Source organism: Photinus pyralis, unplaced genomic scaffold (assembly GCF_008802855.1).
Source record: "Photinus pyralis isolate 1611_PpyrPB1 unplaced genomic scaffold, Ppyr1.3 Ppyr1.4_LG6, whole genome shotgun sequence".
NCBI classification, from domain to species: Eukaryota; Metazoa; Arthropoda; class Insecta; order Coleoptera; family Lampyridae; genus Photinus; species Photinus pyralis.
Genome location: NW_022170663.1, coordinates 43,868,965 through 43,941,053, shown reverse-complemented (window position 1 = coordinate 43,941,053; position 72,089 = coordinate 43,868,965). Strand labels below are relative to the sequence as shown.

Here is a 72,089-nt window from a genome sequence, read left to right as displayed (position 1 = left end):
GACAGAATAAGGGGTTGTAGTTGATACACTCAACTTCGTCAATAATGATTTTTGCGCAATTTTTCTTACTGATGTAACTGCTGTTTAGTTACAAATCGACACGATGCAGAAAGTGATCTCTAGACGTTTTTAGGAGCATCTATGGGAATTCTCGTAGAGATTCGGCCAATTATGCAAACATTCTAAGAAATATCTGCAAATCTGAAAAACGCATTCTTGGAAATTCCTTTTGAAGGCTATTTTCACTATACGATAACCCTTCAAGTTTTTATCTTATCTGAGACAATGTCGTTACTTTTGTAATTGGAAGATAAGATATGGAGCCTAGTTGGTGTTCTTCGCAATTCCAAAAAAAGCAAGACAAGTTTCATTATTGTGTACATTTAACTTAACAATTATCCGAAAAATAAAGAAGCTTTCTTACAAGATTTTCAAGAAAAATGTCATAACGCATTTGAATCATGACAGTTTAACACCAAATGAGAGTAGTAGTTACTTTGCGAAAGGTGGGTTACACGCGTTAATCAAATTTGGTGGAACGTTCCGCAAATTTGTTGATCACCAGCTGTCACGGAAAAGAATCAATTCTAAAAACCTCTGTCCCACTGACCAGAAACATTTCTTATCTGTTCGTAACTTAATTATTGTAGGAGAAGGGATTGTTTTTTAAACGCTCGCCTAAACACTAACTTAAAATGCTTTTTTCCATATTACTAAGGGAAAACCAAACCTGATACGAATCGGGAGTTTCCCCATTGACGCGATTTTCCTTGCTCATTTTGGATGTTTCTGAGAGAATTACGCCTGAAAATGCCACTTGAAAGGTGATTGTAACACAATTTCAAATCGAAAGGTTCGTGGAGTTTGAAATGTAACAATTGCAACAAACGTGAGACAGCTTATACGCGTCCCACTGATGCACATGTCGTACACTTACTTTTCGTATAATCTAAATTAATCAAACCAATTAACCCTGACATTTTTGATTCATGTCGCCCGAACACGTCAGGAACCGAAAATTTCTGTATAACTCACGCTGCGTTAAGATAGAGAAACACCTGGGGGCAGAGCTCCGTCAATCTGACATTTTAGCTCTGAAGTGAACCACCCTTCGGTGGGTCATCAACTTTTACTGCAGCTATTGTTACGCGAAAAAAATTGCGACATTCACCTTTTGCAAGCGCGATCTAAAATTTAATGATGAAATACCTATTAGTTCAAAACTGCAATAAGCAATTATCGTTGAAGACTCTCACTTTCATTTTATGCTATCGGTTTTTTTCTGCATATACATCACGCCATTCCGGGAGGCCGTATAGGAGGCGAAGCGGTAAAAATGCGAAGGGCTTAAAAAATCAGCTGACTTTGTCCTTACCTATGCCTTGCTTGTTAACGGTCTGGGGTCCCAATTTCGAAATCCACCTAAGAAACCTGCACGCCGTCGTGGTGCCCGCGGGGCGGCATCCCGCCGGAGGTTGAAGTACACTAATTGCTTCGTTAGCCGGCAAAGGCCGGTATCGGCTGTATGGCGACATTAAAATCGAACAATCACATCACATGTTAATTAAAAATATAAAATCGGGCGCACACAAACTAAACCAAAAATCACCACAGATTTTTCACAAGAAGTCACGTATCGATAACCTCGCCGTATCTACCACCTGTTGAACGTAAAGATTTCCGGATGCGCAGGTAGAGCAACTGAGGAGCACATCGAACACACACACCGTAGCAGCGGTTCAGGTTGAAGTTAGCGGGAATGTTTGTGCCTTGTGCATTACCTCTCTTTCTCTCTCTCTCTCGCGCGCGCCGAGTAAACTACACAACGAGGACACGCAAGCGCCAACTTTCTAAACATATGATTCAGATACGTATCGCGATCGTACACAAAACGAAACGATGTAATTTTTCATGCAACTACGAACGCCTTTTTCTGTTAAAAATAGCGTAAGTACGGATTGTGGGGAAATAAAAATCGATTCGGCCTTCTCTTGTTTCGCGCAATCGGCTCGAAACAGATTCGCTCGCAAATTTTTGACTTTTAATTAAAATTTAATCAGCGGGAAGTAGAACTTTACGTAGTACGCTTGACCTTTTACAATTGCATCGATTGATACTGATGCACTCAAGGTGGTCTTCATGACATTTTACTATGATCCTGAACTCCAAAAGGTGATCGCGTACCTACGATTTGAAAAATTTCCTTAAGGTGCGTACAGACTTGAGCACGCACGCGAATGAGGCAAGCCGAGGCATTCGGTTCTGCCTCGGGTTGCAAAACGGAATGAAATTTGTTTACGCACGAGGCAAGATGCGCAACTGTGTGCGAAGCTGCTCCAGTCGTGCTCGGGCGCTCGGTACGTTCAAAGATGGATAACGTTGATGTGGCGGTTGCTAGCGCTAGTTTCATTGTAATGTACAGTTTATTTAAAAAAAAGGACAGCAAAAAGAGGCGAAGACATCGATGGTCATCAAACTTGTATTTATCAAGAAATGTTGCAAGTACTGCATCGTAAATATTCAATTTAGGTATTGCTGAAATTCACCACAGAGTTCTCAATTGAAATCAAATTTTATTGTTTATGTATGCGAACTTACCTACAGAACTGCTGATGTTTAAATGAAAATTCCCGTTGGAGTGCACGCGCTACGAAAAGACGTCCCCACTGAGCACGAACCGAGCACGAATCTCTTTGATGGACCGACAGCACTTGGCTCGCCCCGAGCACATACGGCGCACAAGGCGAGGCAGATTTTTCTTCCTCATTCTGCCTCGGACCGACGTCCACACTAGTATGCTCATTCGTGCTCGGCTTGCCTCATTCGCGTGCGTGCTCAAGTCTGTACGCACCTTTATACATTACGTCGGCCTTTCCTAGCTCATACCTGGTAAACCCTAACACAAAGGGATTGTGGCGCATCTATAGAGATTATTTTTTAATGTACAGGGTGTCCCAGTTTTATGTCGTAAATAAATAAATGATTTTTTTTAGTTGTTTCGGTGTCATTTGTGAACCTCTACATTGAAACTTTTTGATTTGTTGTCAATGTTGATTGTTGCCAACTTCTTCACTTTTTCCCGAATAATTCCCCATAAGCATTAGGCGAGCCTCACTGTTATGAACACTTTGATAATCAGAAAGTTTGATTTAGTAATACAGGGTGTTTACAATGAAATGGTAAAGTTTCAAAGGGCCATAACTATTTCTTTTTAAATGGAACTACCACTATTTTATTTCTCCATTCTTTAATTTTTATAAGGAACGTCCTTATTTATTTATTAATTAACGGGCTCCTAGCGAGTTTATAATTTTGTTGTGTCTGTCCGTCCGTCCGTCCGTCCGTTACCACGATAACTCATAAACGAATGGACCGATTACGATAAAATTTTGCAGGTGGATTCTTTATCAAATTTGTAGATCGGAGTTCGTGAATTGGCAATGTAGCCCAAAAAATAAAGTAGGCCCTTTTGACATCTCCGTTAGTTATGAACCGAATTGCATGGAATTCAATATGCGCATAGCTTTAGCCATATAAAACACAATTCCAAAAGTTGAACCTAATCGATCAGCATTCACAGTGCCCTTTGCGCATCTCGACCATTTACAGACCGAATTGCAAACTTTCTTATTTATGAAGGTATTTAAATGAAATTTGATACATCGCCACTTGGAATAAAAGCAAATTTAACACCAGTTTCAAAATTTGGTTTTGCGCATGCGCAGTGCCAATTTCCTTATTTATTGGAGGCAATTAAATAAAATTTGATACATAGGCACTTGGAATAAATCCAAATTTTACGCCAGTTTCAAAATTTCGTTTTGCGCATGCGCAGTGCCAACTTTCTGATTTATAGGGGGATTTAAATGAAATTTGGTACATAACCACTTGGAATTAAAGCAAATTTAACGCCAGTTTCAAAATTTGGTTTTGCGCATGTGCAGTGCCAACTTTCTTATTTGTGGAGGGATTTAAATAAAATTTGATACATAGCCACTTGGAATAAAAGTAAATTTAACACCAGTTTCAAAATTTGGTTTTGCGCATGCGCAGTGACCACTTTCTGATTTATAGGGGGATTTAAATGAAATTTGGTTTTGCGCATGCGCAGCTTATTTATGGAGGCATTCAAATGAAATTTCATACATATACACTTTAAATAAAAGCAAAACTAACATCAGGTTTAAAATTTGGGTTTGCACATGCTATAGCCATACCCAGGAGCTCGTTTGCTATATTTGTTTAATTTATTTATTTATTTATTTGTTTAACCAGAAACCATACAGAATAAAAATTCCAATTACATGGCACTGGGGCTCTGAACAAATATTAGGACTTAAGATCTAATTTGATTTATTATTTAATTTAGGGGATCGTGAAAAAAGTCGATATCATTAACTGAGGACTGAGGCTGAGTAGACTAGAGCCTAGGGGGGAAGACTTTAGGGCAGGCCCGTAGCCAGATTAGTTTCTAAGAGCGGGCAAACATTTCTACAGAGCGGGCGAGCGAAATATTAATAATTTGCTCATTGCTGTGTGCCTCGCATATACCAACCGCTAGAGAAATTCGTTTTTAGCGTAACCCAAGAAAGTGGTGTGCTTATGTCTTCACATTTCCGTCCGCCTGTCTGTCGTTCCGTGCTATAGCTCAGTTCCTACACTTCGTATCGACTTCAGCGTTTCCTTATAGGAAAGGTTATGGGTTCCGGGTGTGCAACTATCACAAATTAACTTTTGCATTCATCATGTTGTTGCCCTAAATCGGTCTTAATCGTTATTTATGCACCAATTTTGTTGGGGAAATGATCAAACTCGATGACCAAGAAATGACACATGTGTATTTTTGGCGACCGAAATATTGTTACTCAAAGGATGTCAAAATCGTTATTTATGCATCAATTTTCTTTCTATTGCTCAATTCCCAAGTGGCCCATGTATACCTGTGGTGAGTGGTGACAACATATTTTTGGGAAAAAACGTCAAAATTGTTACTGATGTAAACTATAAAAAATTCATTTCAGCATCCATCACTTTATTGGCCAAAATCGCTCCTAATTTATACACGACACCATCGTATCGGCTTTAAAAGTAGTCCGTCCGTCGGCCTATGTGCGTAGGTTGCTATGGAAATAACCACGTATGTGGTTTTGGCTTAATTGTTCTTAAAAAATACAGTTCGCACAGTTTGGTAGCATAGGTAACGTTTAATTGACTTAATAAAACAAGTTGTAAATCAGCATATGCATGATGTAAGGCGCATTTTTGGTAATACGGATCAGTATTTTATTACCGAAGTTTAAAATTATCTATCTCATGAGTAATCTAACTCAAAATAGAATAGAGCCTGCCATCTACACTACAGCAGAAAGCTTTTAGTGAAAATTTGAAGTCTCTAGCTGAGATCTCAGCCGGACAGCCAGCCATAACGAATATAATAGCGTATTTTTTTCAAAAAAGTATCGAGTGTGACACGTCATTATTTTTTCTTTGTTTTGTCGTTTATCTCATTCCACTGTAGCAGAAGCCTATAAGAATAAGAAAGTACCTGCCCCTTCTACATCTAGCGTGTTATGGAAATTCTGATAACAGATTCAAATTCTCAGAAAAAAAAGGCACATAAAAGGTGCTAACGCGAACCGTCCATTTCTGACCGTTCAAGCTAGGGAAAATGAAAACGAAATTTTACATTTTCAGTTTTTCTGTGATATCTCAGTTATTTTCAAAGATTTTGCAAAAATTTCGAAAGCGTTTTTTTGTCACAAAAAATGGAGAAACTTTGACCCCATTTAAGCTAGGTACATTGCATGTCTTACCGCTTTGGAAATTCCTAAGGTGAGCCCCTCTGTGCACAATTAATTATATAAAAAAACAAGCATTTCTTCCAAACAAAATGTTTTGTTTGAGAGCTGCCCCTCTGATTTAAAATAAGCTAGAAAAAAACCAACAAGCATTACAAGAGTTTGAAGTGAGTTAGAATATATTAGAAACTAAAGGCGTCTTTTGAGTAGACTAGTATCAATGACACATTTAATTACATAATCAGTTTCAAAATTGGTAAATTTATGTCTCGCTTCACTCATACAATGCTTATTGGGTTTCTTTCTAGTTTATTACCTGCAATAATTTTTTCCAGGCCAGCATAGCAGCATAAAGAACTTATCATATTACATAATCAACTTTAACAGAAAAACTCAAATTTTAATTTTATTTAAAAAAACGTTCACCAAAGCAATTTATTGTGCCAAAAATTATTAAAAATCTAAAAATCAAATTCCATGTGAGCCTTAAAAAATCGTCAAATAATTCCAGTTAATTTCGTCATCTCACTTGACTTCCCGGCGCCTTAAGTTTTCACACATTTAAACAGTCAGGACCGTATTCAGGATCCATTCGCCCATGCAAAATAACAAAAATTAAGTAAAATGAATAACAAAGAAAATACTACCGAAAACCAGATTTTGCTTCAAAGCATCCTTGGTTAAAATTTCAAAGAAATATCTCCATAATAAGAAAGTTGGCATCATGCGCACATGATTTTTACTGTATGCGCACATTAATCGTCAAGATTTTTCTTGGCTCAGGTGCCACAGCTATAAGCTACCTAATTCAAAAAGAACAAACTAAATATATTGAAAACTGTAGTAGTTTAAATTTTACAAAAGGACGTACTCGTGAAGTCAGTTTCCAGAGAGTCAAAAGAAAAAATGGAATAAGAAACCCCATATTTTTGGATCTTTTTAAACGTAGCTCTTCCAGACAAAACCCCTCCCATTAAAATTGTTCACATCCTCAATATACAGGGCGGATATAAATATGCTCTCTCACATCTCCTTCCAACACTCAGAATTTATTATTAAAGTGCAGAGTAAACTTTAATAAAAAATTTAACGAGTCTTATTCTACCTCTTTTTTCATCACTGGTTTATTCTACTTGAATTTGTTATGTCAGGGTCTATTTTTCGTTTTAAGGATTGTTTTCTTGTTTAAATTTTGCCATTTATTCAATTTAGATAAGACGCTTTAAGTTAGACACATCTGGTTGCGTTGATACAATAAAGGTCACATCTGGTCTCTTGCGATAAGAAGTTTTGTTATCGGACGAAATTTAATTATCAGAGGTTTCTCACAGACCCATCATGGAGCCATTCATCCGATTTATAAACACACCTTTAAACTCACAGACCCATCATGGAGCCATTCATGCGATTTAATTATCACACTTGTTCTTAACGCTGTTAGAAGATGCATGTGTTAGGACCATGAATTACGCATCATTTCGGCGTAAGTGGGGACGCATTCCTTCGAAGTCTAATTGTGATAGGCGATGCTTTTGAAATTCCTGAAGAAGGAGATTATTTTATAATGGACACTTGAATCAACGTAAAAACGAGGCTGTTCCGCGAGGGTTAAAAGAGCGTGTAATTTGTTTACGCTAAATCTTGGACAATTTACTCTAGAAGAAAGAAGAAAAACTGCAAGTAATTTTAAAATTTTATTTATCGACCGCCTGCGTGCGGGGTATTATGTCCAAACAACCTTTGTAAACTTCTCTTTCTTTCAGGAATTTTGTTTTAGTTGTTTCAAGTATTTCGGAATAAATTTTTATCATTGTCGATCAATTAATTGTGTTTATTCGAATCCTTTGCGCGACCCGGATAGAGTTTTCATGTCAGATTTTCCTTATTATTCTATTTCAGGTGTTTATTGCAATTTTCGGAAGTGAAACAACTTTCTTAAAACACAATTTTGATGTAGAATATGCTGGATTGATTTGTTTAAGTATAGGGTGATTCGTAAATTTTCGATAAAATTTTGCGATATAGGTACTTTTGAAAAGCAAAACTACAAGAAAATATACTTGGGTTCGTATTTAATAAAGCCAATAATTAATTATCTTTAACAATAAAGAAGGTATAGGTTACCACAAAACTGGCACGAAATTTTGTTTCAGCAAGGACGAATATTCTCATAAAACTTGAGCGAAGCTCACTATTTTTCTTCTTTTAAAAAAATGAGTTTTCATAAAGCGTGGACATTTATTTTCGTGGGGGAGGCGGGGGTGTGTTCGGAGTGTTAGTTGCAAAAGAGTTTGTTTTGTTTTCCTCTGTTGAAACGTTATTAACGATCATGAAGCTAGTATTTATCGTTCACTCGCTGCGAAATTGCAATATCATTACAAATATCGTTCATTTGGAAAGTTACACAATTTCGTAGACTCGAGATCGCATTTCATCAAATTGAAAAAATGATAAACGATGAATTGGCAAGTTCTGCTTTGCTCACATTCCTGCACCCTCTTGAACTTCGGCACTCTGAATGCACAACGAAGTCGCGCCATGTTTACTACTATACCTCTAGCTAGCGTAAGGTTCGCCTTTCCATGAGAATTTGTAAATAATGGATATTCGCAAAACGGGGGCGTGATATGCCAAAATTTGACAATAGCGCGCGTGCACCTGAATTAGGTCAGCATTATTTATGAAAAACAATGCGATAACGGTAAAAAAAATTCTCGCGGTAATCGGTTTCCCAACGTAACAATTTCGGTTCGGTTTAGGTTACATAATTGTTGTTAAAAGCAACGAAAAGTTAAAACAAAGGATGTTAGCCTTATCAACGTGTTCGTAGAAGGAAAAGAAACCGCAATGCTTTCACGGTTGACGGATCTCTGCACCCATTATTCTTATTTCTCTAATTCCTGTTAGAAATATTATTGTCATAAGATTCCGTAACGTTCTCTCTTTAAGAAATTAAACTTTTATTCTTTGTGAAGCTAATTACAAAACTCGCGGACAATTAATTATTGGATTGTCGAGGACGGTTCATTCCAAATTGACTACTCATTCCAAAAATGAATCAACCGGAAAACGAATTAAAATGCGGAACAACTACTACTACGCATTAGTAATTAAGGTATCAAATGGTTTGTTATGGTTAAAAATTGATTTTTGTATCAGCGTGACAAAGCATTAAAATTGAATTTTTATGAATAAGAAAAATTGAAAGAATAATCCAAAGAAGATTTTGGAAATGTTTCAGAATTGGAAGGAATTGAATAATTTGAGGAGACAAGATTGAAAAATCTAACAAAAGTAGAAGAGTAAATAACGATAAGAATTGGAAGAAGTCTCCAGCAGTAGGTATCTAAAATATCAAGGTAATCGCATTTTTCTTCTATTTGTATGTTCAACTCATTACCGTGCCTTTAAGGGTAAAAAGAATTAAACCTTTATTTAAATAGTAAAGAGGGAACCTTAAGACTTTCAAATGTATTTATTTCAAAGTTGAAGCCATTTAGAAAGTATTAGAAATGTTTTGCTTGAACACTAACTTTAAATAGTAAATGCCTTATAGTTGGGTTAGGTAAAATAAAGAAGTGGCCACTTAGGCGGGGTATTACTCTATAATACGAAATTGATTTTTTAATTGTACGTCCTAGGTATTTCATTCCTGGAAGTGTACTCCTTGATATATAAAATCTGGTTCTATTTGGCTCCCCTTAACATAGGAAATCTCTAATCGATCTGGTCAATAATATTATTATAAAAACTCAAGAATACAAAATAGTTGAGTACATCGATTCAAAAAATAATAAGTTATTTGAGTTCCTGCACACACCAAGATACTAACCACCTGTTCATAAACTACTGAATATTCAGCACGTCCCAAAATTCGTCCTTAAGTGCTATTACAATACACGGACCGCCAACTGAAATTGTAATGATACCCTCAAGAAATCTAACTTGCAACGACAACATTTTCAACAATACCTTCTCTTAAAGTTGCCTTGATTTCCATACAAATTGTCTGGACTCAGTATTCCCCTAGGTCGAAGTTCGTATTTGTGGTATGACAATGTGACACAAGTGTTCAAAACATACGGATAAATTTGACTTACTGGATTTATATAGCTTCAGCTATCCTGATGTTAAAGTGCGGCTTTGTTGATAATAGCGTAAATTCTACAGAGTTCAATGTAACGTAATACACGCGTATAATCTTTGGTTTGGTGAGAAATTGATTTTTTTGTTTTTAGTAGCGCGATTTAACACCAAAATTAATTTGCCCATCGCTCAAGTTTGCGAAAGAAAACCATTCATATACCGCTCTCGCGCAAATGCATGAGCCGAGTACAATGTCGTGTATTTTCCGGTAGCTTCCGCCGCGCCTTTCGATCAATAACCACCTTCTATTTTTATCGAATCTATAGCCCCGTAGAAAAACCGAAAAGGAACCGACGCAAATCTCGGCATTCCTCAAAGCTCACCCATTTACTTTTTGAGTTATTAAACAGGGACGGGGAGCGAAAAGCACGGAACAAGATAATGGAAAAATGGATGGAGGCTTTTAATAAGGAAATAAGAAGAGCAGCTAAGGAGACAAACTAGGAAATAGAAAGAATGAAAGAGAAGATGACGGATGAAATAAGAGGATTAAGAGAGGAAATGAAGAGAAGGGAAGAGCAACGGGTTTGGTGGAAAGGATAACTAAACTAGAAGAAGATAGTAAAATAATGAAATACAGAAGACAAGGAACCATATCACCATACAGAGTAATGAGGGAAGAGGGAAGAGAGAGCGAGAGAGAAAGAAAACACGGAGGAATGGCTGAAAGAAAAACTACAAGTAGAGGCAAACGTATAATGAGACGGGAAAAATTGAAGTAGGGTGAAATAAAGTAATAGTCGCGGAACTAACATGGGAAAAGAAGAGGGAAGTTAAAGGGCAGCAGAATGTATGTACATTACGAACTAACTTATGAACAAAAAAGGATACGGAGAGAAATTAGAGAGATAGCGGAGAGTAAAAGAGGCAATGGACATAGTAGATTAGTGGTGGAAGATGTAGAATAGAGTTAGAGTTACAGAAAAAAGGACTAGTGGGAGAGAGAGGAAGAGAACTGGCGAGGGAAGGCGTGGTAACGGGTATTAACAATAAAAAAGGAGACAGGGGGGAAGGTGAGAGACACGAACGGCAGAAGGAAGGGGGAAGGGCTATGAGACAGGTGTGGAGAATGGGAGAGAGGAATTTCAAAAATGTTTTCAAATAAGAAAACACCTTTTTGACGCAATTGTGAGAGGGGTATTGATGGAGGTATGAGGACGGAAGGTTAGAAAGAATACAAAGGAGGTACAACAAATGGGTAATGGGACACCAAATTACATATTAGAGGAAATAAAAATGGAGAAGATACGGATAGAGTCGGGAAACTGAAGTGGCGAAAGAAGCATTAGCCACGACGATGAACACAAACGGAACGGGTACTGAGAGGTCAAAACGAGGAGAGAAATCAGGGAAACGATGGAAGGAGAACCTGCAAAAAGGGATAAAGATACAAGTTCAGCTGCGGAGAGTGAGGATCGAGAATTCAAGAGAAAACGAAAGCTAGAGGGAGCTGACACCGGAAGGGGTGCCAGTTTGGAAACGAGGAGGGAGGAAGAAATGGAGAGAAGAGAAAAAAAGGGAATGTAGATTATGAGAAGAGAAAGAAGAATGTGTCACCACCCTAGGGCACAGACAACTCCTGGCACAAGGTAAATTTGGAAGTAGAAGGTAGAACCTAAATAAAACTTGTGCGAATTTGACGGAAACGATATATGGCATTCGATGACTAGACCATACCATACAGAATTATACGGTTTGTCTGAAAGTGAGACAAAATGAGCGAATCTATACCATCTGTCTTAACTTAACTCAATTATGCTGCAACTGCATACATATATTTTATAGCAAATTAATTATAGATATCATATCGACTATTTCTAAACAGTAACTCTCCGTCGTACGCCGTATTTGTTTATATGTAAGTTTTTATTATTGTTATAAGTAAATATAACAGTTATCAAGCCGATAAATAAATCATATTTGTTTGCGGTTACTACCACGAGATAACAGTTTGATAGCGTGTGTTAAAGAATTATGGAAATGTAGTAAAAATAGTTGTATAAACTATACGTATCACACCGGCGATTAAAGCAATCGCGCGAGTGGCTAAAGCGTATTTTTCATACATAATCAGCTGAGGACTGAGATATCTAACCGTCTAGCGGTCGAAATTGAGGTCGTATTTTCATGAAAAATACGAACACAAACATGAGTATTATTAGACACTTCGGTTGTAAAAGTTAATGTGTGCTGCTCAATTTTTTTAATATTTGAGATGGGAAGGGGGGTGTCGCAGGCCTTTTAGATTGATTTTAACGACGCAAGTTTTTTTGATTGCCAAGTCGATAATCCTGTTTGGAGCTAATACGCTTTATTCTTGAAAATTACCATTCCATTTATGTAATTTAATTAAAAATATAAAAAAAAGTATAACAGTATAATTTGCGCAAAACACGCTTTACTACTTGCGTTTAGTTGGCATTTCTTTTTATAGCGCTTTAAGTAATGTAAGTTTTTAATTCCGCATACTCGCAAGAATAGAATGCCAAGCAAGTACAAATGGTAATTTTTAATAACAGATCGCAATATTACTCAAATTGTTATTGATCAATATTTCCCAATATTTGGTGAAAAGGGCATGCTACATTAAATTTATTAGGATTAGGACGGGTTGCTCCATCTCGACAACGTGGTGTCGAAAGAGGGCACTCACAAAAGTAAAGTGGTTTTGAAAAGTTCAAAGCTGATCGGGTACGCACATTAAAAGAGTGATATACGGTTTGAACGAGATACATCCGACGAAGATAACAATCTTTTACGCCTTCGCCACTTCCGAAATAATCTACAAATACTTTCACTTTGGAAATATGAGAGGAACTTTTGAATGTTAGAAATAAGTACTTTTTTTGGATCCGGTCAAAATCGAAATCCTTTTCTCTACAGGTTCACTCAACTCGTCATATCAACTGCTTGCAAATAGCAACACGTAGGTAGCCTACGTTTTGCCATTGACTTTTTTTAATTATAAGCCAATATATGGTTATCAGGCCGATAACTAAATCTTGTTTGTTTTGCGGTTACTACTATAAGAGAGACTTAATTTCCAATGTGTTGTAAAATAAACAAAAATAATTGATGGAGATACCTGCGTATATGCATTAAAGATAAAAGGTTGCCCACGTAGTCATATTTCTCTGATCAGTTTGGGTAGATCACCTTGAAACCTCGGCCACTGAAGCGAATCAAAGTAAAAGAGGTTTCAACCAATTAATCCACTAGTAGAATACCGACACTTTGTCGGCCATCTTGGATTTTATTCGCGGTATCAATCAAGCTCAATGAAATTGATCTTTCGAGATTTGATGTTGGGTTATGAGATTTGTTGCTCCTTCGAATCGATACGATCTGCGATAGATTATGACGCGATTTGATTGGTGGTCCGTACATCTCCATTAACACCTGTGATTAATTTGGCCTGAGGCTATAGTCTATAGTTTTTGATGTTGATAAATGATATATCATCTGATCTAGCTAAAGCAAAATTCTTTTGACTGAAATATCTTGGGCACTCGTAATTGATAAACAGAATCGAAAAACAAAATGGTGGATAAAGGGAAATTTGAATTAAGAAGTTTACCAGCCAAAAATTATACAGGACGTATATAACATGATGGAAAATTTGAATTTTTAAAAATGCTTGATAATATAAAATTTGTTTAATAAATTAAATTACGTTTAATGATTAATAATAAATATAAATAACCTAATTAGCACTAAGTACGGTGAAAGAGAAAGTGGATTAGCAAGGTAATTTGAATTTCAACTACATTTTGGAAATCACTTTTCTTATTACCCACATTGTAATTTAGAAAAAACACCATAGCACCTTTACATAACAGTATTATGGTCATTTTATGCCTTTTAAAAAAGGCACGTTCAGAACAATAATCTTTTGTGAACCTCTCTTGTATCCCCCAAAATACTTTCTTATCATCACAATAGGTGTCGCATTGCCACCTACCTTTGATAAGATTGAAATTTCTAATTATAGAACGAATTACCGCGGCCACACGTTAAAAATTGCAGGATCATTTTCTTGTGTGGGTTAAAGTGTAATTACACTTTGCTTAATTGAATTGCATAATAACATTTTTAATTAACGATAAATTAAACACGATTAGATACATATCTAATCGTTTGATTGCTTCTAATGATCCTACAGTTTACTTTCATGTTCAGGGTCACTACCAAAATTGGTAACAATGAAATTTGAAGGGAGAAAGAGAGACATTCAGACTGTGTTAGTTTACAGTAGGCACGAAAGTCGCTTTTGAACTATGTTTACAGGGTCTCCAATTATCCGGCCATATTCCCGATACAAAAAATTATATATTATTATATTATTTAAAATATTGTTTAATGGTCTTAACGTCTACTTTTGGGAGAATTATTCTTGAGAGTAATAAGTAACCTTAAAGATGTGTCTGGATGCCTTCTATCGGAACAAAATGAGGTATGGTTGTTTTAAGTTTCTGGGTTTGTGTACAGTATTGCAAACACTATAGCTTGTATTTTTAATGGATGCTTATAACAATGATTTTTGGACAAATATTAAATATTTCAAAAAACGGTTAAGCTTTTGTATGCACGATGCTTAACAAAAAGTCTGCAACATTTTTAGCGCATTTTTTAAGAATTAAAAAAAAATGCGACTCTTTCGAGATCAGTAAGCGACGGGGCCGGGGGGGGGGGTGTAAAAATTAATGTCTCTCATTGCATTCTAATTTCTAAGCGTTTTCTAAACTGCCCTTCTTTCTGTCTTATCAAAGTAGGGGGGGGGGGCAGTGAGTTTTATCATGGTACTCTAAGTCTCAACGAAAAGAATGAATTTCTATCAACCATAGCCCTCCTCCTCGACCTCTTATCGTGATCGGGTATATTCCCTTATACCTCAAGAACAGATTGTCGGAAGAGGGTACTCACAAAGGGCGATTGGGACGTCTGCAAGAAATATATCCATTGCTGATGTCAAAACAAAAGCTATTTCGGTTTAAAAAAATGCGCTTTAACTGCACAAGAATTGTGCACAATTTATGTTTCTTTAAATATACAGTGTTTCATTTAATAAAATTGTGTCTTATCCCACATTTATAGACCACCAACATTTTTGCGTTAAGAGTTCAAAGCCGCAAAAGCGGATCCGATGGACAATACGTAAAACTAGCACATTTTAGCTCGTTTTAGAACTTGAATTTTTCGAGTTTAATTTTATAGATCCATGAAAAAAGAAATTAAAATCTTTGTCTCTTTTGAGGTTTTAATTTTAGGGAAGATAAGAAAAACACAAACAAATTTTGGAAAAAATAATTCTAAAAAAATGATAGAAAAAATCGAGGGAAAAATTTTTCAAAAAGAAACAAAAATTTTAACAAATATATGCATGAGAAAGATTTTTTAACATATTTAACAAATACATATTTAAGAAAAACATTTAAAAAAATTCTCAAAAAAATAATTTGAAAAAATAAAAAAAAACTATCAATTATTTTCTAAGAATTAAAAATAATGTTCTATTGTGTGCGTTTTTTCCACCCGTCCGTCCGGACCTACTTCTGCTGTGTTCAACTACGTTTAGAGGAATGGTCCTAGATTCCTGGAATTGATTGAAATAGGTAGCCTATACCTTGACGGTGTGCCAGACGGCCATCAAATTTGCCCCCTCCCCATGAACTATTTACTGAGATGTTAATTTTTCTTAAGTAAAACGCGAGTACCTTTTAGACGTGACAACAATTGGTCTCAGATTTTGCGTACACATGCCTTTAGTGGTGCCAAGTAAAACTTTTTAAAATGGGGGAGGGGGGGGGGTTATAGAGGCATGCTCACATTTGAAAGTATGTATCTCTAAATGAAAGGCTACCAACCGCATAGTCCTTCTCTTCGACCCCTTATCATGATCGGATATAATTCTTTAGATCTCAAGAACAGATTGTCGGAGGAGGGTACACACAAAGGGCGATTGGTACCTACATCTGGAAGAAACATCAATTGGTGATGTAAAAATTTGAAGACGAATATCTCGAATATCGGAGGAAAGTACGTTCAAGGGCAAAATGAATCGCCTGGACGAGACATATCTATTGGTGAAATCGAGGGTGAAATCGAAGCGAACATCTTGAAAACGAAGTGTCGAAAGAGAGTACTCATAAAGGGCAAGTGGAACGTCTGGGCTAGACATATCTATTAGTGCAGAACCGAGGAGGGTACTCTCAAAGGGTGGAAAGATCGTCTAAACGAGACACATTTCTATTGGTGACTTAAAAAACTTAATTGTGAAAATGTTTGAGGAAAACACCTACAAAAGGAAAATACTATATTTCGGAGAAATTTTCTAAGGGCTTGATTCTTCTTGCATTAGCTTAGATTTTTAATGCATGCCACGCGGCCATTAAATGTTTATGTGTCCCTTCCAACGTCTTTTCGAGTTATAATTCCTCATATCTCGAGAACGTGTCGGACGAGAGTACACACAAAGGCAAAAAGGGACGTTTGGACAAGACATTTATTGATGATGTCAAAACTTTTTTTAAGTGCGAATATCTCGAGAACGGAATCTCGGACTCACAAAGAGAAAATGGAACGTCTGGATAAAGCATATCTAATGGTAGAGTTAAAACTTTAAGTGAAAATATATCGAGAACGGAGTACTGGAAGAGGTTGACGTTTGAATGAGACATATTTATGGGTGATCTGAAAACTACAAGTGCGAACATCTCGAGAATCAATTTTCGGAAGGTACTAGCAAAGAGAAAATAGGAGGATACTTAAATTAGTCATATCAATTATCAAACTATTGTTTGTTTAAAACTTCCCTGCACGCGTCGCATATTTGTAACCACCGGCAGACGCGACCGCATTCCAGCAAAAAGTTGACCCCTGCCCACAACTATTTGTACTTCGGGGATGACGCCCATATGTCGCCGACCCTAAATCATGTAGACCCGTACCTAAAGTTGTTAATTACTCCTCAAGCGTTCTTCTACGGGTACGTATTTGCTGCCAGCCAGCCGGCCGGCCGGCCAAAGTGATATTAACCTTTTTAGAAATAAATTTGCACAAATGCGCTAAAAAATGTATTTTCCGATATGATTTCGCCGTGGTATTGTAAATGAATTAAATATGTCCATTACTCTAGTCAGTAGTGTGTCGCTGAAATACAGGGTGTTCCTGTCATTCGGCAATATACCTACAATTGATGGTGCACTCTGTACAGAAAAAAAAAAAACAATTAATCATGCACTTTTTGGTACCGAGAAAATTTTAAACCGGTTATTTTTGTGGCGCGTGCTGAGTAATTGCCCCTACTGGAGTAATTACGTGTTACTTTTTTTTTAAATTGCGTAATGAATGAAATTCGCCTTGATTTTTAACAACCGCGTGTTTGCGCGAATAATCGAATTGTTTATTCCCAAGGATTTTAGTCTGGTAGAAAGCATGCAAAAAGCCGACCGCAGCGTATGTTTCGCCTTTGTTGTTACGTCGTCGTCGTTACAATTTAAATTAAATTTAACCGATTCTCGCTTCCGGGAATTTGTCTAAAATTAAACTTCAAAATGTTACTCAATCCTAAAATAAATACCGGTAAAAGTGTCCGCGTTAGACGTTCATTAGTCAAAATATTCATATTACCTTCTCTTCTTTTTGTTGTTGCGTGATTAGGCCGAGACACGTTAATGTTGGGTCATTCGGATAATAATTGATGAGTCGGAAAAGAGCGCTTTCGGTTTGATCGAACTTTGGGCCTCTGAATTATTAAAGCTCGATAGACCTTTCGGTTTATTTTTGTCGGAAGTGTAATAGTTCGTATCCAAAATCGATTAACTTTTGAAATTATATAATTTTGAAATTTAGAAATACTTACAAGAGATGTTTACATCACCATTTCGCAAGATTTATGGATAATCAAGCGACAAAGTCGTCCACTCCTATCAAATAAAAACTAATCATATAACTCTTTGTAATAAGACTCAGTATTGAGATCTCAGATCTCTTTCACATAACGTCGATGAAAGCAATAAATAACTCAAAATGTGCAAACCATGTGCAGGGTGAGTCAACAATTGCGCGGAGTAACTTAATGCCTAGAAGATCAGATTTTTCGATAAAGTGCTTTTGTATTATGATATGGTTGAATATTCTCCACATTTTAAAAATATTTGGAATTATACATGGTGCGCTCATAAAGTAGGGCGCCAAAATGGTACATTTGTTTATATGGAACTCCCTGTATTTGACATGCATTTTTTAATTCTACGTGTAATTGTACGCCTTCTTTTTATTATATGGTTAATGTCCGAAAAGCGAATAGTTTTAAAGATAATTCGATTTTTAAGAAAAATTGGGCATTTGCGAACGTCAGTATATATTGTCAAAATTATTACTTAAATTTTGATTCCAGGTTTTATATCATTTATCCTGGGTTAAGTAAAAGTCAAATAAATACATCTACCATGAAACATTAAAAATATAGCTTACAGGGTGTTTTTTTGGTAGGTTCAAAGTGTCAGAACTTCATATTAAAAAATCTCACTTTTTAAATGGAACACCCTGTATATTTTTCATTTAGCTCCTCCAAAAACCTTCAACTTTTGATAATAATGTCCAATACCTATCTCTGATAGTTTTCGAAATATCTTGGTTTTCCTGGTTTTTATATTCTAATCTTAAATAAGTTATATGTAATTTACATAATAGTGAGGTGGCCATGCAAAAAAAAGGCAATTTTTATATGCCTCGTTCAAACCTAAATTCATATTTATTAATTCGTTTTTCTAATAATTCATTTAAGTCTATAAAAACTGGGGAATAAATTTTATAGTAAAAACTTAAACAAATATCTTGGTTTTTCTACTTTTTATATTTTAATCTAAAATAAGTTCTAATTTACATAATAACGAGGTGAATATGAAAAAAATGAAACTAATATCACTGACTGGATGACATTAGGAGTTAACTGACGCTCGCAAATGCCCAATTTTTCTTAAAAATCGAATTATCTTTAAAACTACTAGCTTTTCGGATATTAACCATATAATAAAAAGAAGGCGTACAATTACACGTAGAATTCAAAAATGCATTCAAATACAGGGAGTTCCATTTAAACAAATGTACCATTTTGGCGCCCTACTTTGCGGACACACCCTGTATAATTCCAAATATTTTTAAAATGTGGAGAATATTCGACCTCATCATAATACAAAAGCGCTCTATCGAAAAATCTTATCTTCAAGCCATTAAGTTACTCCGCGCAATCGTTGACTCACCCTGTACTAACAATTTAGACCTACCGTACTTTAATAAGAGAACGATTTGGTAAATATTGGGTAAGGTATTTCCGAGGGTATTTCATATGTACATTATATAAATACAGTCGTAAAACAATACACTATATATTTACGACTATAAAAACATATGAAAAGGGTGTTTTTAACGGGGTTGAAAATATCACAGCAAATATCAACGTTAAATTAACGGCACTCTGTAACAAGAGACCATTACGGATCAAATTAAGGTTAAGAGAAGTCTTAAAACCGTTCACGTATTAAAGATGTAAGGAAATTGCACTGCGGGATGCAGTTGTCCCAAAGGTCAGTAAGTAATCTTGATGGATACAGAAGCCGTTAGATAAAAGTAAAAACTGTAAATTACAAGTTCGTCCACAAACGCCATATTTAATGGGCTCGTCCCATTTATGGTCGTTTGCAAAAAAAAACGTTTATGATCTAGTAAATTGAAAGATGCTATAAACATATTGAAAAGTGCATGCGGCTTCTTCGTGCTTCTTGTTGCCGGTTCTGTTGGCGCCTAAGTCGTTTTATGAAATTTATGCATGGGTGAGATAGATGCCTTTAATTAGTGTAAGTGAAGGAAGGCGACAGCGATAATTTGCACTTAATTATCAAGTTGACATTGTAGAAACGTAGTGACGATGAGACCATGAATGATAAAGACTTGGAACCGTAAAGTACAATCGAGAGTACAATCTATGTAATTTAAAGGGTGATTAGGTGCTACTTACTTGATGGTATACTCACTGACACGGAAATCGCAACACCAAGAAGGAGTGTGAATTTCTTGACCAAACTTGTCAAGGTAACAATTGATCAAAACTTCATTCATATATGGATCAAGTGGTAGTGGCTTATCTGACGTTCTTTCAGTTTCTTCTATTATAACGTGTAAGTAGGTATGTTTTGCGAGATTTTGTTTAGTTCTTATTGTTTTTCCGCCATCACTTGCTGCTATCAGGCACGGACTAGGGAAGGTCAGGATCGTCGCAGACGAGAAACCGAGGGGCAAAATAAAACAAATGAGGTGCAGGTCCGCCATCTTCGACTTATGGCAACAACAGGCCGATTCTCTAGTACCGGTTTGTTAAGTTTTATCTAAATTCGAATATTCTAGGTATTTACTTAGTAATCCATTCGTTTAAGAGTAAATGATTATTGTTGTAGTAGAGTTCTTTTACCGAGTTCTTTGTTTTGCCGTTAGAGGCCGTTCGAGTATTAGAGATTTCTGTTATCTACTTTTTTGTCTTGTTGCTAGAGTTCACGCTTTGTACATTCTACCTACATAAACCATGTGAATCTACTTCATTCTACCAACATTACTACTTACATCGAAGTTTGTACTTGGAGATTTCGATATTGTTCCTGAATTGTACTCGCAAGTATTAACGAAACCTTGGATAATATTACTCTTGTAAATCGCTCCATTATACCCGATACTACGTACTTTGTTTTTGTCGTTGCTGATATCGACATCCGATTTGTGTAAGTGATTTTCTGATTTCTGATTTGATATTTAGCTACCGTTGCTTTGTAAATTAGTTTTGAAGTTACCGAGACTTTGTCCGAAGCCGACATCTATAATTTTTAATAACGTTATTTGCTCGGTTATTTGTTTACTCCGAAGAATTTGCTCATATTATATTAGTATTTACATTTTGAATTGACTAGTATAATAGAAATTTAGTTATTTGTGTATCGTAAAGTACCTTTCTTGAATTTAACATCACGTTTATGCTTTTATACCAGAATTGTAATTGTAAGGACAATCGTGGTCTGATCAAAATGTTGCTTTTGCTTTTTGTAAAGTCATTCGAATTATTGATTCTTATTGAGTATTAATTATTGCCTCCGTGTTAGACGTTAGCATTGCTTACGCAGTACTTTATGTTCCGCGCTATTCGCTACCTGTTTTGTTTGTTGTGTTTTTTTTCTGTTAAAGGAAAGGCCGAACGCGCCCATTTGAGCTCACAAGGTTGCGATTCGAAGTTCAAAGGTAATTTTTTTTAATTTTTGATGACTCATTGATTTAATGTTTGATTACATACTGGTTTTCGATACAATCGAATTGAAGCATGAGAGCTTACGGTTTACAATCCTATCAGCCACATATTAGGTTGCGACTGCACTGGAAGCTAAAGTGGCTTAGGGTGGTGTCCAGTCATGAATCCCTATTCATCGAGCACGTTTGGGACATTATGGGGAGAAGAACTTACCGCATCCTCTGTAGGCGCTGGAAGTTCTACAGAATTAACTACAGGTTGCTTGGGACACAATACCTCAAGAGGAATGGACTGTCTACTAGAATCGATACCTAAGACATTTCCAAAATTTACTTCACGTTTTCAAATGTCATGCGAATTTCCAACACAATTTCAAGATTCGAAGATGCGAATTTTCCTGGCACACCAATCAGGCAACTCCTATATTTTTAAAAATTGTCAAAGATATATATGTTGCTATACGGAAAAACTCTGTACAAAAGATTCGAGGAAACAAATTAATTGATCGACCATGACAAAAATTTATTCCGAAACACATGAAGCAACTAAAACAAAACCCCTGAAGAAAGGAAAAGCTTACAAAGCATAATACCTCGCACGCAAGCTGTCGATAAGTAAAAATTTAAAAAATCTTAAATTAATTATTTGCCTACAGTTTTTCTAAGAATCACAATAATCTGGCCGTGAATGGTTTGCGATATTCAGGCGCACTTATCAAGGACACAAAGATACTTCGTTGGAAAATTCTCTAAAAAAGGATATAATTAATAGGAATGAAACGATAGCTTCCAGAGTCACATCCGAAGGGTAAACCCGAGGGTAAACCACTTCAAATTTTATGCACACTAAAATTCTAAAATAAATTCTAAACAATTTTCAAAATCCCAAAACAAATTCTAGAGCAATCTCAAAATTGTATAAAATAATAATTGTGTGTGCGCATGTGTTCGGAAAATTCAAGAAAATTCTAAAATAAAAAAAAAGTTTAGAACATTCTACAACATGCTAGTAGTTTACACCAAAATTCTACAGTCTCCGTAAACCACTTCAAATTTTGTGTACACTAAAATTCTAAAAAATTTAGAAAGTACTAAAAATTGTATAAAATAATAATTGTGTGTGCATGTGCGCTCGGAAAAAAATTCTTAAAAAGTTAGTTCTAAAAAATTCTAGAAGTTTCTAAAGAATTCTAGGAAAATTCTAAAAGAATTGTAGAACATTCTACAAAATGCTAGTACCTAGTATACACCAAAATTCTACAGTGATTTTCCCATCGACCACACCTAATCAAAAAATAATCATGTTTCTTTCGAAAAATGCCAATAACTCAAAAACTACCGGATGTAGGCAAACCAGAAGGCAAACATGACCCTAAAGTTCACATCTGCATTCATTTCTGGCATCAGAAATAGTAGTTACCATTTGAAAAACTGAAGTTTTTGATATTTTTTTTACTGCCAATTTTGAAAAATAGCCCTCAACACTTTTCCAGAGGTCACTCAAAATATTCCTTAGACTTTAAAGGATTCGATTATAAAAAAGAGCACTATCTTGAACGGTTTAAGAGATGTGAATCTTTAGAGGACCCTTGTATCTTCAAATTTTTAGAGAAAAGTTGACATATGTCAAAAACTATGACAGATAAGTACGCGAATTTTGAATGCGTTGAATTCAGAATAAAATGCCGCATTTAGAAATAATAGAAAATGGTGTTTCTATTTAAAAAAACCAAGATGGTGTCAACTTCCGATATTTACGGAAGCACCGTCATTTTGAAATGATTTTATTTCAATTCACAATGCCTAGTCGATTATGGCTGTGAACCACATTCAAGTTTCTATTTCAACTGCGAATTAAAAAATTTTTGACCAACGGGCTACGTGAATCACCCTGTATAAGAATATAAAACAAAATCGATTTTCATGATCTTTGATTTGCTGGATTAGTCTCCGACCTGAATAGCAGAATAACTATTAAATAATCGAAAAAAATTTAAAGAAAATTATTATAAAAGTAAATAAGAGAACTAATGCCAACAACCGTCAAATTAAAAACTACCAAATGCAAAAGTGATAGGTAAGTAAAAGTTACTCACGATTTGGAGTATAATTGTAAATCACGCAGTGCGTAATAATGACCAACAAACGCTTGCCGCTTCAAAAAACGCAATACTTACTTTAAAATATTTAAAGTGTACACGTTGCAATTTTGCAACAAATCTTCAACATGTTCTGAAACGAGAAGTCTGCAAACATCTATATAAATAAAAACAAATGCTTGTCTGTCTGGTCTGTCTAAACCATTCATCCGATTGCGATTAAACTTTAGGGAATGGTTGGACGTATGCCCGCGAAAGTTTCAAAGTTAGTAAAACACCTTCCGAAATTCCCACGGGAACGGTAACATGAGAAAACAGAATTTTATGTTTTACAGTCTAAAAGGGACTTGACATTTAGAACGTTGGTTTCTTTGAAGGCGTAAATGTTTATTCCAAAAGAATTTCTCAAAGTTCCTATGGGTGTAATAAAATATGAGGTGTTCCATTAAAAAAAAACGCAAGTTTGATACACCACTAGAATACACCACGCCCCTGGTGATCAAAAATATTTTAGAAATATGGCGACAGTAAATGTGTACAATTTTTTTACTTTTTTGGTAAAGGAATTATGATCCGAGGGGTCTTAGGTGCTACACCCTGTATGTAAAGATGTTATGCAAGGTGAACATAATAACATAATCTCATTGGAAATGCCCTAAAATATGCAAAAGAAATGTGACTCTAATTGCAACGTAATGATAGTTTATTTATTTATTTATTTATTTAACCAGAAACCATACAGTTAGTCTCGGTTTAGTTGCCTATACACGCCACGCCTGCTCACATTGAAGTTACAAATATTTTTTTTACTTATTAGAAAAAAATATAACTTATAAGTCCCTGGAGTAAGCTCGTGTCTCCTAGGCCCTAGGCTATAATATACTATACACTATAACCTATTGAACATCACTGATCATCTGCCACTGCTACTCCTTAATTCATAATGATCTCATGTTTATAAAGCTACATATTACTAAAAATTAGTTTATATACAAACTCAAACATCAAAAAGGATGTTATTGTTATGATTAATTAATTAAGATTATAAATTGTACCAAACAAAGATCTTATTTGGTGATCTCGAAATATTTAACCACTTTCAATTCTCAGCACTTTTCTTGTATGCAAGTTCCGATTAAAAAAATTAGTTGAAAGAATCACCCTGTAAAAGTGAGGACTGGTGCACCATCTACCAGATCTCTGTAGAATTAATAACCAACTCAAAGAAGTAATTTTAAAAATAAAAACTTGCAGCAATGCATGTAAATAAAGAACATTCCGAAATTCCTCAATATAAATATTGTGTCGAAATGCAATGTAGTTATTATTAGCCGAGGTAACAAAGCAAAATAAACGTGGTAAACAACCGTTCCCTTACCTTCTGTATTTAGCGGGGTAATGGTGGTGGTTGAAGTCGGAGCCAGTGCAAAATAATTGGGGCACAACAAGCCCCATTCAACTACTGCAGGTCCGAGCACCTACGAGCACCTGAAAAGGAGTCTCGATTAGTCGATTAATTCTAATGGTAGACCACCCACCATGACAGAACATGCTATTGCACTTTTCACTTACCAACTCGAAGGTGTGTTGGATTCGTATTCCCGTACTAATTTAAATTCATTTTTTAAGAGAAATGAAACAAAGCAGAGAGCGAATTTAAAAATCTAGAAAAAGTCGAGCAGTTTTTATGGCTATACGACGTGAACCATCAAAATTTCGCGCACGTTTCGATTTTAATACACGCAACACAATTCGGCCGATTCACTCGTGCGAAGAAATTGGCGATTGTTGTTAATTTTGAGTTATCTTTATTCAATAAACACTAAACAGAAGGATATTGTCAAACAGAGGAACGTGATTTATTGACTGACGTTGACACTAGCGCCACCGCTACGTTTCTGTGCGACCGAGGCGCTTTTTCGGTTTGGTTTCAAATTCGCGCAAGCAATAAAATAGACGGCAAATTGCAAAGAGAAATTTACAGAAGTCGCCAAGTTTTCCAAAAATTAATTTGGACGGTTATCGTAAATTGAACTACAATTGACAATTGTGAATATTGGTTGGGCGTTGTTAGTGATACATACGCCAGAGGGCGCTTCCTCCCGAGCGCGGCAATTTTGAAATGGACAACATTCTAAACAAGGAACAGGGTGTCTTAGACCAACTCGAGTACGACTTGAACTGTTCAAATTACGACTCCGACCAAGGGGACGACGACTCCAGAGAGATGTCCCTGGCTATCGAGGAAAATATGAAAGAGGAGTTCGACGCGGAAGACACCAAAGTCGAGTTTTACCAGAAAATGGAGACGGACATTATTTTACCCGAAGCGTCCCAACTTTATCACGTGGGTGCGGGCGACGTTAAGAAAAAGGAGGTGAAAACCAAAAAAGAACTCGAAGAAGAGGAACGAGAGAAAATGCAGTAAGTAAATGTCGTCGGTCGGGAATGATTGTTGATCGAGTTTTTAGGGTGCTGGTGTCTAATTTTACCGAGGACCAGCTCGATCGGTACGAGATGTATCGGCGGTCTGCATTTCCGAAAGCGGCAATAAAGCGACTTATGCAGACGATTACAGGCTGTTCCGTTTCGCAGAATGTGGTCATTGCAATGGCCGGTATCGCCAAAGTATTCGTAGGAGAAGTCGTGGAGGAAGGTAATAGTTTTTTAGAAGTAGAGTTTGCTAGCACTGTTTGCATTCAATTTGGTCTAGTAAAAGCAGACTATCCATTTTGACCGGGTCAGTCCCGATTGGGTGTCCCGGCCTGTCTGTTATTTTGCCCCAGTCCAAAATGAATAAAACAAAAACTATTTTACTTTTTGTAACTTTAAAGGCCACCAGTGTTTCCCTTTATTATTATTTATGATTATGGACAATGTAGTGGAAGCAATCGAACCCTTGTGGTCTCACTAAAGTACCTATGTTTACATAGCATCAGCAATCAATGGAAGTGAATACGTATATAGGCAGCCATACAGACAGTGCTGCATTGTGGGTAACCTTCTATCTCTATGGTACCAGACCTATAGATCAACGACTTCTATTGACCAATTACTAAAAAAAAAGTAGCAGTGATTTATAACAGGTTGCGATCTTTTACTAACAAGGTGGACATTATTATTTGGACGTTAGGGAACAGTGGCGTATTTACGGGGGGGGATATAGGAATATAGGAATTTTTTTTGCCCATAACTTTTGATGGAGACGTCTAATCGAAAAAGTACGAATCGTTTTGGATTCTACGCACCCAAATTAATAAGAAAAAGTTTTTTCCCGAGAAATTTTGGTGCAGTCGATTTTTGGTACAAAAGGAAGGTAATAACTGCCTTTTTTTTTGCCCAGAAAAAAAAATTGTCTCAGATCGACCGGAAAAAAATATTTTCTTATAGAATGTGGCAGGAGAACATACGCACTCCCTTGCATTTCTATAGAAAACTTGTATCAGGAGGGCAAAATAGGTGCATTTCACTTATCCAGATCCAAAAGATAAATCCCTATCAGGAAAAATAAACAGTGAGGAGGTGTTTTAGCAAGCAATTTTATACGTTTGTCTGTTCCTAGACGTCTAATCGAAAAAGTACGAATCGTCGAATGTCGAGTCGATTTTTGGTAAAAAAGGAAGGTAATAACTGCCTTTTTTTTTTGCCCAGAAAAAAAATTGTCTCAGATCGACCGGAAAAAAATATTTTCTTATAGAATGTGGCCTGTAGAATCCATAATTTCAAACAGCTCCAAGATCGGACTACTAGATCAAAAGTTACAGCCCTTTGAATTTTTTGTCGAAATTGGTTTTTTGCCAGGGATTCGGACCGGACCGAAAAAAAACCGAAAACCGGACCGAAACCGGTATTTTTTTCAGGACCGAAAACCGAACCGAAACCGTTATTTCTTCAGAAATTGAATCTTATTGAGAACCGGAACCGTTATTATTTTTTTCGGTTCTTTTCGGTTTTTTTACGGTTCTGAACAGGTTATTGGAAGTTGAAGGACGCGCCGGCCAACGCGTTCTGAAAAAAGATAAAATATTACTTTAAGCCGTAGCCAGAAAGGGAAAGGAAAAAGGTAGCCGATAATTTAGCCACAACCATTTTAAAAATAGATTTGTTTTGTTGTGCAATTCTCAATTGTGTGAATACTTGTATAGTGAATGCTGTTAATGCGATTTGCGAAGTAGAAAATGGGACGAATATCATCAAACAATGCACATAAACATTTTGTTTATGATATTAATAACAAAATATCTACCTGCAAAATATGTGATGCAAAACTAAAAGTAGGCGACTTAACCTGAAAGGTCATTTACGATATGTTTGCCTTTACTACAAGCATCTGTGGTTAAAATTTCCAATAAATATCTTAACAAATAAGAATGTTGATAATGCGCAGCCTGCGCATCGCACATTAATCGTCTAGATTTTTCTTGGCTCAGGTGCTGGAGCCATAAACTACCAAATGCAAAAACAATGAACTAAATATCTTGAAAACTGTAGGAGTAGTTAAGGCCTCGGACAGAGAAAGTGGCTACAATAGCGCCCCCTTTCCTTGGAAATGCGTTAAAAAGATTGAACACAATTACGTTTAGAACTAGAACCGTTATAAATGTGAACCAGAACCGTTATTCCAATAGGTCCGGTCCGTTTTGCCCATAAATATACCTATTGTTCAAAGTTTTCGTTGACTAATTAAAGCAAAAGCAATAAAGGGGCCTGTCAGCAGTAAGAAATAAAATACCGTTCTAATCTAATCTTTTTCGCCTGTACAATAATAAATAGATAAATGACTACCAGCATCAGCAACCTGCAACCCAATTTCTATTTCTTACCCCCCCCCTCCCCTTCTAGTACGCACTGGGTGACTGTATGTGCCACGAACTTGTTTAATCCCCCCCCCCCCCCCCCAGAATAAATTTCTACGTACGCCACTGTTAGGGAAAATTTAAAAAAATCATTTTGTTTTTTCGCAATGACAACGCCCGCAGTACTTAGCAGCAGAAGTCTAGAAGCGACTGCAATCTTGACTTACCCCATACTTATGAATAGAACCACTGTTACTTTCATGTCAAAACGACGGACGTTTCGCGGCACTGTCGAATCTGTGCAGTGCTAAAACTGGCGGTTCTTTTTAAACACAAATGGGAAAGGAAATTAAATACAAACCCATAATTTTGTGCGTAAGAAAAGACGAGAACGTAAATATATTACGCACATAACCAGGCGATGTCAGGGAAACCTTCTTTGGGACAAAAACCCTGACATAGCCCACACGAATTAAATTAACAAAGACAACAAAAGAAAAAGAAAATCCACAAAACATTTCAAATTGTGTAACAATCAAAATCAGGTCACGAATTTCAAGATTCTAGGAAGATTATATTTTTCCCATCCCGATCATTTGTTTTAAAGCAAAAATTAAAGATGCTCCAGTAATAAAACCATGAATGGTTCCGGCTGGTAAAAGTACGAGCCGTAAATGGAATCTTTAAGAGCTCTTTTATGAATTATTAAAAGTGTTTGGGATTTTTTAACATCTGAAGTATCCCCAAGAGTTTCGCCAGTCTTTTACGAACTTTTATAGTCTCTAAGAGACAGCCTTTTAGGGATTTTAGGCCTTTAAATCTATTCGGATCTGTCAGTTCTTTGATGTCTGTATTGCCTTTGAGTTCTATGGAATCTTTCAAAACTTTTAGTTGTCAAATAGCCTGCTATGTAAAAATAGGCAGATAGTACAGATCTAAACCTGAGAATTGGTTAAGTTGAGTAGTAGAACACAAAGCTACCATTGTATTCAAATAAAAAAAGGTCCCGCAGGTTTTTAATTGCATTTTCATGAAATTTCAGTTATTTTGATACCCACATGTCAATATCTACAATTTATGATTATTTAGACTTAAAAAAAATGGCGGATGCACACTGTACCTAAAAAATTTTAATAATTTTTTATTTTAATGTCTTTTTTATACTTAAAGTATTGATTATTTGAAAACAGTTGTAGTTATGGCAACCCATTTTTACCAGTGCATTGAGAAAGAATAAGTCTTTCTTTTAGTATACTTCAAAAAGTAAAGTTGCATACGACCGCTCTTATGGAGATCCAAATTTAAGAAATTTAAAAAAAGTTAAAAACCATAAATTGTGGGAGGACATGTGTGGGTATCAAATGAACCTGAAATTTTACGTAGAATCCAAAAATTCAATAAAAAATAGGGATTGCCTTTTAAAATAATGAAGTTACTAGCTATACTTTCTGTATTTCCGTATTAAATAAAATCTTTATAGTTCAACAAAATTCAAAGTCTTCTCAAAAGTTGAGTTTCGTTACCTACTCGCTTTACCTGTCAACTCAATTTCGAGAAACATGGGCCTTCATATATACGTAATCATTAATTTAAAGATGGTTCATTTCAAAAGTATGTTTGAATAAACGCCCAAAATGACCACCCTATATATTGAGATTTAATCTCAATCCACCAAGAAGAGATTTCAATCGGGTGGGGCCAGCGAATTGCGCCAAAATTTGACACACTATTTAATTGCAGCTCTCGACGTCATGGAGGAACATAACGAAATTGGTCCAGTTCAACCGAAACACCTCCGCGAAGCAATACGAAGGATGCGCCTACAAGGAGCGATACCCAACGGAAGGACGCACTATAAGTCCCATTTTCGTTTGTAACTTACTATATCGAATGTAATAAAATAAAATGTTTTTATCAAGTTTAGATTAATTTACGTTTTGATATTCAAATATCGCCTCTCTCGCCCTAAGGACCCCTTATCACTTAGAAAATATAGGAAGTGAGGGCAACGACACAATTATCTGTACATACGTTGCATCTCCAGCTAACAGTATACACGCGTCTTAGTGTATTTTTTTGGTGAAGTAAAGTGCTTATTTGACCAAATGTGGAAACTAATTCTTCTTGTCCTTATTTGTAAGTGGCATTCTACTTCTTGCAAAAGAAGGCTTCACTATCGCTTTTATAGGTGTGTATTTGGTTCATAGTTGCGACATGGACCAAATCCGCCAGGGTTGTCGTATACAAAACAGAGCTTGCTCCTGCGGATCAGGTTGTATGAACGAATATCGCTACGACACAATTCAGGAGTGTAATAACGCATTAAGAGGTCTCAAATAGATTTTTTTGATAGCATTGTATGCATCCTTAATTTTAGGTAAACGTACCGATATATGCTCACCAAATCCATGTCAACACGGAGGCAGTTGTTTGCAAATATCTCATCATCCCGGTTACAAATGTTTATGCGAGGGTACTGGATACTTTGGTTTACGCTGTAATCGGGGTATGATAACCTTTTCACCTCATTTTCCTCATCAAAATAAACAATTTTTTCAGCTTGTCCACGTGGTATCACTAGGGATCAAACGTTACCTCACGAGTGCATAGTGATTTAAGTACAAAAATCCAAGTGGTGTAGAATTGTATAAAATAGATAATAAATATTCAAGTATTATGCACCTAAATCATCTAAGAGAGGCGTCTCTTTATACCAATTTTCTCTGCACCTTTTTGATAATATAATCCTTCCTCGTTTGCTTAAATGTTAATGGAGTTCCTCAAGAATCTATTGTAGGGCCTTTTTTCTTATTTTAAGTTCGCATGGCTATAGCTATAGATTTATTGTAGGAAGTGAAGAGAATAATATAAAAATGGAAAATAAAGTTAGAATCAAAATGGAAACTTACTTTCTGTGCACTCCTTGCACATTTGTACTCGCCCCTATACCGCTATGCAATTTTAGGAAAAAAAATTGTTTTCTGCATGGGCTGACACATTTCATGGAAGAGAGAAAATAATGTTTCCAAATCTATCAACTTATATACGACGCCACCACAATTCGCTTATAAATATTGTATAAGATTCGTCTATATTGTGAGTGAGTTGATAAATAAAGAAGTTGGCACTGACTGCGCATGCCTTTAACAGAAGCAACTGTGATTAAAATTTCAAAAAGATATCTCGATAAATAACAGTTGATATTGCGCGTCCTGCGCATGCGGGTATTTCTCTGATGTTTACAATATGCGATACGTTTGCTTACATAAAGCAACTTTGGTTAAAATTTCAAAGAAATATCTCCATAAATAAGATTGCCATTGCGCAGTGTGCGCATGCGCACATCTGATTGTTACTATATGCGATATGTTTGCCTTCACCAGAAATATATATGTGGTTAAAATTTCAACAAAATATATCAATAAATAAGGAAGTTGACATTGCGCAGTTTAATTGTCAAGATTTTCCTTGGCTCAGGTGCTAGAGCTATACGCTACCGAATGCAAAAAGAACGAACTTAATACCTTGAGAACTGTATGAGTAGTTAAGGCCTCGGACAGAGAATGTGGCTGCAATAGCGTACCCAACTTCGTTGGAAAATGCGTTAAAAATGGAAAATCAAACGCTGTCTGTTATAGACCCGAGCGCAACGTCTCGGTTCCTTCTAGATCAGTGGTTCTCAACCAGCGTTCCGCGGAACATTGGTGCTCCGCGAATGCCTATCAAATGTTCCGCGAAATATAATTATGTAATATGTTACCTCTTAATCAGACCGCACTCTGAAAATGAAGTTTTCGCAGGTTAGCGATGAAGAATTTTGGATTTCTGAACATGAAGAATATCCACTTCTTTCCAACGTAGCTATAAATACTTTAATACAATTTTCAACATCGTATTTATGTGAATTAGGTTTCTCCTCTCTAACAAACATTAAAAATAAGAAAAGGGAGAGACTACTAATTTAGAAGAGGAAATGAGAGTCGCTCTTTCTCACATTAGGCCTGATATTGACAAAAGATGCCAACAACATCAGGCACAAGTGTCCCACTAATAAACTTTCTCTCTTACGTTACTTTTGGTTTTATATATTTTTAAGTTTCAGTTTGAAAAAAAAAACGTGGCCTAGTCATTACACTTCCACTGGCCGAGTCTTTTGATGTTTTCTTACGCAAATCACGATCGCGCATATTTATTTCAAAACGCAGAGCAAACCGAAATAAATAGGAAAACATCTATAGATCAATTGTAGCCCCACACAAAACTCCGCAACGGCATATCACTGTCTTAAACCGTATATGCGGATAATTTCTGTGTCGTCCTCCGCAATACATTCCAATCCATAATTCCGAATTCGTATAGAGAGTTTAAAATATGGACCCATATGGCGTACCCGAGTTTTTTATGCAGCATTTTATTACCACCCGCATAGTAAGGAAGGTATTGCAATGGGGTAAAAAATGACCCCTCCACTTTGTTGACGGAAATACGTACGTTTTGAAGCACTAGGAATCCGAGTGAAACAATAAATCTCGATATCGGCCTATCTGTTTGTACCTACTCTCATTTTTCGGCTAAACGAATTGGAACGAAATTTAGTAAGTATTCATTCTTGGACATAAAAGGAAGAAACTGAAAAGATTTTTTGAAGAGAATCCGCATGCGCAGGTGGTATATAGGTATCTGTGATAGCCACAGCAAATTTTTTTACAGCGTTTCCGTATACCGCGAACAATATTTTAGAACAAAATGAATTGATGAAAACCGCGTGCGAACTGCAGACGGCATTACAGAAAAACATACTTATTATTTCTTTTCGAGACATGTCCTTTTTTCCTATCTTTCTTCGTTTGCCTGCGTTTTGAAATAAATGTGCCAGATCGTAATTTTCGCAACTATACAATGGAAGTATGATAGAGTAAACCGCAGTAATGGGAACCCATATAGGTACCCATTGTGTTTTACATCAGAAAATGGCCATAACTTTTTGTAGTTTAATATTACGTTTAAACACCGATTTACCTATGATGAACCGAAACGAAAGAATTGTTCCCGTCTTTTATTTGACTTTTTTAAAGTTTATTTTAATATCGCACTTCGTAAATTAGCAGCAAACCGAAAAAATACAACACGCTGGGAACGGCAGCAACGTCATAGTTGGTCACGTGACGAAGATAGTGATCATGACGTCACAGCTGCAAGACTCGCTACGATTCGCCCGTTTCAAAAAATGGTCCAATCAAATTGCAAAACGTTTTTACATCCATCATATACGTGGGCGAATGTCCGTGTCATTTAATCCAAAACGTAAACAAATGGAACCAAAATACGACCCAAACAAACGAAAGTTGCCCTAAATCGTGAAATGTGGAACTTTCCCATATTCCCTTGAGGTCCGGGCGTAAGGAACCCCCTCCCCCCCTGAAACAAATTTAGTACATCAATCGTTAGACTTTTGTGACTCCCGGTACTTCGTTCTTGTTTAAAAACATTCAGCCCTAAGGGCACCCATGACAATTTATTATAAAAGACCATCAAACCTTCCTTTCCCTACCCCACAGACTTGCGGTGTTATGGTTCGTGGTCCTTTCTTAAACGTTACGGTGTAAGTGCTAAAACCATTAAATATTTTGGGGGAGAATGCAGAAGGGGGGGGGGGTCTCAAATACCTACCCAGGAAATGAAAATTCAGCGTTCCTTTCCCTACACCTAGCATAACATTTTCGTACACTAGAGGGGATGGCTCAGACTGTTCCTACAATTACCATAAGATATTTTCGTGGATATTTTGATGAGAAGATTCGTTGCTCTCGTTTGGGATAAAATTATTAATAAATAGATCTACCCAATATTTTTTTGAATGGGAAGATCGTGAATTAATTACTTAGAAATAATAATCCTAAGATGTTCGTGCGCTGTGACTCCCAGTGCTACGTTCTTGAGGCTCTCCCTCAAAACGTGCTGCCTTAAAAAGTTGAATTTTCCTTTTGTAATGCGAATATTTTGTGGAGAAAAGGTCAGGGGAAAGCAATGTAAGTTCTGGAAAAAGCAGTCATGGTGCTTCCAGTAACTTTATTAATTCCAGTGCGTTAAAGCAAATTCAAATTTAAGCGCGCTTGCGTTTGCGCAGTACCGAGGAAGTTAAAGTGCAACACATCTGCAAGTGATTGATGCAGGATACCCATTTTGTGTACCTACCCAATGAATTTAAAAAATAAATGTTTTGATCACTCATACGCATCATCTAATCTGGAACCTACACTAGGATTTTGTAAAGTTTGGTAGTGATGCTAAGGAAAAAGAAAGAGGTGGAAGCGATGTGAAGAAAAGACGCATGAAAGAGAACAAACAAGACGATATACAAAGGGATGTTTTAACCATGAAGTGAATTAACTTTAACGCGATGGTTTCTTTATTGTCGTATATAATACATTTGTTTTATAGCAGAATTTTTATTAAGAATGGCAGATGCTATATAATTACCTGACGGTATGAAATATATTATCTCCATTCCTACCAAATGTACAAAAAATTCCATAAAAATCGGTTACCGTTTCGGAGGAGCGCCACCAGACACAATATATGACAAAGAAGATTAATTTAAATAACAAGAACACAAGCTCCTTGAGGGGATAGTTAATAGTATATATTACCCCACATTAGCGTTGGGTAATATGTGCAAATAGGTATTCCACAGTTGGCAATTAATATAAAAGGTATCAAGTTGTAGTTCAAATTCGTGGCTCACATACTATAGGGATCTCCGTAAAACAGTGTAGGTTAAATAGGAGAAAAGCTTCCCCGATTTGTGACAGAAAATGTTCCCTAGCCTAACTGGTGGGAAATGGACAGTTACTGTTAGCACCTGCTTCTATGGGCACTTTTTTTCGGAGAATCACTAGATGTAGAAGCTACTACTTTCTTAAGTCTTATGGGCGCCACATCAAAGTCATGTTGATTCAGCAAGATCTAGCGACTTGTGGATGTTTTGTTGAGGAAGTGAATATAGAATTTTTGGTTTGAAATTTTTCTTGTAAATTAAGATGTCAAAAATTTTTATCATAAGTAATAATTTGGGTTTAGTAAGAGTAACAAATTTGGTCAAGATCCTTCTTAGAACATACATTTTTTACAACATTGGAAAACGCAAAAAATTGTAGGGTCGAAAGGAAATGCAAATTTTGATATCCACCTAATTTTCAAACAATACATTTTGGTTTGATCTATGACCCGATTTTGTTTAAATTCATAGGTGTTAGCCCGTTGAAAAATTAAAAAAAACGGTCTACATAGAAAAACAAAAATGGTGCATATTTTAACAGCCGCAAAATGATCTAATTCGTATCTATATGGGACAGGCTCAATGTAGTCTTTTTAATTCCAAATGTTTATTTCTTATATCAGTCTCTAACAGATTCAATCGATATAAAGTACACTATTAATTCATATCATTTTGGATTTTCGCTTGGGGGTTCACAAGCTCCTATGAAGAAGCCACCACCGATTACGAGGCAAACAAATGTGAAAGATACATACTTATTCAAGTAATGGCTTATATGTTTATTATTTTATTTTCCTTCAAATTAAAACAACTTTTACAAGTATAAAGATAATCCACATCGATATTTGTTAACTGCTATTCAGAACTGCATCTTACAATACCCACATCAGGGTGGGCGCAGAGGATTCTGCGCTTTGCAATCTCGCGCGAGAGCAGAAAAACAACAAATAAATAATAATAAAATAACTCGCCTTTATATCGTTAAAAATTATAAAATTAAAAAGAAAATTGTAAAAATGTACATACATGACAAAGGGACTTTTTACGAGTATGATAAGTCAATTATTATCACAGAAAGACGAAGTGACAAATCACAAGGCCAGTTAGGCCAATTGATGTGGATACTGTATTAACAGCAAACTAACAATACACTCAAACGTTTGCTAAATAAAATTTTAAAAATCTTATAGTTTACTTATCGATGCAGTCTTTCTAATAACTCTAATTTCTTAAATGATGTACGTAACAATAAATTCATTGTATTTCATATTTGTCAATGGATTATCATTTTTGGTTTCGAAGCAGTGTATTAAGCACAGTAAGACTGCGAATGGCATTTTTCAAATTCAACATGTATAAACATAGCTACTACTAGTATTGGTGTGTACATTCCAAAAAAAAGAACTCCTCGCCCTAGTTTAATTTATTTTCGGTTTTATAACAATTTAGCATTTTTTTAAAAATCAATTCAATCATATTCAATAGACTTATAAATTACAAAATTTTGCTGACTTCACTGCTAAATAAATTAGTACTTAATGTACCGAATGACTGGGACGCACCGGGTACAAGTGCAGAGATGGTATGAACCAATGACTAAAACGTTACTCGGTTACTGAACCGGGTAAACGGATACTTCTGACATTTAACAAAAAGCCTTTGGAGCCGTCCGGCCCTTTTGGTTGTCGAATCACTGTCAATTTGGGACCATTATCATCCAACGATATAGTACGTAATCGACTAATTAGACGCTCCGGTCGAGACTGACCATCACTGAAAATAGACCTTAATTAGCAAAGAGACATTGACAACATACAACCGACCTCATTTTGACAACATTACAAGCCGAAGACTTTCCATTTCGTTGATTAGTGACGAGTACAAATTCGACTTGATCGCCAACTTGTAAGTTAATGTTGTCTTTCACCTCCGACATGTGAAAGAACAACTTCTTCCCTTCTTCCACTTCGTACGCCAAAAAACCAAATTGCCCTTTAATCGCATCGACAGTAGCTCGCAGCTTTTTTCGGACAGCGATTATATTCCCAGCTCTACCTGTGGAATCGACTTGAAACTGTACAGGATCACCAACTTGCAATAGCTCCCGCTTGTTCGCCAGGCCCATTATGCCGAATTCGAATTCCTTGGTCTTTTCGTTCGCTTGTTCATCGATAACCTTAATTAAACCTGAGTATTCGCTTTGATCGGGATTTACAGATCTTAACGGTCGCATGACGATACCATCGTACACCTCGCTGGATATTACCGGCAGGTCGATACTTCCTTTCGAAATTACCTTTACGTTTTCGGCCGATGAGCAACTACCAGACTTCTCACGACCTCCTAAATTATATTCTACTTCTTGTCCTAATTCTAAAGTATTTGCGTCACCATCGAAATTGCTGCAAAATTAAATGGGATTCAGTAATGTTAACAAGAACAATCTTAATTTAAATGTTACACATTAGAGTACTTTAATACAGTGAGTAATTTTGTCATATCTCTTGAATTCGATTGTATATTAAATATTTACGTACATGATATCGTCTAAACATTGACCCAATATTCAAAAGGTCCAAAATGTCAACGACCATTCCCATTGGTGAGTGGGGTAATCTGTTGAGTTGGGAGTGGCTTTTTAACAGAATCAAAATAATAAGAATTGTTGCACAATTTCAGTTGAACAGCATTCATAAGTAAAAAATGGTTGAGGGAAAATTACATTACATTGCATTTAACCCCCCAACGCCAATTATTGTTGTCACATTTTGATGGTGAATTTCCGGTAAACATTAAATGAAGCAAAATAGTTCTTGGGCAGCACCTTACAGGCACTAAATCCTGTTAATCATGAGGTCACTGTCTCAAGGTTAGTGAAATATGACATTCATTACTATCTGAAACAGGGCTCTCAGTTCCTTAAAGAAAAACCAATACTATACAGGGTGTTTTCTTAGTTATGCCAATAGCTGTCAGGCTGCAAGGGACAACTATAGGCATATTGGAACAGAAATAAAAAGTACGACTAAAACAAGATTTTGAATTGCACTATCAAATCAGTCATTCCTGAGAAATCCATGAAGGCATTACTCTCTTCCATTTGTAGAAATAGGAATCACATGCATTCAGAACAACTAAGAAATGATACAACTTGGTAAAAGTATGGGACTATTCAGCTATCAGATCATCTGGCAGATTATTTTAATGCCCCAGAACTTTATTACTATTAATTTATGGGTCATCCACCTTACAGCCCCCCCCCCCAACTTCGCTCCCAGTAATTAAAGATAAACTGCGTGGACAATTTTCATCGCCCAATGAAGCAGTTGAGGTTTTCAAACTGCATGCCTTAAAGACGATTATATAATTTAAAAATGAGAGAATTAAAATGTAATCATATTGACGTTATACTCGAATACATGTCTAATTAAGTGGGTTGTTTATTCGTGCCATGGAAATGTCACTTAACGTTTGCTTATAAAAATCACAATCTTTGTCAATAAAATGACTTCTGTTGAAAAAGATCATACACCGTCCATTCAATGGCTTGCTGCAAAAGCAGATGAAAAGCTGCCAGGTAGAAAATCCAAATCCAGTAGCCTATTATTATAAACAAGTAAAAAGGTTTTCGCCCTAGGGCGAGTAACTTCAGCGCATTTTCCATGAATGATCAGTACTTTCCAAAAGGGATTTTCTTTACTAGAGGCATATATGGTTAAAATTTCAAAGAAATATCTTTATAAATAAAGAAGTTGGTACTGACTGCGCATGCGCACATCTAATTTTTGCAATACCAGTTAAGGTAAAACGGCCAATAGATGACACCCCATGTTGTCCATACCAATAGATGATACCCCAAATTCAAACAAAATGATTAAGAAATACAAACGCCTACCTATATTTAGTAAAATGTGGCAACGTTGCTTGTTCATCATGTGAGTGGATGGTGCACAAAATTCAGTTCTCTGTTAGTTGTGGCGTTGTGCAATCGAAATTTGTTCTTGACCGTCGGAAAACACGTGTTTATTTGCTTATTCTTAAGCAACTCCATAAGGAGGAAGTTAAGAAAACGTAATTTAATTCAAAGTTTTTGTAGTTTTAATAAAAACATCTCGGAACGTGAGAATGCATTATACGTTAATGTTAAGTTGTTTGATTATTTAATTTTTTAAAATACAAGGCAGGCATTTTTTATGGTTGGTGTCAACCATTGGCTTAGTGGATATTGATAAAACCAATGAGCGACACTGAGTGTCATGCATTGGATTCCATTACTTTTTTAATACAATTGACTTAATAAAAGTAATTTCCAAAACCGTTTTAAAGCTATTTATTTTGGTACTAAGAAGTAGCGAGAACCAATAGATGACGGATTGGGAGTGTCATGTATTGGATTATACTTGGTGCAGTGATCTATTCTGCAGCATTGAGTCATTACAAAAAAAGAAGAAAGTAAGCAGAAGCAGGCTAAAGAACGAAACAAAAGAAAAGAAGAAAGATTTAAAAAACAACAAGAATAGGGACAAAATGGAGACAGAAAAAACAAGTTGAAGCAGAAAAAAAATTACATTAAAAGACACCAAAAGAAACAGAATATGAAGGTGAAGGATCAACAACCTACGAGTCACTGTCTATGAAACGAAGGCGAGTCTTCTAAAAGTTTGAAGAAGAAAATGCAGATGTCTCACTCCAACATGTCTCTCTTGAAACTGTTGGATAGGCTGACTATACAGGGTGTAAAAAAAGTATGCTGCCAAACTGAAACCCTGGATAGTAGGCAACCAGCTGAGCAGAAAATACTTAATAACTGCTTGTCTAATCAGTACCGTTACGGAACTATGAACCCCTAAAGACGACCAATGAGCGCGCCGTATTACGAATACCGCAACACAGGGATGCTGATGCGATATGTAACCGACCGAGAGAAAGGAAGACATTCTTCGAGGTTCATTTCAACAAAAAATCACACTATTGATAGCAAATCATATAACGTAAACAAAAACCCCCAAAACAACCCCTAACAAAATTCGAATGAATAATTGTATGAAAAATCATATGGAAAATGGTAAGCAAAATCATATAACGTAAACTTCACTTAAGAAGGTAGTAGATGGCGCTGTGTTTGAAGATAAGTACACACAGGAAAAATATAAAACGACACCAACTTATTGTAAAATAAAAATATCCAACACTGTGAACAGAAATAAATCAAATGACTTCCCCTTTTGGATCTCTGACATTAACAGTTAACAATTTAGTTTGGCAACAGAAACTACCAGCTTACAAAATACGTCACTCGTTTTATCATTGAAGGTCAAAGCTTTCCTATGCTATACTCCTTTGTTTTCAATAATATGTCTGAACTTGAATCCCCAACCACGCCTGTCAAAATACGCCGGATTACTGGAATGCCACACTGGCACAGTGGCCGATTATAGAAGGTCTACAGACATACAAAAATAAACTTACCTTAGGTTAGCACTTGCCACAGTGTACATTATGCCAGACTTCACCCTATATCTAACCATAATCATTTTACAGGGTTTACCTTAGTACATAGCCTGCATTTATTAGAACTACAAGTTTGTGTAAATATTGTAGACTGAATTGGCCGTAACAAGTGAGGAGGTGATCAAAAACATTTATTGAGAGCACTTGACTCGTCGAATTGGGCTATGACGATTAGAGCAGCCAGCGCCTTAAGTGGTGTTGTAGGATTCAAAATCCAAGGTCGAGTTCTCCAAGATGACAGACCATTGCTAATTAGCAAGACATTTTTGTGATGCTGTGACTGTAACAACACACTACACCAGTGGACAGGAGGAACTTGGCAGCTGCATCAATCATGACAAACTACTAGACTGCTCCGTTCATGTGATTCATGCGTTCTAGCACAAAAATGATCTTCAAGGTGAAAATGCCAAAATTTGACACTAGTGAAAAGGGCGCTCCAATGATGTCACTAAAATGTACCGCCCCATAGAGAGTAAATAAATAGCTCAATTTGTTTGAGACTAATGTGAGTCTTTTTTAAAATTCGACATTTTAGTTGGCCACAAATAAGATCATTGCGAACACAGAAACAAACATAACCTTACAATTAAACTTTTAGTAGTATTTGCAACTCCATCGACATATAACAAATGGACTGTGCGTGCCGGCCAATGCTAAGCACGGATACTGCAGGTGAGAGAGAAGGGAAAACTAAGAGGGTAAACTTGTCTCTTACGATTACGCGTCAGATTGGTCCTTTCTACAAAAGTGATCGCATTCAAATTAAATTGAAAGAACCAATCAGATGCGTAATCGTAAGAGACAACTTGCCCTCTTAGTTTTACCTTCTCTCTCACCTGCAGTATCGGCGCTTATCATTGACGCGCGCAGTCCATTTATTATATGTCGACGGTCTGCTCTAAGAGAAATATTAAAAGAATCTAGATAGTTCAATTAATCATTACATGTTTTTTTCAATTTAAATTGTAAAAATGAGAACACTGTTAGATAAGGTTGCCTTGATTTGTCTGTTTATTATAATCTTCAGCACACTTACTGCTAGTGGCACCTAAAATTCTTGAAAAAATGGAATACAAGTTCAGAAAACATTACATCATCAGTACTGTGTTATTTAGGGTCAGTAATGATCTTGCCAAAGATATTGATACCTCATTGGCTCTCGACTTTCTGAACGATTTTGATGTGATAAGTTGCAAGTTAAGTTAACTGGCTTAATAATTTATCTCTCAAACATCCAATATGTGGAGATAGAATTCTTGAAGAACAAGTTGTTAAAAACCGTAGAAATGCAATGTTGCCAGATCAACATAATATGCTGAACTATCTATACTTTTTTTGCACAAGATTATTATTTTTAAAATGAATAAATAATAATATACCTACCTAAAGTGAAAGAAAACTTCCTTATCATGTTGCATAGTTTCTATAAATCCAAATCCATCTTTAAGAGCAGCAATAAAACCCTGATGCGTTAGTAAAACCGAACGATTACTGGGTTTCGAAATACCATTTGTTTGTAAAGCTGATTGTAAAACTTGTATATTGACGGCAATTAATTCCTTGTTACGTTTTATTTGATTAACATTAAATTGTACCTGAGAAAATAAGCGCATCGTTATTCGCTAGAATTGTCCAATTAGAGATACTACCTTATCTCCAAACCTAGGAAACTGCTTTAAGTCACAATCTTTGGAATAAAATGGAATAGTCTTTTTAATACCGTTGAGCTGATAAGTGATCATACCGGATTCGACAGTATGATCGCCGTTACCGTTTTGTCCATTTTGCGTTTTACTTGGACTCCTATTGTTTGTAGACCAATTATGAGGTGAGGTTTCCTTACATATGATTCCCGAGACTTCGTTTTCAACTGTTGTTTCGAATTGAACTGTGCCAGCCGGTAAACGTTTCATTCGTATGGCGCTTTGACGGTTGTTTGCGTATGTACTCGTTTGGTCCTGGACAACAGTGAATTCAAACTCTTCGCCCACTTTGATATCCTGATCCACATCCAATACTTCGTTAAAATGAAAGAATAACTTGGCTTCACGTTCGACGCATTTCAAAAAGCCGAAACCATCCTTGACGGACGCGACCACCCCCTGCTCTCTTCTCTCGCCGGACACCATGAAACTTTCATCTAACAACAAAATGTGCGTGGCACGATTTAGTTGGTCACGTCTATCGGTCGCAATTTGGAATTGGACCCAGTCGCCGTGGCGCAAAGTAAAGTCTCCTTTCTGATCCTTATCGCCGAATGAAATTTCTACCTCCGAATGGTCAGGAGCGCGATACCGAATCCGCCCCGGTAAGGCGTCAGTTTGATGCCTCGTGTTCGGGCCACGATCGAGCGGCTTTAAAACTTGCCCTTTCAAAATGTCGGGTTTTAAGTCCTCAAATATGACCGTGCCGGCCGGTAAACGAGTTATATTACAAGCAACTTCCTTTCCATTCCGTGTTTGAATGATAAACTCCACGTCGTCACCTAACCGCAGCTCCTCTTTCGTTTTTGCCTCTGAGAAGTGAAAGAAAATCTCTTTGACGACGTCCGCCCTCTCGATGAAACCGAAACTTTCTTTCATGGAACAGATGACACCTTGATATTTGACCGGATGCGCTGGGTTTTCTAATCGCACGTGACATGCGCCTAGATTTCCACTGAAAAAACAACTACGGTACAAACAACATATACGATCCGACAACAACAAAGAAGGTGGAAGGCATAAAAATACCAAAAAAATAAGTATATATATATAAAATTTTGTTAACAAAAGGGGCCAAGAGAAATCGCTGGAAATTATTTTCAAGTTTCTAGCATCGCCACTAGAGGGCGTACGAATTTTGCATCATTTTGCTGCAGCACATATTGCTCTAGCTCATAAAATATTAGGGGCGTGGGAAGGGGAACATCTCTAAGAAAGATTTTGCCAAAATCAATTATCTTTAATAATAAGAAAGTTATGTGGAGTTCAGGAAATCGACTAAATTCGAGATACGCCTCCTAGCGGCCAAACGATTAGTGGTAGCTGAATTCTGTTTGCGCCAGTGATTTTCTCTTTACAATTGGCCTCCTGACACCTAGGTCTATTTTTTCCTATCTCTTAAAATAAAGGGCGTTTCCATAAGTGTCCAATTTGGACCACCCTGTACATTTCTTATTTTAGAAATGAATTGCTCCATTTTCTTTATTGTGATTTCGAATGATGCTTGTGGTAAGTATATAAAACAACAATAAATCATATATTTTCTATTGGCGATCCATTTAGACTAATTAATAGTCATCCTCAGGCCTCGCTACAAGTTTTTTTAAACTGTACAAATAACGAAGTTATGCTAAAAATCCCGAAAAATGTCATTTTCAAAAATGGGCTGGCGTTCATTCATTTTTAAAGATATCAAAAAATCATTTTAACAAACCCTTAGTGATTTTTTCTCAGCTTTCTGATAGTGCTAAAACACAATTTTTATCACTTGCGAGTTTCAAGCAAATCACATCAACTTTCTTATGGACGCCATATTGGATTTTTATGTCATTCCATAGGAAAAAATTATAAAATCAGCAGTAGCAAACAGTAGCAAAAAAAGCCAAGCGCGTCATACAATGAAAATTAATTCTACATCAAAAATATAGTAGAATACCAGAAAAAATGACTTTGACATTAAATATATTTATATATGGCACCATCCTGTATACTAGAAAAAAGAAACTGTCAGTTTGCATATAGTTTTGTTTGGTATTTCGCCTCCACTTCCTATTATTGTCGGACCTTGTATAAATATTTATTAACCTACCGGTTATTTGTAGCTATTTGAAAACTAACTTTGTCCCCCGCTCGTAACGTAACGTTCCCCTCAACATCATCTTTGGTGTAAGGTAGGAAAAAGCATTCGCCGCGATTTTCGTAACTAATTCTTCCTTGAGTGTCACCACCCGATCCTTCGATGCGCAGTTCCGTCGTAACGGTGCCCGTCACACGTTCCTCGCTCATTACCTAAAATTCCACAAAATCAAGATGACAAACGCGACGCATTAAATTTGCGCTTACAACATCAGGCGCAATTTTCGTCACTGCACTGGCGATCGGCTTTCCAGTTCGGCGATCATAGGTCATCTCGAATTCGACAGGGTCGCCAATCTTCAAGTGCTCAATGTTTCCGCTAAATTGGCTGAAGTGGAAAAACAGTCGTGCCTGTCGTTCGCAGCACTGAATAAATCCGTACGAATGCTAAAATTAGCTTTTATCAGTCAATGGCATCAATAATAAAAACGCGCAAGGTCAACTTGATAATAATAAAAAATAAACAAATTTACCAATAATTTTTCTATGATTCCAGTTTCCCGTGTGCCAAGATTTGCCGAATTTGATTCGTTATAGCTGGTGTTGCCGTTTGAAAATATACTATTACTAGGTGAGTCCCCGCTACTGTTGTATATGTTATTGGAATCTAGGGAGAATGTACCAATAGGAGGAAAACGAGCTGTCGTACTTGATGATCCATATAAACTACTATATGATGACTTGTCTTGAAGGAGAGGAAAATCAGGTCCGAAACGTGAAGTTGAATTAGATCGACTAAAGTTAAATGCCTGTGTTGATTTACCTAAAATGGCGCTCTCATTAATACTTTAATAAACACACAGCTATGCAGGATAACCACTTGTCTCAGAACTGTTATTACACTAGGACTAGGACTTACCATTTACCACCTAATAACAAATTTTATTCGCGGAGTCATGTGAACGTGTTACTGACATCTATTTAGATTTCAGTCGTAAATATTTATTTTATCATAAACCAGTAAGTTTAATATTATGGGTAAAATTCAATATTTGTGTTACATCGCCCTACATTTAACATACACCTTTGGGAAATACAATACTGCAATAAAAAGTAAAGCAAAAACAACAATATTTTAATCAAATGTATGCGTTTAAAACAGCAGTAAAGCTGTCATAATCAGCAATCACTACAATTGTTCACTAATGCTTCATTAAAATATTATTGTGGTTTGATGATTTTACTTTTTCTACTTTTTACCGCTACAGTTCTAGTGTTTCCAAGTAACTGCAAACATGTCTTTTGCAGATGTGAAAATACGAAATTTACAAATGTATGATCAAATCACGAAGGGGGCACTGTAATGGGTATCAATCATGAATTACTCAATTTCAAAATATTAACTTATGCAATAATGTATTAATTGTTACACTTTTCAAATATAAAAAAAAGAACAATTTCTATTCTATTTTACTTGTTTATTAATACGGTTTCGTTTTGTGTGGTATTGCATATTTCGACCCGTCTTAACTGGCAAAATTTGAACTTCATATAACAATTGAAATGATATTCCTGCATGCAACAATTATTTATTAATATCCTTTAATATGTAGCTTACTACCTGTACTACCACTTCAAATGTTGTGTACACTAAAATTCTGAAAATTATAAAATAATAATTGTGTGTGCTTGTAGTTTCAGAAATAAATTCTAAAAAATTTCTAGAAAATTCAACAAAATGCTAGTAAGTAGTGTACACTAAAATTCAAAAAGGAATTTTGAAAAATCCTAAACATTGTACTATTGTAGACAATTCTAAAAATTAAAAAAATACTCAGTTGTTCTAGAAAATTCAAAAAAATTCTAAAATATCTAAAAAATTCTACAAAATGCTAGCAGTGTTAATTAGTCACTATAAGCTCTACCAGAAGAAAGGCTAATTTTTAGTTAGGGTGTTAATGTGACATGGCTAAGGTTATTGAAGAACCTATCACTAAAGAAACTCTTAAGAGAAGACTTTTTTAACTCGCGGACATGTGTGAGGCATTAACAGAATTCTTAGAGGTGTGCGGTATTACTAGACTGATGCCAGGTTTTACAAACGCCGATTAAGGTTAACCATTGATTAACTGATTGCTTGCTGATTGATTACTTGAGTATTTAAGGAGATAATACCTGTCATCAAAAATTAATTGTTACATTCATTTGTGGAAAAATAACCATAAAATGTTCCCAATTTAAGGGACCTGTACAATTTGGATGTACCTTGTATAGGTGTATGGGTTATGGAATTTCTTTTAAAAAATGAGTGCCAGGGGGAATACCCCCTAGCAAATTTCTCTAGCGCACGAAAATCTAAATATAATTGTAAAAAATAGAATGTTGAAGCTTTCTTTTTTCATGAGGGATATTCCATACCCCCCAGTCCAAGAGCCTTCTCCAACATATTCAGTGTTTAAGTAACTAAATATGTTTGCTTCAATTACCAAAAAAAAAGTGCGGGGCACAGGAGGAAATTTTACTTTTCATATTTGGCCCATCTGTTAAAAAGGTTGGCTGCCCGTGAGCTACTAATTTATTACCTTTGGGCGCCATATTGGATTTTTACAGAATGAAATAGAGGAAAAAAAAAAGAAAAATAAGGATTTCATACAAAAAAATTTCAAAATTAAGGTTTTACAGTAATTTCTCAGCAAAACATCCATGACGGCGATGCATTCAAATTTTTTCTCATTTCGTAAAATCCAATATGACGTCCATCAGAAATAAGAAATTCAGATTCTCTGAAAAAAAGAGCACACGGAAACCGTCCAGAGGAAAAATGAAAACTAAATTTCGAGCTAAATTTGACATTCTAATTTTGTTCGGTAATTTCTCAGTTATTTTCAATTTATTTTTCAAATGCGTCACAAAAAAGGGAAATTTTGTTCCCATTTATCCTACACTGTATATCTTACCGCTACAGAGATCCCACGAATTTGAACCACCCTGTACGCCTGACAAAAAATTTAAAACTGCTTGGAAAATGTCCCAAAAATCTAAACAGATGAAAATGAGAGACGTAAACTAGTGTAAACCAGTTTTGGAACTTTTCAATACATCTAGACACCAAAAACTGTTTGAAAACAAAATATAGTTTCCCATTTATTTACCACTACTCTGTATTTAATTTTTTTTTAATTGGACAAATACCAAAATTGTTTTTTTTTAAATATTCTCTCAGCATACATAACTCATAGGATAGGACATTACCTAGATTCTTTCAGGTTCAAAGATTGTGCACCCCAAAAAATGCTGATATTTTTCAATTAAAATTGAATTGTAAGCAGTTTATTTCATTATCGCAGACCTTTTGCGATTGACCCGAAATTCATGTATCAATGGGCATTACTGGACTACCGAATTTTGGAATGCTAATCCCGCCAATTAAGTGAGCATAAATACCGGTAGCTAATTAGGTGTGTTGCAGAAACCTCGTCCGATTAGATTGTGTTTAGTGTCAAATGATGCGCGCTTAATTAGCATGAATTTCAAGATTAGTCCCAGATGTTTGAGGTCAAAGAGTCGGGTAATCAATTAAAGAAGTTTATTTATTTATTTATTTATTGTCCCTCTTGTTCTAGGCCCTCAACAGGCTTACGCCCAATTACAGAGTGACCCGCATAATGCTTTTTAGAGGTGCCCCTGCAGAAGGTCCTAAGTTGTTCTATACTACTCCTGTATTTACCTTACGAATTAGGAAAACTGCAGGAAAACCTAATTCGGAGTAGCCGGCAGAATGCTCGAAACTGATCTAAGGAAATTCCCATCTCTGCCACAGATGAAAAATTCACCTCAAACCAGGTTCGAACACCCGACCTCCGGATTTATAGCCCAACGCTCTACCACTGAGCTATAAGCCGGATAAGTTATCACTCGAGTACGCCGTAGCGTTGTCACATTGACCGCGTTGAATTCCGGGACATCATCCCTCCATGAACCAAAATTAAGACCGGGTAAAAATACACCACACTCAAAAATTTATTGGGTACCTCGTTTCTAGATTTCATAATTTTGAGCAAAAAATTTTTGTTGCTAGTTTTTATTATGATTATATTTAATTTTTGTCATACCTATTACTCTCATTGCATTTTTTAACGCAACAGAAAACTTATTTTAACAAAAAAATAAAATGTTAATATTTATCAATCAAATTTAACAAAGGCACAATGGCTCAGCGACGCGGTTCATTATAGTGGGAGCGCCAATTATAACAGATGGCGCTTGACACATACCACGTGTTTTTTTACAACTTTACTTGCGAATTTGCGATGGATTTCGAACAAATTATCGATGAGATACAAAAGCGACCATGTTTGTGGGATAAGGGATTATAAAAACAATATAAACAAGGACTCTTGCTTGAGGGAAATTGGTAAATTAGTGAATCACGATTGGGACGAACTAGATGAAATAAAACAAAAACAAATTGGTGAATTTTTATTCAGTTGAATTAAATGGTTTAGAATACAGAAACATGCATAGCAATTTGTTCGTTTATTGAAACGCATATCTATCTTGGAAGGGAACAGCCTCAACTCCCAGAAAATACTCGGCATAAAAGTTTCTTGTTTTCACTCAGTGATCACGAGGAGCATATCCTACATTACCTAAAGCATTCTCCTCGACATTAACGCTATTTCTTTTCACAGCTCGATTCTCAACAGGATGGATCAGGCTTTCCAATTCATGCGCCAGCCTTCTGAAGATGTTGATCAAACCTATCCTCGAACCTATCTCTTATCCCTTTTGCAGTCCTTTAAAGACTTGACTGAGAGAAACAAATGCTAATTTCAATAAGCAGTTGTAAACTTTTCTATTTCGGTAAAAGATCCTTATTCTCATGCACGAAATGAAACATGGTTAGCAACTGGATGAAAACAGACCAACTGATTTTTACTCGCGCCTTAAATAGCCGTGACGTGCGTCATTACCAGTCGATCCGCACTCACTCCGCACTTGCTATATGTGTCATAAGACTTAATCCGGCCAATTAAGTGAGTATACGTACCTGTAGCTAATCAGATGTGTTGTAGAAACCTAGTCTGATTAGACTGTGTCCAGTGTCAAATGATGCGCGCTTCATTAACATGAATTTTAAGATTAGCCCCAGATTTTTAGAACGTCAAGGAATCTGGTAACTAATTAAAAAACTTCCTGGCTACAAAAGTTCGTTCACCCTTTAAAGTCCTGTGTCAATCTCGCGGCTAGAATCGAATCGCGTGGGTTTTGATCTTCACATATTCCACGCCTGAGTAAAAATCACTACAGCCGCGCGATCAACACTGGATCTTTACGGGTGCGCCCTCTTGCAGTAAGAATACTGAGGGGTATACTGAAAAACATAAGTTTCTGTTCTTCTGAAAAAAATGAGAAACGGAACTGAAGAGGAAACACTAATTTAGGGACTTTTGAAATCGTGGCTACCAAACAATACACCATGGTTGATTCGAAAAAAAAAAAGATGCTTGTTTTGATGCACTCTACCACTCAATCTTTTTGATGCACAGGGTGCTCCAATTATTGAACACTTTATTTTAAGAGAAAAAATTAGATCTAGGTGTGTGAAGCTCAATTTTAAAGAGAAAATTAATAATTATTAGAGACCGGGACTTCATGCTTTTATGCATTACGTAAATATTGTATACAGCTCAAAATAAAGCAATAATTTACACGAACTAACAAAAATGAATCACATTGGCGCAAAGCAAATAGTGCATATTTTGCATTTTTGGGGTTTTTGTGCAAATTTAAGATATATTAGCATTTTATTAATTTTTGACCCATTTTTATTACAAATCAAGTTTCCAGTGGTACTAATTGCAACAAAACAACAAAAGTCAAAAGAAAACAATAAAAATGGGAAAAAAGAAAAAAGGAATAAAAAAATAAATGATATACAAAAAAAATATGGCGCCCAAGTTTGATAAATTATAAAACGTCAGCGGTGTTCAATTCAGCATTAATTTATAATGCAAGCAAATTTTCAAGTTCAACAAACGATATCACGACTGTTGGCTGGGGAAAATGTTGAACATTTAAATGTAGAACCTCGTCTGATACCTCAACTAAAGTACGCTCTAATTACCCGTGTCGATGGAATTTTTGTTTACATGGCAAATCTTACGTTCGTTTCAAAAACTTCAAAATATATAGAGATTCGTATGAAAAAATGTAGTTTAAGGCCGTATAAAAACCGTGTATCGCGATTAATTCTGCATAAAAAAGTTTTCTAAGAAAGATTTTAAAATCAATTGTTTTTAATAAGAAAGTTATGGGTACTAAAGAAATTTACTAAATTCAAGAAACGCCCCCTAGCAACCAAACGATTAGAGATGCCAATTTCGCGCCAGTGATTTTCTCTTTAAAATTGAGCTCCCAATATATTTGTTTCTCTTAAAATAAAGGGTGTTTCCATAAGAAAATGTCCAATTTGGACCACCCTGTATATACTAATTGTTACACCCTGTAACTGTAACTTTGCGACACATTGAAGAAAATGTTACAGATATGAAGAGAGGGAGTAGGTATACAGTTTTCGCATTTGCTGCGTAGACTTTAGTTACATGCATTTTGAGAAATCTGAAATTTGTTATGTTCATACCCAGATCAAAGTTGTGGAGTAAATAATGAAGGAAATGGCAATTTTGAGACTATTGTGATGAAATTACACCCATTTTGAAAACGGTCTCAAAATTATTACCATTTTTATTGCGAAAAATGAATTCTTCAGAAGTACAATTGCAAGTACTCTCCCTATTGATAAAGTTTATTTACTTTTTTTTTCAATTTCGAGAATGTGTTTGAAGCAAAGCCTTAACTCAAAAATTACTTCATTTTTAACCCAAAAGAAGACAGAGCAAAACTTTTATTCTTCTCCTTTTTAACCTTCTTGGGAGGTGAGAACTGGTCGGGGCATTGTATGACATTCAGTGTGCAAGTTTGTATTTAACAACAAAATCAATTCGCTATCTCTGAAAAGCCAAAACACAGATATACTGATAAAAAGCGTTTGATTTTCCAATCGATTTTTAATATTCATAGTTTCAAAACTACATTTTTTATATTTACCTGTCCTTTTCCCCTATTTGGGTGGATGTTGAGTGTGAATTTTTTCATTTATTAAAAGCAATTATGACTGCAAATACAGAACTGTTATGCTTTTCTACACACTTCCAAAAACCATTGGAAATTTTGATAAAGTATGGCAAATCTCGCGAAAACCTCCGAGAAATGTATATGTGCGCCATCTGTTTCTATTGGCTTGAACAATCAATCGAGTTGTTTGAAAGATTTGTCATAGATTCAATACAGTTTGAATTTCAAACAGTTATCAACAGTGACATGTGGTTATCCTACAAGATGCTACAAGAAGCCTACGCAAACTTACCATTGGTGGTCATACTTTTAAAATCGAGAATGGCAGAGTCTTGATGCATGACGTCAGGCGGCTGGAAAGTTTTCCACTGAGGATTGGTGGACATTGTCTATCGGAACAATGATTTAGCTTCACTTGGTTATATCAATTTTCTAAGTGTAGCGAATATCACAGAACGGTTATGCTATTAATAATACCCACAACAGTCATATATGGCAGCGGATATCGTAGTGGAAAAAATCGACAGCAGGATCGAGGTCAACTTAACGTGCAGCATTCGATATATACATTCTCGACAAGTTCACAAAACGATCCCGAGACAATTTCTTTTTCCTTTCTTTTTCTTTTAAAAAATACTTTTTAACGACAATTCACGATCACACAAAATTTGTTTTAAATAACGTAAACTGAAATGCTGAACTAAAAATCCTCAGATGTCTTCAATGCGTGCTGGGTACGGATTGTGTTGTGTCGCTCATAATTTGTCAAGGCCAGTGGTTGCGCTGATACCGGTTGCTTTTGAATTTTCTATTCTAAATTTTGGTTTCTTAGTTACACAAGCTAGAAATAAAAAGAAACGTATAAGTTATAAGACTGCGAGATTCTACATGATAAACCTAATCCGTTATCAATTTATCTTAACGAATAATATAAATACGATACTTCTAGGTTAATTGTTTCAAGTGTGCTCCGTAGATAACGGACGCTTATTGTTTGATAGACGTCGATATGTGAGGTTTCAGTAAAATGATGTCCATGTAGTTGGCACAGCAGTAGAAATCGCTATAAGTGATAATTTAGTGCCCCCAATTCGAAATTTAGTGCTATTTGATTTTTAGCTTTATACTCGGCTTTATAGTAAGTAGAGCAACTTCCCAAATACTCGAAGGTTAAAAGTATTCAGACATTAATTAAGTACGGATTAAGTGCCTCAATTGAGTAACTTGGTGCTTCTTTAATTTTAGAGCTGCGCTCAAAAGGAAAGAAAGATAAGTTTTTCTATTCCACACAATTTAGTAATTAATTAATTGCTAATGACTTTTTTCTATGTACTACTCTTAGGAGTGTGCCGAGTACATACAGGGTGTCCTACAATGGGTGTCTACTATCTATATCATAAGTGGTATTCAAATTTTTCAGCTCGTTTGGCCTGCCTGTTGATACCAACTTGTTTATTTTAAATGGGACACCCTATATATTATTACCCTATGACATATTTTAATTTTTCTGTGAAAAATGAGGTTTTATGAAAGCTGCTACTATTTAATCAAGCTTGTTTCCTTTTAGCAAACGTCCCCTTTTAGTGGACTATTGATATTACAGATCCAAAAGATTCAAAAACAATAATTGAATTAAAAAATCGTTTTTTTAAATGGAAACCCCTTGCCTGTCTTATTAAGTACAAAAGATAAGAGTAATTTTGTATAAAGTAGTCCATCCCAAAAATTTCCAGTTTTCAAAATATTGACTATTTAATATTTTTCTATTGTAGAAATGCTATTAATTAGAATTTTAAGTGGTAAGTGTTTTTTTTTTCCGCTGCCATTTCGGCCACTACCAAAAATTGTTAAAGCCGTATTTAATATTTAACTATATTAAATATTTAAAATTTTACAATAGAAAAAATATTAAACAGTCAATATTTCAAAAACGGAAAATTAATTAACTTCTAAAAATAGAAGAAGATTTGGTGTTAACGACTTTTTCATTTGAACCCTCTATATACAGGGTGATTCCTATAGTACCTGCCACCGTTTGGGAGCGTATAGGGGGTGCCTAGGGGAGTATTTTGATATGGGACACTTGGGGTCGGAAATCTAAAATAAGGGCGCCAGAACCAAATTTATCTTCTGGAATTTCACGCCTGTATGTAGGCAACCCAACCGACCGACGTTTCGCGCGGAGCGATGCAGAGCGAGTTAGCGCGAGGAAGCGACATGGGAGGGAAGGAGGGAAAACGACAGTCAAAAGCAATAACGTTTACAAGTGTTCAACGTGGCCACCGTTGTTCTCAATGCACTTCCTACATCTAGCCAACTATTATTATACTATTGCCATAGTGTTTATTCACTTGATACGCGTCGTTGCAGACGGGATTTCGTGGGTTTAAACAAAATTCTGATCAAGTGTCAGCCACACATCGCCGCCTGAGATCGCTCCGTGTGCACCGCCGGCCGGTTGGGTTGCCTACCTACAGGCGCGAAATTCCAGAAGGTAAATTTGGCTCTGGCACCCTTATTTTAGATTTCCGACCCCAAGTGTCCTATATCAAAATACTCCCCTACGCACCACCTACACGCTCCCAAACGGTGGCAGGTACTATAGGAATCACCCTGTATACTTGTAATTAAAATATCATCACAGTAATACAGGCAAAAGTACAGAGAGTCCCATTTTCGACACTTTTCCGTAAAATCAAAACTTGAAAATATTTGCTTGCTTAGCAGGTACAAAGGAAAATTAAAAAAAGAAATGTTTATTACAAAAGTTTGTTATTTAGGTTATATTTATAATTATAATAATTGTTTAATAATCTGTGGTCTTCAAAGTAAATGAGACAGTTCAAAAACTATCGGATCTAACCTCATTCTTTTTAGTAGAACACCCTGTATATTTTAATCTAGATATATTACCTTCTCTTTTCAAAAATATAACAATGAAAAAATTACAAAATCAATATTGATTAAAAAATTATACTTTAAGTATTGAATTATTGCAATCTTTTTTTAAATATTTTATTTATTTATTTATTTATTTGTTTAGCCAGATACCATACAGAATACAATTATTCCAATTACATGGCACTGGGGTGCTGTACTTAAAACTAAAACTACACAGTAATTACGATCTTAATTCATTCAAAGAGCCGTGAAATACATCGATGTCTCTCTCACGGCACTTCTTATTTAAAGCCAACAGGCTCCTCGATAGTGGCGATGACGGAGTGGTCACTAAAAAGATGATATCGTTTTTCCTTAATTTAACATGGGGCACTTTGAGTTTAATTTCCTGAAGCAATGCTGGGGCATTTAGGTGATTATTCAGTATCTTGTACACAAAGGTAGCACAGATCACTTCGCGTCGGATTTGTAAACTTGAGATTTTAATACCGTGCACACTATTTAAAAATTTTAGTTGGTTGGAGTAGATTAAATGTGGAAAATTTTGAGTCGACCTAAAATACACTATTCGCACTAATTTTTTTGAACTTTCTCTATCATGTCTGCGTGCTTATAAGTTTGGGGTGTCCAAATACATGCCGCATAATCGAGTTTGGATCTGATGAACGCATTGTATAAGGTAATAATTGAGGAAATGCTTGTAAAATTGTAGGTATTCCTAATTACAAAGCCTAGTACTTTGTAGCACGCATTTATAAGGGATTCAATGTGCCGATGAAAATTTAAGTTGCTATTGAATAAAACGCCCAAATCTCTAACCGAGGTGACTCTTTGGATATCCTGCCCATTTATTTCGTATTTAAAAATCGTGGAATTGTTGGATCTTGTGTACGATACAACTTTGCACTTTTCTATGTTTAGCTTCAGTTTGTTTTTATTGCACCAATTTATCACTGCATTTATGTCTGCTTGAATATTTAAACAATCGTTTGAAGATTTCACTTTATTAAAAAGTTTCAGGTCGTCTGCAAATAGAAGTGCTTTGGAGTTTTGAATCACCCGCGGTAGGTCATTAATAAATAGTAGGAAAAGGAAAGGGCAAAGTAGTGTTCCCTGAGGTACCCCTGAAGAGGGGTAAAATTCGGTTGAGTTCACCCCATTGTATTTCACTCGCGTTTTACGCGATGTTAAATATGATTTAAGAAATTTAGGCGTTGGGCTACTGACACAATTAAAATGAAGTTTCTGAAGCAGGACCTGATGGGAGACCTTATCAAAAGCTTTCGCAAAATCGGTGTATACACAGTCCACCTGAGCCCTCTTGTCAAGGACGGCGGCAGTAGTACTTGTTGATTTCTTCGGTGTGAATCCGTGCTGCTGATCTGCAATAACACTGCCAAGATGGAAATAAAGTTTATTATAGATTACTTTTTCGAAAATTTTCGCTATTGCAGGGATGATAGCTATTGGGCGGTAATTTTCGATTAGTTTCTTGCTGCCGCTTTTATGGATCGGGGTAATTCTAGTGGATTTCCAAACTGAGGGAAAAGAAAAAGATAGCATATCTTTTCAAAAATATAACCAATTGGGGATGCTATTAAAAAAAGACTGCAGTCATTAAAAAAAATTGAAAAAGATAAATAAGTTTATAAAATATTTTTAAAACTTTTTTGAATCTGTCTCAATCATTATTGAATTTGTTTTTTTTACTATCTTCTTTAGATTAAAATATACAGGGTGATCTATTTAAAAAATGAGGGTTAGGTTCGAACACTTTTCTACCTGACCCCGTATGCTCAATTTAAAATTTTTTAAATCTGTTTCAATCAATATTAAGTGTTTGTTGTTCTATTTAAAAAATAATAATATCCTATCTTTTTTAGATTAAAAAGAGGATTAAAATATACAAAATGATCTATTTAAAAAATGAGGTTAGGTCCGGTAACTTCTCTACCTGACTACATATGTTAAAATGTTTTAAAATCTTTTTTGAAACTGTTTCAATCAATATTTAAGTTTCATTGTGTTCTATTTTCGAAAACAGAATTTAATATTCTATCTTTTTTTAGATTAAATATACAGGATCATCTATCTAAAAATAACTTAGGTCCAACTTTTCTACCTGACCCGTATACATTTATTTTAAAATTTTTTTTAATCTGTTTCAATCAATAAGTATTGAATTGTTGTAGTATTTTTGAAATAATTTAATATACATACTATCTTTTTTAGATTAAAATATACAAGGTGATCTATCTAAAAAAAATGATGTATAGGTCCGATAACTTTTTTACCTGACACCTATTTTGAAAACATGTTTAAACAATCATTAAAGGAGATTTTTGTAGTAAACATTTTCCTGAGTTTCTTTAACTAAGAAAAGTTATTAGGAAATTTTTGCGCAATTGTTCCACTCACCCATATAATACGCACTATTAAACCTTACGACAATATACTATTTTAATTTAAGATATGTCAAAAATTGATAAATGTAGGTATAGGGCCTTACACATGAAATGTATGCAGAACTTTACATACTCTAAAAATGACAAAATATATAGGGTGTTCCATTTAAAATAAACAAGTTGGCATCAACTTCCGGTATAATCTGAAGGGTTATCAACTTGCAAATAGTCCAACTGTAACGATAACAATAGAGGGGCCAAGGGACTAAATATACACCCAAGTAGCACTTAATTAAAAATTAATCACTAATTAGTTTTTATTCTCTCGCATGTTGGGTGGTTTTTTTACCAGCGCATATGTACCTGGCAGAACAGACGCAATAGATCGTAGACTGGGGTCCAGAATGGTAAAGGGGCCCTGACATACTTGACAAGGCTCAAAACATTTCAATTGAATTGCAAAACACTATTTAATTAGAGAAAAACGTTCCTATAATTAGCTTAATAGTGTCCCATTAATTGTATTATTCACCTACTGGCCCCTTCTGAATGAGGGGAAAATAGACTTGTGTACACTTTTTTAAAACGGTATAAATTTGACGCTTTTTCCTCAACCCAAAAATTTTTGGGTACCTTTTTGCCAATTTTTTAATACAGGGTTTTATAACTTAAGTGCTTGAAAGTTTTTAACAAATAGTCATACTAAAATTGTCCCAATCGCCCCTTCTAGAGAGGAGGGTAGGAGTTCAACTTTGTAATTTCAAATGGGAACTCACATTTTTTATTCCACATCTCGATTCTACTTAAAAAGTTTAAAGATTTTATTCGAAACATTTTCCTGTCGTGGTAACAGGTGGCGCTGTAATCGCAGAAAATAATTTTAATTTTGTTTTCAAAATTCGAAAAATTTGTGTTTCAAATTCAAATCATTTATTATCCACAAGCATTTAATGTAAAAAAAAATCCGGTTGAAATTCGAATTTGAATTTTTGCAATATGCGATTTTTGAACCTACTAATAAAAAACAATTTGAATCATTTCAAATTGCAACCTAACAAAAAGGAAGTTTCATTGAACTTGAGATTTCGAATTTAGAACCAGACGCATTTTTGTGCTACTCGGCTCGTATTTGGAAACCAGACTTTTAATTGGGCTCATATTCAATAGCATTGATCCTTGAAGCCGTAAAAATCGATTGGCGAAGGTTTCAAATCGCCCATGTTGCAGAATAAATTAATATTCAAATTTTTTTCACAATTTTTTCGAAAAAATGCCCCAATTCTAAATTTGAAATACAAGTTTCTCGAGAATTCCATTTATTCTGACTTTTTTTTAATTATTAGCACGGCTAGTATTGCAGAATGAATCAAATTCAAAATTTTAACCCAACATTTTTGTTCGACAAAATACTCATGGGTGCAATTGGGTCCTGGGAAAGACATTTTTGATCAAAAACCGCTTCTGTGTAGTCCTAAACTATAGACACATTAATTTGAAATTTGGGTCCAGAGCGGGTGCCAACTTTATGGATACCGATTTCGGTTTAGGGCAGTGCATACTTATTACATTTAAGTACTGCCGTTTGGACAATGACATTTAAATCATGTTTTAAGATCCGTTTTTGCAGCAATCATGTAGACTAGAGGTCTTCAATTCAAACTATGGCATGCTGTACCTACTTACTTTTATCAATTGCCCGACTTATTTAACTGGGTTGAAGGAATACAAAAAATAATCAGAGGTTTTTATAGATTCAAACAATTGATGGCACTAGCAGTACTATTTCAACATAACTTCGGACTTCGGGTCATTTGACTGGTTTGGAGACCCCTGGTGTAGTCGTCCGAAACTGGGGTACTCAAACCAATGCAAATAGATACATTACTTACTGAGCAAACATTTTGGACTGCTGTTTTGCTTGTGCATACCCTCCATCTAGAGAAAAAAAAAGGTTATAGGCACTTATCACCAAACCACGCACAAACTGATCTTAAACTTGACAGTCAAAAAAGGTCATTATAGTATCTATTATATTACATTATGTCATTATTAATGGAAGAGTCCTTGGTGTAATTCTCCCAGTCTTGACAACATGGTTTTATGATGTGTTTCAAAGGTTGCAACATTGCAATGCGAGATGTGTTTACAAACAACACTATGCAAAAAAGGCCCCACCATAAATTTCAAATCACGATACTACACACTAATTCGATTTCGGTACTGCCAGCTACATGGACATAGTAAAATGTAATGATTTTAAGTGTAACCTAACCTAACACTTAAAAACCAATTAACCTAAAGTGCAGGGATTTGAAAATTATTGATTTTTTCTAATACACACAAATGCTTCAAAGTAAGTTAAATGGTAAACTAGGGCAAAAGACTGAAGAAACAATCGTTTGCGTTTGATTACCGTGCTTGTTTATAAATAAATTAAAATTGATCAAGTAATTTAAGCCCGAGCATTTAACCACAAAGGTGGTATTAATTGTGCAAATGATACAATTCTATAGAGATTAATCGAAAAAGTGTGATAGATATTGCATTTTTTCGAAGTAAAGAGGAACACAATAGTCAAATTATTGATTTACCTTTTCGTGGGACGCGCATTCATAAATTGAATTTTATATGAGACGAGCACAAGTTAAACGAAATTTTCCAGAGAATCGCTAACGTAGTATAAAATTTCTACTTGAAATAATAGGAAAAAACTAGCGGGGAATGGAAACACAAAAGATGTTAATAAGGGTTAGACATCCAAAGGAGAAATGTCACAATACATTCGAATTACGTCCCTTACAGCTTTTGTTTCGGTTCCTCACAATCGTAAATAATTATAAAAAGGTTTTACGTACATTTTGGTAAGGCTTGGTGGTTATTTTGACAAAGAAATTATAAATTTTCGACTCACCACGACACAGCACAGCACTGACGACATGCCGCCATGTTGAATGTCAACATGTTTCATAAAAACAAAACAGAACTAAAAAAATGTTTCGCTTTTCCCCCATTTTACGACGTACCGTAGCGATCGACTTCGATTGGAATAATCTAAATTTAAATCTTAAAACAGATAAATTACTTACTTTTTCTATATACAATATTTACATAATTGAAAGTAATAATAAAATTTTGAAATGCGCAACACCAAAATAAAATTCTCTAATCCCAAATAACTTGAAGTTTTCTCGTTGTGACAAACTTTGACATGATTGTTCGAGTATTTTGGTTTTTCGTTAATATTTAATTTTTCCGACACTTTTCTCTTTTAAAGTGCAATCGAAATCGAAAAGTTAACGGTTTGTGTTCAAAAATGGAGACTATTTTTCACGAAAAAGTAGGTATATTTTCTAACCTTTAATTTACCTTATTTACATTTTTGTATATTCATTACATGCTTTTGTAGATGACTCAATAATTACGTGTTGATGTAAAAATAATACAATTTCTACAGTGTGGTTTTGTACACAATGAGCACGATACTTTATATCATGTACGGATTGCTACACAATTCTGTATTGAAATGGGGGGCCAAAAGGGTGGACTAGCAATCGATTGTTTGGTATCGATGATAATTAGAAATTGCATCAGTGCCAGATGCATTTTGTAGGACTCGTTTGCATTTTCATCAAAGATGTATGTGGCATTGTAGAAAAGAAAGGTACTTTATGTAATCTACAATTAGCCGATTATAGTATAACTATAATGAACTGCAATAGACAATCAGTCATTTACATAAAGGGAAAAAAGTTATGAAAAGAGAATATTTTGGTCCATTCCTGGACGACTTGAGGGATACCCCTGTAGTGGGCGATATTTCCATATTGGATGGCCGAGGACGAGGCCGAGGATATTCCTTGAAAGAGGAAAGATTCACCATGCATGTCTCCAGACTCTGCTATGAGGCTTCAAAAACTAATTATGTTTTCATGCTGCACTGGATAAACATGTCAAAAGCTAGGACCAAGGCTAGGGCAATAAAGAAGAAAGATTTTAGGCCGGAATATTTATTTTATTTTGCCTTTATTTTTGAGTGGGCGGGGTTTCAGCCAGGGCTGCTCTACCAACTCCACCCACTATACATTTACAAATATCCATGCCTGAACTTCGCATGATGTGGAACAGTGTTCACGCAGGTGATGTCCCGGATGAGCAGATGCTAGAGTGACTTCATCTGATCATTTTCCATTGTCGTGTGACTGACCTACAGATTCGAGAATTTGACTTTAATTTTGAAAAAATGAATTAAACCATTTTTTGACATTGCAAGGTTGCCAAATACTTTTTTTTTCAAAAGTATCTCACTCTTTTTTTAAACGGTGTGACTAGCCTCCCGGCTCCGGTATTCATACGAATCGCGGTTTTACTATGACATCACGCTAGTGACGTCCCGGGATTTATTATAAATCCCGGCGGAGTAAGTTATTTAAATATTCAAGATAAGAGTTGATAGCATTATACACTTAAATACGTAGGAACTTAATAGGAGTATAATATTTATTCAAAATTGGTAAATATTTTAATCGTACCTACAACTAGAAAAATATAATAAATTCTGAACAATTATATATATGTACAGTGTGTAAAGCGATGGGGTATACAAGAGGGAATTTTTTTTAAATATTGATTTATGAAAAAAATTTATCCTTCATGATATTTTTTGCTTGCTTTGAAAGTACCAATAACGTTTCGATAATCTAAAATTTATTTATAGAAATCTGGAAAAATAATAAAATTAATTTTTTTTATTGAAAGTTATTCTACATTATAATCAAAATAGCGTATAGGCGCGTACAGACCGAGTTTCCAACGCAAGCCAAGGCACATGTGGTTACAGATTTGGAGGTGTTCGGATTGGTGTGTACCGCGCGAGCCAACGGTTTCCAACCGCTTCCAACGGCGCTGTTGGCGTTCGATTGCGCTCGCTCGGTGAGCGGTACTTCAAAGGGAAATTTGATGTGGTCTGGACAGGATTTGTCGCGATTTTAGTTTTTAGTCGTTTGTCTGCCTTTTTAAAATGTCCACCATCTTCATTTTGAAGTTCCTCTAGTAAGTCACTGCCACTATACAAACTCCTATTTTTAAATGGTGTTGTTATCTCGTCCTCGTCGCTTGCCATTGTTTGACAGACTAGCGGCACCGGTTACCGAACTTTACCCAACACGGTCCCACCAAGTCCAACTCAAATCTTAAATTTTGGTGTGGACGAGGGCATTCCAATCGTTTCCAACGACAAACGTCAACGTCACATGTGCTTGGATTCGTTGGCTTGGCGTTGGAATCCGGTCTGTACGCGGCTTATTGCTATCAAACCACAAACAATCGAAACGTTATTGGTACTTTCAAAGCAAGCAAAAAATATCATGAAGAATAAATTTTTGTCAGAAATCAATATTAAAAAAAAATTCCCTCTTGTATACCCCATCGCTTTACACACTGTATATATACGAATTATATTAACAGTCCATCAGTGTGAACTGGGTAGATATTAATTATTATTGTTCAGTTCTTCCACATTCTCTTTGTCTTTACTACTCAATTTTTTTTGATGGGGTAGGTTTTGAAACTGTACCATACTTCTGTCATGGTTGTAGCTTTCCGAAACGCTTCTCATTTCCAGATCTCTTCCGTCTGTGGTAACTCGTAACGCCACGTGCGCAGGGCGTAATTGTTCTTTCTTAAAAGTCTTTGTATCTCTTTGCCAACTACCGGACGGTCTGAATTTAAGGCCTCCATAAATACAGCAAAATTTTAGCTCTACATATTTCAATGCTTCTCTAGTTGGCCGTGATATGCGTGAAGAAGCAATAAGACGTGAATTTATTTTATTCTGTGGAAGATTTCATAAGTTAAATGTTACTTAAATTTCAAATGTTTGTCTTTTGTGTTTAATTGACTTGTCCTATACACTTTGTTTGTCTTACAGGATGAATATATATTTATTATAATTTATTATTATTACGTTTCCAGAATTTTTTTTGAAGGTTAGTTCCTCATAAGCTTTCAGGAAACTTTCCACTTCCGAATAGCTATGGAACTTTTTTCCAATTTTGAATATATCACAACAACGGTTTAAGTACTGGATCGTACTGCACGTAAAACCCACGTGTAAACAATCACAAACATCGCGCCAAGTTGTCAGCCGGGATTTATAATAATCCCGGTTGTCGCTGGTGATGTCATAGTACAACCGGGATTCGTATGAATACCGGAGCCGGGAGGCTAGTCACACCGTTTTTTAAAATACAGAACAAAGGGATAACGAGCGATCAAAAATGAGTTGCTGTCGCGTCACCTTTGGAATTTTTGTTTACAGGTGAAATTGTACTTAACTTGAACTTCCAAAGGAGACTCAACCGCCACTCATTTTTGATGCCCATTAGTAGGAGAGCTAGTGGCACATTTCTTGAAATAGTTTAATTATTATTGTTGATACATATTTGGATATAAGATAGTTATGTAAATGTTAGTAACATATCTGAGCGTCTGGCAGCAATTTCGTAGAAGGCACGGCGGTTGTAAAGTGGTCAAAAAGGGTTAACATTTTAAAAATTTAAACAGTTATACTTGATTTATTTATATGAAACAAAGATCATACTACAGAAGTACACACTACGCTAGACACCTGTGTAAATTTTACTCTCTCATAATTTGTCATCTATAATAAGTAGTACAGAATACCTCAGTAGGGCTCTCACTTTTCCAAAATTCGAAAATCTTCCTCCAATTATCGGACACTTAGCAACACAACAGCCAATCCCGCATTCGTTTCTCGGCCCTTCTTATGTTACGTATCCAAATTTTGACACTGAATTCTTTGATCTTGGATAACAACACGCAGTTTTTGCGCATTAAAACGCATTCTTATCCCTAATGAATTACGTCAACCTTTTAACAAAAGTAATAAAAACTATCGTTTACATGACTTAACAAAGTAAAATTGATAACAAAATAAACGATAAATTGTCCTACATCTAACAATTCTAGGAATTAATCTTTTACAAAGAACAACAAACTACTTGGATACAACTAGAAACGCAATAATCATTTTGTTTTTAAACGTAAAACCCTACCAGAGTAATTAAATAATTAGAGAGAAAAATTTAACTATCAGTTAGTGACCCGTTATTAATTCAGGCGTCTTGACCAAACATCAACCTCCACATTGAAATTGTTTGCATAACATTATTCCCCCTTAAATTGAGCAACAACACTAAATTTCATATACACATCCCTTTGCATACCAAACAGATCATTGGAATTATACTTTTTTTTTTGTTCAATTTACCATTAATTTCCCCCATTCTCCAGAATTTGCGTTTGATATTCGGACACGATCACACATTCCCTAGTCAAAATCAAAATTTCGCATCATAACGTTAACCACCTATGCATGAGAAAAAAATCCTATCACCCCTAATCTTTTTTCTAAACTTTTTACGTTCTCGTTTTACTTTTTCTTTCTCCTTATCTAATTTCACCCAAGGTATTTCTCGAAAAATCCCAAACATTACATTACCTCCTAGTTTCTTGGTTAAAAAAACTGTTTATTCTTTAGTTTTTCAATCATGCTCCTTTTATGATACAAAGTATGGTTGAGATTGTAGTGTGTCCAGTGTATGTCAGTTGTTTTTAAAGATAGAAACTTGCGGCGGTTTTCGCCACCCTTTTGTGAAAATTTTAATACCTACAACAAGCAGAATCATTCTATCTTTATTTTTATTTCTTTATTTGTTTCTGCCTTTTCTTTTGAGTGGGCGGGGTTTCAGCCAAGGCTGCTCTACCAACCAAACCCACGATACATTTATTCATTGATTCGAACCAGTGACCCTTACCACCGCTGTCCAGCTTCAACTGAACTGCGTCACACGCGCCGGTTTCTGAGATACAGGGTGAGAACGAAAAGTTTGACTATTTGTGATGTTATGTCTTACTACCCATGTAAGATAGAAAAAAGGTAAAAATGCACAAAACCAATATATTTTTTAAAATCTTAGCCATGAAAATCAATGAAATCCTTATTTTGTACTGTTTTTAAAAAGGTAGTTTTTATTGTATCCATGATAACTTCCGCAGTCGATACCAATCAATAAAAATGGCTGGCGGTAGAAACATGTCATTTCAAAATTTTGAAAAATGTGATAAACCAAGTGATCCACAATAGCTTAGGACAGTTTAAATTTGGCGCTTAAAATATTTAGTGTTTTTTGCTTAAGGCATTGACAAACATGTTTAGAAAGTAGTTTATTTATGCAGTAATCGCCATCCATTGGCAGCGTTTTATGCGAATTTTAATTTTGTTATCTACGTACGGCGAGCCATGCGTTTTAAAGCAAACAGTTCTTTTTAAAGGTCTTTGCATCTGCCACATTTTTGAAAGGTAGGTACATAGAGAAAATACTTTATAAGGATCATGTAACCTTATTTTTTTTTAGGTTTTAAAGGGGATGGCTTTTGATTCCTTTGATTCTAAAGGCACATACGTTTAGAAGATGCTCATATTCCACTTGGTTGTGTTTACTGCAATTCAATGAAAGAGAATGTTGCATCAATTTGCAAATTATCTAATCAACCTGGTGGGTACAACATTGTGACCGATAACATCTCTATTTGTTATTATTATCTACAGGTTTTCGATCATTAGTGACACAAAACTTCGCACGAAGGTATTGGAAAGTTTTCATATAAGGTTTCATTGAGGAAGCATAGGTGGTGTTCGGTTAGTTAACATGGCTATCCCCCGGACAATGTTAGAATGAATATTTGAAATTATGAACCGGAGAGTTAAAAACTGTGCTTAATAAATTAATTTTCTTTAATTAATTAATTGTGATTATTGTTTAGTGATTCATTAAATTGATCCACCACTGCTTTTAAATAAATGACATTTGATATGTTACCAACATTATAAATAAAAGTTTTGCGGGAAATTCAAACTGCCTTCAGTTCATTTGAATCGTCCGGTATAATTATAGTAGGCACTCTGTAATACGGCGCTAGACAGTCTGGCACACCTAGTAGTCTTACGGTTAGCGACTCAGCTGACCCACCCAATAATCCGGCACTATCCACTCACTGGTGCACACACTGTAGGATATATAAAGTTTTGCAGTTACCACTATCATATTTACTAGATATTACTATGGTCAGGTCGTCTGCATACCCTTGCATATAGATCCTTTTTGTGTTAGCATGGTGCATCTCCGCGTCCTAATGTCGTGCTGCCCAATGCCATAGCGCCACCATTGAAGGGCGATAGTACCTACTTTTGAGGGCACCCTCTTTTAGTCATCACTGTGACTAACTCCTTGCCGTTATCTTCGGGCTCCTCAACATGGAACTTAGTCCAGCCGATCGCTGTAGAGGGGTTATCTGCAAACGCGGTTACAGGCACCTCTAACAGGAACGAGCTGAAGCTGATGGGGCTATACGCCTCAACAGCTCGACTCATCATCGTGACCCTTGTGGTATTAACACTGCATTCACCTCCTAAGACTTCCCATTAGCGTAAGCTGTTTCATCTTGGGCTTAGGGTTTCTTAATGAGCTTGACTCCTCTTGGTCCAGGTACTTAAGCCAAGCCGCCACATCTTCAAGTCCGTGAGACATAAGAAAAAATGTAAAGCGCTAAAGTTTGCACAATTCGAATTCCTTATTTATTGGTATTATTGCAGTGATATGATATGATAGGAGGTAATTTGAGGTATCATTGTTTAATTGCACAATTATTCGCTTTAAATTGCAGCGACAATCTATTTAATGCATAAATCTATAAGCGTTATTTTACAGTTACAAACGGTACATGTTTATTCAGCTGCTCAAGAGAGGGCGCTTTTGAGTATACCTAAATGTGTTACCCATGAAATGCGTAAGGTTAGCATCTGTTGTTTGCGTATACCTGTGACGTAGGTATTCAGTAAACGCGTATGTGGATAATCTACCAAGTGTACTCTGTTGCATTGAAGCTCGACTGCAGTACTAGGGATCCTTGGTTTGAATCCGGATTCGGGCATGGATATTTGTAAAGGTATGTGGGTTCGGTTAATAGAGCAGCCTTGGCTGAAACTCCACCCACTCAGAAATAATGACCAAAAATTAAAAAAAATAGTGTATTATCTACAGACGTTTTTAATACAAATAATGCTTGCAGATAATTCCATATGCAAAAATAATGCAGATAAATTATATACAGTGATATTCATTTAGAAGTAGACATAGGGATTTGCGTGCATTATTTTCCCTTTTCAAATGACAAAATCTCTTCTGAAGGGTGCCTAATTTTATGCAACCAAAATAACTTCTTAAAACAAGAATGAAGATAATGTCATAATAATTAATTTGAATGTTATTGCTTTGGCTTCTATATTTGAATTTTCATTCGTTCACCTGAAGAAAAAATTGATAGTGCCGGTAACAGGTTAAGAAGCGTTATTTTCTGTGAAATATGTACAAAGGCGTCTTGTGTTCAGACAAAAAGAAAAATTGTTAATCACTTTAAACTTAGTGGTTGTTTAAATGCGATGTACAATAAGCCACCCTGAGTTTTAACGAAGGATGTGAAACTGAACGTTTTAATTTTTGTGGAAGAGAATCCCATAAGAAACTTAAGGGAAATAGAAATATCTCTTCATCATAACTTAACACCATACTACTCTTTACTGTTGCTTTCAGAAGTACCTACCTACCAGTCAACCTATCTAAAAAGCTAGGCTATTGACAGAAATATATGTTTGCATTAAGCGTTTGGAATGTAAATGCAATAATTGTAAAATCCACAATGGCAGTACAGAATGCATGTGCATTAGTTATTTTGGTTGCATAAAATTAGACGTTCTTCAGAAGAGATTTTGTCTTTTAAAAGTAGAGACATTAGGAAAAACAATACACGAGAATGCCTATGCCTACTTCTAAATGAACAGCAGTGTATTCAATGGGGTAATAGACGCAATATTCTTACACAGATACAACAATATCCTCCGGGCAATTATGCGTACTATATGCCATCAAGTGATTATGTTTTTTACATGTGAAGTTTTGGTCTACTAAAAACGCTTTTTATAGGCATCTATGAAAAGTAAGAGTTCATCTGTGGTTGACCATGCTTGAACATCTTTTTTTCTTCTTGCTTTGGAACCTTATTAGAGGGTGGAAATCCCTATGTACGGATTTGCCAATTTTTAGACCCTGGTTGTAAGTAGGTACTTAACTTTCAACAATTGGATAACATTTTATCTACGTTAAAGATGAATTTAACACTGTTTTAACGGTACCAAATTAGAACTATTTTGGCACATGTTGTGTAATTAAAACCATTAAAGTGTTACTTGATTAAAAACTAATAATTTTTAATTGACTGACAAACCAAACTGATTTACGACACTATTTCAGCTATGTAATTGGCCTCCAATTTGCTCACTCACCTACATGGATTTAATTATAAATCGCTATTTTGACATAATTGAATAAGTTGAATACATATTTATGTGGCGTTACTTTTTAATTTGATTTTCTCGATTGCTTGCAGCAAGAGGGTTCACTTTGCGCACAACATTGTCTAAACGCGCTTCTTCAAGGAGCCTATTTCACACCTGTGGATCTGAGCACACTGGCACAGCGGCTGGATGAAGAGGAACGGATATGTATGGCGGAGTGTGGCGAAGAAAGTGAAGAGTATCAAAGATTTCTTCAGCAGGCGTCGGGCAACATGGACGATAGCGGTTATTTTTCTATTCAAGTAATTAGTAGTGCTTTAGAGGTGTGGGGACTAGAACTCGTGCCTTATTTGAGTACAGATTCAAGAGTACAAACAGATCCAACAACAATGCAAGCCTTCATATGTAATCACAAAGATCACTGGTTTACAATTCGACGGATTGGCGATCAGTGGTTTAATTTAAATTCTCTACTTCCGATGCCCGAATTAATTTCGAATACGCATTTATCGCTAATTCTGGCTCAGTTAAGAAATGACGGTTACTCAATATTCGTTGTTTTCGGACAATTACCCGACTGTGATGCCGATCAAGTATTAAGAATGCGACCGGTCCAATCGATCAATCGAAGAGTGATCCCTGTGCAAACAGTTACGGATGAGTACGACCAGGACCTTCAAAATGCCATCAAGTTGAGTTTAAACGATGACTCGGACGAATTAGAAAAGGCTCTGCAATTCAGTCTTTGTGAGACTCCCCCGACTGAGCAAGAGGACGACGAGGAAGCCCAACTGCGCAAGGCGATACAAATGAGCCTAGAGTGTAAGTCGCGAACGCCCTCGACACCATCGAGTCCCTGTGATCCTGATGAAATTAGAAATAGAAGATTAGCATATCTCGCTAGACAACAAAATTTAGAATCGTAGTGGAGAATCGAATGCGTGTGCGTGTTATCTTACTAACTATAATAGGAGTTTATTACAGACGTGGGGTTTTTGTATATACCTGTTTTATATTTATTATACTTGGAAGATTGTATATATTCCCCTAGTTAAGTAAATTTGTACATAATATGAAACACTAATTTATTATATAACTATTCTCTCTTTTTCAACTTATTAATAAATTTGTTATGTTTGTGTATTCCTGGTTTATGCATTACATAATTAACCAGATGAGAACTTACAATTTTTTTCTACAGTTCAATGCTAAGCAATGTTGCATTTGACAAGAATAGTACAAAAGCACACAAGGCACTAGGACTGTCAACAGTTTCAAATGAGCCCAAACATATGTAGAAATTGAATGGGCCCGTTCACCAGACGACCTAAAATGTCTGGTGAACGACTCGCTCAACTAGCGCTGCAGCAGCGTATTTCGGCAACTGCTTTCTCTGGGTAGCCGTGTTTGAGGTTATATCTGTGACGTACGTTGTGTGATGTGGTTTAACCTTAGACCATATAGTACATGGACTGCTAATTATAACTAAAATATGGTTAAGGACATCGCCTGGGTATGTGAGTTTCAGGGTTTTGCGCATGCGCAATGCCAACTTATTTACTGAAGCATTTAAATGAAATTTAACACATAGGCACTTGGTATACAAGCAAATCTAACATCGGTCTTAAAATTTGGTTTTGCGCATGCGCAATGACAACTTTAATATTTACGAAAGCAGTTGTATAAGGACTTTTTAACTTGTCTTTATATCTGTACGAACAACGCAAATATGAAAAAGGTGCTCATTCCATAACCCCCGGTTAAACCGACGCCTGCCCTTAACACAAGTTACCAATACACACATACGCAGGTGTCTGTTTCGAAACTATACACTACTTCTTAAGAATGATTTTAAACTTTTGTAATATTTCCCAAAGCGTTGTTTATTCATTACTTGAACAAAGCCCAAAGGAATTCGCGTGCACTATCGATGTGGCAAGAGCCACAAAGGTGTTATACTGGGGAGTGGGATGCTAGAAACCGCCTGAGAACTCCATAGACGCCAGAAGCTACCGTAACAGTAAAAACACGTCTAAAGTAATCGACCTAAAGAATATAGGTACGACCGTATATTTGCGTATTTAACGAAATGTCATTTCCATATAAACAAAAGAAAAACTACTTTTAAACGTATCCGCGTATATACCCTCCAATACAGCACTGCGTTAATCCTATCCTACCTGAAAGACCTTTTTAGCGCATTTCCACAAAAAAAATGCGCTATTGTGGCCACTTTGTCCGTCCGTCCGCTCGTTCTATGAGACGCCACTAGTTCTTTATCTTAAGAGCTATTTTTCTACTTTTTTCGCTATTTGGTTCGTTATGGTGCCGAGGCTTGCACCAAGGAAGGAATTTTTTCTGCGTTTATTACTAAAAAAGTTATTGTAAAAAACCAATAAACCGTTTTTTACGTTCCATAATTTTACACTTTTGTGGCTTATAAACGATCCTTATAGCAGCCGAGTAGTATGGAAAGCGTTAAATACCTATTCTTCATTATCTTCTATACCAGCGGTTCCCAAGGCAAGTCATGGTCGGTGGTACGAGTATACTGGTGTAGCCAAGCCATTTTGGACTGTGTCGAAAAAGGGAAATTTCATTGTGAAGGGAAACATTGAATATATATTTTTGTTTTATTTATTGTACCTAGGTAATGGTAAAACAGCAACTCACTTTACCTAAGAATAGTCTTTTTATATAAGAATCACAAACCTTTTCTTATCACATATTGAAAATAGCAAAATAGCATTTTTTACAGATGTATGGTTTTTATAGTAGGTATATATAAATCAGTGCTACGTTTCGAGATATATTAGGCAGTACGGCACCAAAAACCGCTGTCTTCTATATAAAGAGGTCCATGATACAACCACAAAAATATCTAAGAATTATAATGGTTTATTGCTTTTTTGGTATATATTGATATATCTATGTGTCTCATCGGATAACTTCGAATACTCATTTTAACCTGAAACTCACAGGACGCCATAGCGCCTTAACGTTGGGGGAGGGGGGCAGCGCTATATTTAGTGTATATTAAGTGAAAGTGTTGACTACTAGTACTAGTGTATGTACTATGTACACTACTACCTATATGTATATAGGCAGTGCTGTATTGGAGGGTATACGCGAGTATACGTCGTATATGTTTAAAAGTAAAATTTAGTTAGCGTATAACTAAATTTTATTATTATATTATTTTTATATGATATTCTAGAAATGACAATTTGCTAAATACGCAAATATACGGTCGGTCGTATAAGTAACTTTTAAAAGTTTAAAATATTGCTGAAATCGTGTACCTACTGATAATTCTTTACTTTAGAACGTGCTAGTTTTGCTGATACCTATAACTAGAGCCAGTTTTGAAAATACTAAGGATACTGCAAGAGTTCCCAGGCAGTTTCTAGCACCACACCCTTCAATCATCATCTTGGTGGCAAAACATCGATTAAAACCCTTTTTTCTAAAAATTATAAAAATTGAGGATTTTTAAACCCCTCACAGCCCCCCCCCCATCTGATAGGTGCTCATTCCATACAATCCCCCTCCTCCGGTTAAACGGACACCTGCGTATATACCCTTACCGTAATTGACCAATACAAATACACCACTGTGTATAGGCAAGATTAGTACCTTGGTGTATAGGTACATTTTACATAGGCATATGATGTGTTGACTGTTGATACCTACTAAACAGATATGGTCCATGGGGCGGCATACATTGCATTTTTACTATAAGTAGGTATAAGTACGTGCGATTTTGATTATTTTTTCGAATATTGGAGGAGGGGGGGGGCAAATTTCTATCTCAAACAATTTTTTATTGTCTTGTTTTATTTTTATAGGTACCGATATATACTTGGTTATTGTTATTTAATCAGCAATCAGTTGTAAGGGCTGTAATTGTTGTGGTATTTTAAATATTTTTAGTCTGATTTTGTTTACAGAGAGCCCTCCACAAGCCAATTATGTAAATGCACATTTAAGTATATAGCCTCCCTTCGTTAAAAATG

The 72,089-nt window shown here is 35.7% G+C and overlaps 4 protein-coding genes and 1 long non-coding RNA gene across 8 annotated transcripts; 3 read left to right on the top strand and 2 right to left on the bottom strand.

Moving 5' to 3' along the window:
- Positions 1–24,402: 24,402 nt before the first annotated feature.
- LOC116174367 lies at positions 24,403–25,046 on the bottom strand. Of its 2 annotated transcripts, XR_004146094.1 has the most exons (3): positions 24,905–25,046; positions 24,711–24,820; positions 24,403–24,532 (listed from the first exon to the last, which is right to left on the bottom strand). It is a non-coding gene; the product is annotated as an uncharacterized LOC116174367 (long non-coding RNA). The 2 variants fall into 2 exon arrangements; XR_004146095.1 differs by lacking the exon at positions 24,403–24,532 and having other exon boundaries at positions 24,710–24,820.
- A 380-nt stretch (positions 25,047–25,426) lies between these two features.
- LOC116174365 (transcription initiation factor TFIID subunit 11) lies at positions 25,427–30,047 on the top strand. Its single transcript, XM_031492280.1, has 3 exons — positions 25,427–25,756; positions 25,804–25,988; positions 29,869–30,047. The coding sequence occupies exons 1-3, from the start codon at positions 25,455–25,457 to the stop codon at positions 30,003–30,005; spliced, it is 624 nt and encodes a 207-aa protein (XP_031348140.1). The 5' UTR covers positions 25,427–25,454; the 3' UTR covers positions 30,006–30,047.
- Positions 30,048–30,104: 57 nt separating this feature from the next.
- LOC116174366 (adhesive plaque matrix protein 2-like) lies at positions 30,105–30,809 on the top strand. Its single transcript, XM_031492281.1, has 4 exons — positions 30,105–30,264; positions 30,317–30,457; positions 30,506–30,634; positions 30,688–30,809. Exons 1-4 carry the CDS (start codon positions 30,234–30,236, stop codon positions 30,744–30,746), a joined length of 360 nt encoding a protein of 119 aa, XP_031348141.1. The 5' UTR covers positions 30,105–30,233; the 3' UTR covers positions 30,747–30,809.
- Positions 30,810–35,664: 4,855 nt separating this feature from the next.
- LOC116174320 (cold shock domain-containing protein E1) lies at positions 35,665–59,696 on the bottom strand. 2 transcript variants are annotated; one of them, XM_031492220.1, is made up of 9 exons: positions 59,554–59,696; positions 51,629–52,177; positions 44,733–45,022; positions 44,467–44,646; positions 44,213–44,412; positions 42,070–43,078; positions 41,804–42,015; positions 36,730–37,308; positions 35,665–36,679 (listed from the first exon to the last, which is right to left on the bottom strand). In XM_031492220.1, exons 2-9 carry the CDS (start codon positions 51,720–51,722, stop codon positions 36,511–36,513), a joined length of 2,733 nt encoding a protein of 910 aa, XP_031348080.1. In that variant the 5' UTR covers positions 51,723–52,177; positions 59,554–59,696; the 3' UTR covers positions 35,665–36,510. The 2 variants fall into 2 exon arrangements, with proteins under 2 accessions (XP_031348080.1, XP_031348081.1); XM_031492221.1 differs by having other exon boundaries at positions 59,498–59,652.
- A 28-nt stretch (positions 59,697–59,724) lies between these two features.
- Positions 59,725–69,216, top strand: LOC116174321 (ataxin-3-like). 2 transcript variants are annotated; one of them, XM_031492222.1, is made up of 3 exons: positions 64,718–65,022; positions 65,078–65,218; positions 68,166–69,216. In XM_031492222.1, the coding sequence occupies exons 2-3, from the start codon at positions 65,183–65,185 to the stop codon at positions 68,997–68,999; spliced, it is 870 nt and encodes a 289-aa protein (XP_031348082.1). In that variant the 5' UTR covers positions 64,718–65,022; positions 65,078–65,182; the 3' UTR covers positions 69,000–69,216. The 2 variants fall into 2 exon arrangements, with proteins under 2 accessions (XP_031348083.1, XP_031348082.1); XM_031492223.1 differs by lacking the exons at positions 64,718–65,022; positions 65,078–65,218 and adding an exon at positions 59,725–59,979.
- Positions 69,217–72,089: the final 2,873 nt, after the last annotated feature.

What these genes read in the sequence shown, in the direction of transcription:
- LOC116174366 (XM_031492281.1), top strand. Translation starts at nt 30,234, where the DNA reads ATGTGGAAACTAATTCTTCTTGTCCTTATTT. An exon ending in AATTCTTCTTGTCCTTATTT is followed by an intron (nt 30,265 to 30,316) that starts GTAAGTGGCATT and finishes TCGCTTTTATAG; the next exon opens with GTGTGTATTTGGTTCATAGT. An exon ending in TGGTTTACGCTGTAATCGGG is followed by an intron (nt 30,635 to 30,687) that starts GTATGATAACCT and finishes CAATTTTTTCAG; the next exon opens with CTTGTCCACGTGGTATCACT.
- LOC116174320 (XM_031492220.1), bottom strand. Translation starts at nt 51,722, where the DNA reads ATGTCCACCAATCCTCAGTGGAAAACTTTCCAGCCGCCTGACGTCATG. An exon ending in GAATCATAGAAAAATTATTG is followed by an intron (nt 44,647 to 44,732) that starts GTAAATTTGTTT and finishes AGCTAATTTTAG; the next exon opens with CATTCGTACGGATTTATTCA. An exon ending in CGAAAATTGCGCCTGATGTT is followed by an intron (nt 44,413 to 44,466) that starts GTAAGCGCAAAT and finishes GTGGAATTTTAG; the next exon opens with GTAATGAGCGAGGAACGTGT.
- LOC116174365 (XM_031492280.1), top strand. Translation starts at nt 25,455, where the DNA reads ATGGACAACATTCTAAACAAGGAACAGGGTGTCTTAGACCAACTCGAG. An exon ending in GAGGAACGAGAGAAAATGCA is followed by an intron (nt 25,757 to 25,803) that starts GTAAGTAAATGT and finishes TCGAGTTTTTAG; the next exon opens with GGTGCTGGTGTCTAATTTTA. An exon ending in AGGAGAAGTCGTGGAGGAAG is followed by an intron (nt 25,989 to 29,868) that starts GTAATAGTTTTT and finishes ATTTAATTGCAG; the next exon opens with CTCTCGACGTCATGGAGGAA.
- LOC116174321 (XM_031492222.1), top strand. Translation starts at nt 65,183, where the DNA reads ATGTTGCATCAATTTGCAAATTATCTAATCAACCTG. An exon ending in CAAATTATCTAATCAACCTG is followed by an intron (nt 65,219 to 68,165) that starts GTGGGTACAACA and finishes GATTGCTTGCAG; the next exon opens with CAAGAGGGTTCACTTTGCGC.